At 34.6% G+C, this 72,089-nt stretch overlaps 3 protein-coding genes across 6 annotated transcripts; 2 read left to right on the top strand and 1 right to left on the bottom strand.

The window, feature by feature from the left end:
• Positions 1 to 507: 507 nt before the first annotated feature.
• LOC136224282 (phytochrome-associated serine/threonine-protein phosphatase) lies at positions 508 to 9,840 on the top strand. Its single transcript, XM_066012567.1, has 10 exons — positions 508 to 759; positions 1,572 to 1,718; positions 1,816 to 1,883; positions 3,481 to 3,538; positions 4,087 to 4,197; positions 4,303 to 4,353; positions 6,663 to 6,806; positions 6,883 to 6,978; positions 7,065 to 7,136; positions 9,519 to 9,840. Exons 1-10 carry the CDS (start codon positions 679 to 681, stop codon positions 9,600 to 9,602), a joined length of 912 nt encoding a protein of 303 aa, XP_065868639.1. The 5' UTR covers positions 508 to 678; the 3' UTR covers positions 9,603 to 9,840.
• Positions 9,841 to 21,098: 11,258 nt separating this feature from the next.
• LOC136224280 (uncharacterized) lies at positions 21,099 to 43,698 on the top strand. Of its 2 annotated transcripts, XM_066012562.1 has the most exons (12): positions 21,100 to 21,550; positions 22,390 to 22,673; positions 23,410 to 23,604; positions 24,542 to 24,888; positions 25,986 to 26,277; positions 28,773 to 28,931; positions 31,987 to 32,352; positions 39,848 to 39,913; positions 40,289 to 40,337; positions 42,189 to 42,312; positions 43,049 to 43,142; positions 43,263 to 43,698. In XM_066012562.1, exons 1-11 carry the CDS (start codon positions 21,223 to 21,225, stop codon positions 43,131 to 43,133), a joined length of 2,295 nt encoding a protein of 764 aa, XP_065868634.1. In that variant the 5' UTR covers positions 21,100 to 21,222; the 3' UTR covers positions 43,134 to 43,142; positions 43,263 to 43,698. The 2 variants fall into 2 exon arrangements, with proteins under 2 accessions (XP_065868635.1, XP_065868634.1); XM_066012563.1 differs by lacking the exon at positions 43,263 to 43,698 and having other exon boundaries at positions 21,099 to 21,550; positions 43,049 to 43,261.
• A 7,886-nt stretch (positions 43,699 to 51,584) lies between these two features.
• LOC136224281 (uncharacterized) lies at positions 51,585 to 67,440 on the bottom strand. Of its 3 annotated transcripts, XM_066012564.1 has the most exons (13): positions 67,308 to 67,440; positions 67,093 to 67,174; positions 61,533 to 61,825; positions 61,382 to 61,456; positions 60,320 to 60,378; positions 59,589 to 59,724; positions 58,883 to 58,997; positions 58,444 to 58,510; positions 57,507 to 57,605; positions 56,448 to 56,537; positions 55,517 to 55,671; positions 53,280 to 53,381; positions 51,585 to 51,800 (listed from the first exon to the last, which is right to left on the bottom strand). In XM_066012564.1, the coding sequence occupies exons 3-13, from the start codon at positions 61,780 to 61,782 to the stop codon at positions 51,671 to 51,673; spliced, it is 1,278 nt and encodes a 425-aa protein (XP_065868636.1). In that variant the 5' UTR covers positions 61,783 to 61,825; positions 67,093 to 67,174; positions 67,308 to 67,440; the 3' UTR covers positions 51,585 to 51,670. The 3 variants fall into 3 exon arrangements, with proteins under 3 accessions (XP_065868636.1, XP_065868637.1, XP_065868638.1); XM_066012565.1 differs by having other exon boundaries at positions 58,883 to 58,979; positions 67,093 to 67,422; XM_066012566.1 differs by lacking the exon at positions 56,448 to 56,537 and having other exon boundaries at positions 67,093 to 67,428.
• Between the last annotated feature and the right edge of the window lie 4,649 nt (positions 67,441 to 72,089).

Here is a 72,089-nt window from a genome sequence, read left to right as displayed (position 1 = left end):
AGAATCAAAAGATGGAGAGAGGAAGAAGAGAAAGATATGTTGATGAAGTGAAATAGTACAGATTTCGCGAAATATAAAGGAAGAAAGGAAGATCAAAGGTCTGGGAAGAGACACCGTTCGCATAAGGAAGAGAAAAGGGAAGAGGGAAGATGAAAGGTTAATAGTATTATAGGAAAATCATACAAAAACAGTATAGTCTATAGATATGTAGTAGGTTGAGTAAGTGGGTTAAAATGTAAATATGTCTCTCATTTGACCCAATTTTGTAATTTTCCCAAAAAATAAAGACTAGTAATAAATTACCCCATTATTTAATACTTTTCTCGAAAAAAAACATTATTTTTTTTTGAAAAAAAAACATTATTTAATGCTAGTATAGTTTTTATTTAATAACTTTATTAATTAATTTTGTTTATATAGATATAAATCAAAATTTCACCTGGAGAGTGGATATTATTTATTGATTATTATTATTAATTTTTTGTTTTGGAAAGAAAGAAAGAAAGAGCAGATAGTAATAGGTGAAAAATTAAAAAAAGGAAAAGGGAAAAAATTGGTCTCCCTCTCTTCTTTGTTGAAGGTTTCGGTTGTGTCTCGTTATTGTTGGTGCTGATAACATCGGAGGAGAAAAGAGGGACAGATTCCAAATCCGTCACATAAAAGCACTGAAGAGACAAAATGGATTTGGATCAGTGGATAGCTAAGGTCAAGGAAGGGCAACATCTGTTGGAGGACGAGCTTCAACTTCTCTGCGAATACGTATATTTTTGTTTCTTTTACTCTCTTCTCTGTTTTTAGGGTTTCATTTCCTTGTGCATCTTCCTTTTATTGATGGTATTAGGGTTTTTCTCTGCTCTTCCTGCCTCAGAAATGACAAATTTGGTCTGTTTTAATTTCACTTTTACTGTTAATAATTTGTATGTGTAGTTGTTTTCGTAAATGTGTTCTCGTGACTTCTCTTTGTTTAATTGGGTAATTTGTATTTTCTTGGCAAGCCGAACGGAAGTTAGGGCTTTTCAAATAACTAATGAGAGTTGAATTGGAGCTTTGTGCTTGCTCTTGTTGTGGTTCCTAATCAGTGGAAATTAAATGCATTTCACATCTTCTGAAACAAGCTAAGTGATGGAAAGTGTAATGTCTACCAGTTTTATTTTCATATTGTATTCCTCATTTAATGAATTGGATCAACAGTGATTGCATTTTGTTCTATAAAAAATTGATCTAATAGGATAGCAGATTTTTTTCCCTTACTGTGCTTCAGTGGAGGAAAATTTTGAATTACTATGGCAGTTCTTGAAATTGTCCTAATGGAAAAGCTTCCCTTGTTATACATTGTTACTTACTGCAGTTTCTCTTTTATGGTGCTAAAAAGTGCTTATTATTTGTGCCCCAGTGAATAATGGTTTTCAGCATTATGTAGATTATGAGCTGAGATAATTGGCACAACAATCACATTTTCCTCAACCCTACCACACTGCTCCTTATCTCCAAAAAATTAAAGATTTATGCATAGTTTGATCTACGGAGTTGAAGATTCAATCTCAGTTTCTGTTGCTTTGTAAACAACACAGGTTAAAGAGATCCTCATTGAGGAGTCCAATGTGCAGCCTGTGAACAGTCCAGTGACCGTATGTGGTGATATTCATGGTCAGTTTCATGATCTAATGAAACTTTTCCACACTGGAGGTCATGTACCTGAGACAAATTACATCTTTATGGTATTCTTTTTCCCCTTCAAGGGCTATTGTTAACTCTTGTTGGCAGTCTGATGTTTCCCAATTCTTGAAAGCTTAAGTATTCTTAGTGCTTTGTCAGGGAGATTTTGTTGATCGAGGTTATAATAGTCTTGAAGTGTTCACAATTCTTTTGCTTCTTAAAGCGAGGTACGGATTTCTATCTTGTGCTGATGTAATTGTCACTTATTATGCTGGTCATTGTTTTTTTTGGTAGACAATTTCTTTGGTTTTTCACTTCTGTATTTATGTTTTTTTTTGGTACTTCATATCATAGTTGTCAAAGGCGTGCCTGAGGCAAGGCTCAGCGGTTAGCACCTCTTTGTGTGTGAGGCGGGTGATGTCAGCCAGACGCCACGAGCCTAGGCGCAATTGTAGGGTTTTTTAGTGTCTTTTCGGCTTCTAATCACTGCCATAGGAGATCTTTATGATGCAGGGCTCAGATTAAATTAGAAAAAAAAGGAAAGGAAAGAGGTGAGCATCGATACTAAGGACGACATTCTCGCTTCCGCTTCGTCCACCGCTGCTCGCGCAGGTGCTTCCCTCTAAGGCGGAACACTCCCTGACTTTGCACACTCCAGCTTCGGCCCTTTGCCTATCAGCTCATGAACCTTAAATAATTGTGTTAACTTTTTTATAGATCTTTTCTTTGTTAATCCAACCTCGGACTGTCTTTCATTTCGGAAGCAGCTTTGGCAGGATTAATCTAATCTTTTAAATTAGTTAAAATCGAATAGTTTCATTCATTAATCCAACTGTACTATCTGGCTTCATCGGCCCCTTCAGCCATTAGGAGATATCTTAATCGAGGTGGAGTAGCTTTCGGGGGCATTTCTATAATCGTCTGAGCCATTTAGCTGTTGCAGACAAGTGAAAAGTATCTCGAGGTTTCGCCGTTTTGAAACAAGAAGTTTCAAAATATCGCAAAAATTCCGCTTAGCTTTGTTCTAAATCTTAAAAGCCTCGAATTAGTTAAAATCGAATAGTTCCATGACTGATTAATTCCTCCTAAACATAGTAAATGACTGCTGTAAAACATTTAGTCTGTTCCCTAAATATCTTGGGAAGCGAAGTGGGCAGGTTAGATACTGAAGGACAGAACGCAGAACACATAGCAGCTTCTCCTCCATTCTGTGAGCTGCGATTCTTTGAAGAAGGCACTATAAATAAAGACTAAAGAGTTTAGTCTTGCTTGATGAAAACTAACTATTATTAGACTATTAGTTATTAACTTAGTGTTTAGTTGAAGTTGAACTTTGGTCTTTAGATTTAAATTTTATTATAAATTATAATTATGTCTTATTAGTTAATTAGAATTTATCTCCTGCATTTTATGATTAAGATTGTTGTTAATTGACTATTTGTGTCATTTTAGAAATATTGATTGTTGTTATTTATAATTTTACATGCTATTTTGTTTTGGTGCGCCTTGCGCCTAGGCCCCAGGACCCCCTTGCACCTTTCACAACTATGCTTCATATTCTTCTGCCTTGTGGAGCTCAGCTTTATGCAGTTTGCTGATTATGCCTGATTATTCTTTAACCATTGAATTATGACAACACATTTACACATATTAAAGCAAAACCACGAATAATGTTTTATTTTCCAATTAGAAATTATTTGTTAATGTAATCTGCTTTCTGTGAAACAAGTGGAACCTATATGTCAATGTTTCTTGAATCAATTTGATTCCTATGAACTACCCTCTTTTCCATTTAATTGACACTGTTTCCCTTTTTTTTTGTAGATACCCAGCTAATATCACACTTTTGCGAGGAAATCATGAAAGCAGGCAACTAACTCAGGTATACATTTATTCATATCATGTCTTTTCTGAATTGATTCTGTTGCTGAAAATAAAACACTGTAAGGTTATCAATAAATGAAACCTTTGCAAACTGATTTTGACTTATAATTTTGTCGACTTCCATTGTAAATTATGTGTCAAAGTGCACATGGGATGTTTGAGTTTTTGGTTTTAAATGCTCTTTTACTTGATAGCTAGAGTTGATTTCTAGAGTATGAATCTAATCGATTTTTTCATAAATTTGGAAGTTATCTTCAATTTTGCTCTGAATTTCCTCTAGTGTAAAGCATATGTTGGACTAAAGTCAGAAGTGGAACCATACCTAGGAAAATCTAAGTTCTTTTTGTCATTTTAACTGATTACATATGTCGACATCCTCATTTGCTGATAATTATCATATTAACTTGGTTGTCGTAGTGAAATGAAACCTGCATATCCTTCAGCTTGGAATTCCACAGTCCTGTACCTTTCAATAATAGATCCTTCAAGATTTGTAGGAGCTCTGTGGAATTTGATGTTTCCATCTGTCAATTTTATTTGTGCTAGGTATATGGTTTCTATGATGAATGCCAGAGGAAGTATGGAAATGCCAATGCATGGCGGTATTGTACTGATGTTTTTGATTATCTAACACTCTCAGCAATCATAGATGGCACTGTAAGCCCCTTTCTTCTGCTTGCATATGCAACTTTATCTACTTCAATTTTTTACATATGAATCTGCATGACACTAAGAATGGATGTCTTGTGGTTTAATATGTAGGTGCTTTGTGTCCACGGTGGCCTTTCTCCGGACATCCGAACAATTGATCAGGTGTGTCTCTGGCTTTATGCTCAGTTTTTGTACTGGAAGTAGCAATCAACATTGTACAACTTTATTTCATCCTTCTTTAAGGTCCTTCATTTTATTACCTCATCAATTTGTTCTCCTATCCTTGGATTGTTTGCATCAAATATAGAATGCTTCTCTCGGGGGGTTTTTGATACTAAAAGGAAGTTATCTCAAGTCGGAAAATGCATTTTTCAAGATTCTTTTTCCTTAACTGTAACTCAAAGCATTGGAATGCTAATAAACTCAGGACACTTGCATGCTTCCACACACTGATTTAAGTACATTCATGTGAGTGTCCATACTGAGACTTTTTGAAGTATGGTGTATGTGAATTTCAGTGTCTTTCTTTACATTACATTTCTTTTCTCATAATTGCTCGTTTAGTTTAGTTTTTGTCAGATAGATATATTAATTGTTGATGATGGCACATCTTAGTGTTTGTTTGTTTTGAATGTTTAAAGTGTTTTCTCCCTTCAAATGAAGTTGTGGTAGGAGTTATGTGCGTATCAAATACAGTTCCTGCTTTTTAAGTGTACACATGGTCTATCCAGGGGAATTATAATTTTATAAATATTGTATGTGCAATTTAATATTTCTTTCAGGAGTAACGCTCACATATGTTACTCCTTTCTTCTTTTCTCATGGATGGTAGTCATAGTCATTAAAGGTGTAAGGCGCACTATGGCGCAAGGGGGTCCTGGAGCCTTGGCGCACAGCGTGTGCCTGAACGACACAAGGCGCATTAGAAGAATAAAATTATATAGAACCACCATAAATGATAATATTTAAAATATAAGAAATTGTAATTAATATCAAAATGCAGAAAATAAGACATCATGTCAATATTCTTAATAATAAATTGTAGGGTAAAGTACAAAAAAAAAACCCTGTGGTTTTTGCCATTTGCAAACAACAAACAATGACCTGTGTTTTAAAATGGTATAAACGAGGTTCTGTGTTTTACGCCCTTAACAAATAAGGTCCAAAAAAGTTAAACAGGGTTAAAAAAAAAGTTGATGTGACACTTTTTAGTCAACAGGTCAAAAGGCATTTTTGTCTTTGTAATTTTCTTTTATATTTTGAGATGCCATGCCAAGCAATACCAATATTCAGACCCTCTAGAAACTTGAACCAAAATAAATATAAATGCAGTTTGCTGAGCTTCCCTCGCTCCATCAGTAACAATTACAACATTCAATAAATGGTCCAAAAGCTTCTGAAAAAGGGAAAAGATCTGATCCAAGAGAAATCCTGCTTATTGAGCGCAGCTGATATGCAGCTTTTTAAGTTCATCATTCCATGACGCAGGGGCATCTGATACTCCAAGAAGCACCAGACTCAAAATACAAAATTTGTACATACTTTAATTTGACCTAATAAGTATACCAAATTTAAGTATCTCGGGGTAATTTTTGCCTCATGTCTGAGTTCCGACTGAATAAGAAATCGAATCAGAAATTGCATTGAACAAAATCAACCATACAGTTATTGATTGGATGAGTGTAAAATAATATATAAAGTTGTAAAATATAAAAGAAAATTACAAAGACAAAAATGCCCTTTGACTTGTTGACTAAAAAGTGCCACATTAGCTTTTTTAACATGGTTCTGGACTTTATTTGTTAATGGCGTAAAGCACAGACCCTCGTTTGTACTGTTTTAAAACACAGGTCCTTGTTTGCAAATGGCGAAAATCACATGGATTTTTTGTACTTACCCTAAATTCTAACATGCAATAAACCCTATATTCTAAAATTAAAGTATTAAACTAAATAGTAAATCCTAAGTTACTAATAGCTACTTCTTATCAAAAGTCTCCAACTTCAAGTTATGCCCTTGTTTGCTTCTTTTTCTCTGGTATTTTACTGTTGTTGTGCGCTTCTTCTTTTCCTTTGTTTCGCATTATGCATCTTTCTTTTTCTATGATTGTTTAATTTGAAAGTCTGTCTCCTTTCCTTTTGTTTCTGTTTATTTTTGGACACTAGATGTGTCTAATACAACTGTGGAGATTGAACATGTGGATCAATAATAAAAAACCCTAAAAAAATAACCTGTGACACAAAAGGCGCGCCTCTGATAAGCATGTCCAGGCACACAAAGGCGCGTCTTAGCGTCGCCAGACCAACATCGTTCGCCTTAGCGGGTGTTAAGGCGCATGGCCTTGAGCCTTGTGCCATGGCTTCACAATTAACAACTATGATGGTAATGTGAAACCTTGCTTTATGTTACTCATTTCTTCATTTCTCATGGATGGTAATGTAAAACTTGATTATTTTACCCATCCTTGCTAGATAAGAGTTATCGAACGCAATTGCGAGATTCCACATGAAGGGCCTTTCTGTGATCTAATGTGGAGTGATCCTGAAGATATTGAAACATGGGCAGTTAGTCCTCGAGGAGCTGGTTGGCTATTTGGATCCAGGGTTACTTCTGAGGTGATGTCTTTGATCTCAGCTATAATAGTATGATCATCATATCGTCCGTCTGACATTCTTTCCCTTTTTCTCGCAGTTCAATCACATTAACAATCTTGATCTGGTTTGTCGGGCACACCAACTTGTACAAGAAGGTCTCAAGTACATGTTTCAAGATAAAGGCTTAGTAACTGTAAAGATTCTGACCCTTCTATAGTCTTATGGTTGTCAGATACAATTAAGATGTCTTGTAAAATGGTTTGGTCCATAACTTTGCAGGTCTGGTCTGCACCAAATTACTGTTACCGATGTGGGAATGTAGCTTCCATATTGAGCTTCAACGAGAACATGGTAAGTATTGTGAGCGTAAATGCTCTCTTTTTGGGTGGGCCTCATGAAGCAGTTAGATTCTTGATGACTTTTATAATAGTATTTCATCCTTGGACATTCATCTTCCTACTTCATGGGCATTAAATTTAAGCTTTTTATTGATATTTGGACCTAAGTTTTGAGTATGCAACTGTGCAAAATGCGACAAAGTTATTGCCATCTATAAATTGGAACACTAAACAGTCGAATATGAAAAAAAAGGAAAAAAGATTGCTCGGGAAACAATATTCAACTCACACACAGTTTCGAGTTACAGTCTTCAATGTAGCTTCGAATACATGTTCAAATGTATTCTATAGTTCATTGTTGATGGATGAAGATTGATACCCTCTTGCTATATTGTTTAGCCTGATAATGATACTATAGTTGTCAGTTGCTGGCTTCACCTTTTCCTTCTATTTTCTAATAATGATACTATAGTTGTCAGTTAGCCGATCCCGAATCATTTCAGGACTAAGGCTTTGATGTTGTTGTTGTTGATGTTGTTGTAAATGAATACCAAAAATATTCTGGCTGGCACTTGCATTTCATTTAGGGGTTCTAATATGTGATATTATCTTTGGAGACAGTGATTGTTAAAACATGCCATTCTTGTTGTCTCAGATTGTAGGGGTTCAGTTTCTTTGTTAAATTTTGGAAGAATTTATTTTGTTCGTCGACAAGCAAACTCGGTTGCTCATTTATTGCCCGGGCAAGCCGAGGTGATAAGGAAATAAAATAAATTAGAAAAACATAAAAAATAAAACCATAACTCAAATTGACTAGTTTAACTTCTAAAGTTGTAAAATAAAATAAAACTTTAGTCTAATGCTAAGATCCTAATTCCTAAGAGCATTTTCAACAGTCTCTTAGTTTAGCTCTTAAGTTAAAATTTGAGGAGGGAGAGTTAAAAATCAGCTCCAACAGTTTATTAATAATTTATTATTGAGGAGTCTCTCTACTCTGACTATTGGTAAATATAACAATAATTAATAATTTTAATGATAAAATAATAAATAAAGATTGAATATGAGGAGTATTGTTGGGGATGATATGTCTTAGTCACTCTTAAATTACTAAAGTCAATTATTTATATTATTTTTAGAGAGAGCGCTAAGAGTCTCTTGGAGATGCTCTTATAACATATCAAACATGATCATCAAGCCAAATCCAAATCCTCATCATCAAGTCCAAAAGCCTGCAAAATTTGGAAAATTAGACACTTGCAAGCTAATGTTTCATACACTTTCATATATTTTCACAAACTTTCATACAGTTTCAGACACGTTCACACATTTCACTTCACACACTTTCATAACATTAGCATAAACTTGCATAAACTTTCACACACTTTCATAACAGTAGCATAAACTTTCACACACTTTCATAACAGTAGCATAAACTTTCATAAACTTTCATAATAGTAGCATTAGCATAAAGTTTCACACACTTTCATAGACTTGCATAAACTTTCATAACTTAGTAATGATTACAGAAATGACAAAATTTGGGCAGCATAACATTTGCATAAGTCATAATAAATAGTAGAAATTTGGGCAGCATAACAGTAGGATGAAGATGAAGAAAAATAGAAGAAAGGAGAAGAGTATAGAAAGAAAAATAAAAGGAGAACAGTACCTGTAATCGGTGGTGGGTGGTTGCCAACTTCTTTTGCTTTTTTCTTTCTTTCAATCGATAAGTTTCTGTTGTCTTAACCTAAAAAACCCTTTTATATTTCTTTCTAATTTTTCTTTTTTAATAACTGTAACATACCGCCTGAACTGCAGTAGGTGACCACCTCTCGCCTCCACCCGCCTCTCGCCTACAGCGGCCAGGCGGTCGCCTTCTTCATAACGCCCGCCTTCTAGTTCAGAAGGCGAGGGAAGGAACGCCTGGTTTGCCTCTCGCCTCAGACGATCCAGGCAATCGACTTTCACAACTATGCCGGGCATCCAAGTTCTATGGTTTGGCAGGAGATGCCTGCTTTTATTAGCGATCTTCTGTTCTTCGATATTAACCATTTTGTTCCTAATCAATATATTCTTAGCTCTTTTTCCATTTCCAGGTTGGCTTGGAAAAGGTTTTTTAAATGAGACTAACTTTCAAAAAAGAAAAAGACAGTCACTTTAATGACATTTTGACCATGAAAATCATCTGTGCAGAGAGATTGTTCTGAAGAATTAAATTTGCGACCTTTAAGTTGAATCTTAGAGCATTGGTTTTCCACATTTTCATGAAGCTAATGCGAATATTTACCTGCTCTGTTTTTCCATTCTTCAGTTTTTTGGTTAATGAATGACTTCTGCTCTTATATTGTTTGTGAAAACAAGTAATAAATACGATTCTGTTGTGTTATCTCCTCAGGAAAGAGAAGTGAAGTTCTTCACAGAAACAGAAGAGAACAACCAGATGAGAGGGCCTAGGACAGGAGTGCCTTATTTCTTATGATGAAGGAAATCGGCTGCTGCAACTAGTTGTATAATCGCTGAAGATCTGTGACTCGATATTGCTTATTGAAAAAAGAGCTGTAATGAGAAAAAAAACAGAGAATACGTCCATGATTACATGTTTTCGCATTCCTTTAGGTGGACATTTCCATCTGCTTTCGAAATATGTCGCTTGTGTATTAGTTTTCCTAATTGTTTCTTTCTTCTTTTTTATTAGATGGAATCTTATTTTTCTTTTTCTTGTGAGTTTAATTTAAGTTCGATATGATTCTAAAATAGTTATCACGACATTGATTTGATTGTAGCTTCTGTGGGTTACTTTTGTTGGAGTATAATTTTGTCTTGTTTTTGAAGGTCCAAATGATTGAGGATTGTATCCTCAACCCGCAATTAAACACCCTAATTTGTTTAATTGCGGGTTACGCGAATTGTTTATTCGTTTATTTGTGCGTCATGCGAATTGTTTGTTGGGTTATGATGCATTTTGACAGCTTTTGACAGTTATGGACAGTTATGGTGAAATCTCAGGTGCTGATCCTACTCCTTTGGCTGGTGCCATATCAGGTGTTGTATCTTTATATTTTTATAAACGTTTTATTTATCTCTTCAACTTGCTGAAAGTGATGTATTGACTCTTGAAATCCGTGTGGTAGAGTAGATTTTGTACAAGTTGATGTTCTACGCTTGCAATTTTAGTGGGCCATAGGAGTAGGGAGGCAGGGACAATCACTCTAGATGGGAGAGTTGTTCAGGCTCCAGATTGCTTCTGGTATTTAGGATCTATTATCCAAACGGATGGAGAAGTAGATGGAGATGTTGCTCATAGGATTAAAGCTGGTTGGTCGAAGTGGAAGAGTGCTACAGGTTTCCTTTGTGACCTCGGCATGCCTAATAGATTGAAGGGGAAATTCTACCGGACGGCAATTAGACCAGCATTGTTATATGGTACAGAGTGTTGGGCAGTGAAACACTGCCACATCCATAAGATGTCGGTGGCAGAGATGCGTATGTTGAGATGGATGTGTGGTCATACGAGAAAGGATCGGGTGAGTAATGAAATAATTAGGACAAAAGTAGGGGTCACATCTATTGAGAATAAAATGAGAGAAAACCGACTAAGGTGGTTTGGCCATGTGAGACGTAGAGCGCTTGATGCGCCGGTTAGGAGAACCGAAGAGTGGCAAAGGGATGTAGTGGTGAGGGGTAGGGGAAGACCTAAGCAAACTTGGAGGAGGGTGATTGAGAGTGATATGAGTTTACTGGGAATTGAGGAAAATATGGTAGTGGATAGGACGGAGTGGAGGGAACGAATTTGTATCGCTGACACGACTTGATTTCACGGTTTTATATGATGATTCATGTTAGCCGACCCCGAATCATTTCGGGACTAAGGCTTTGTTGTTGTTGTTGTTGTATTTGATTATTCTAAGCAAGTTTAGGAGATAAATAAGCCATTTGAGAAAGTTAAGAGATTTATTAGGTCAATTTAAATAAGTTTAGGATAAATATGATGTTTTTAAAGTATAGGGGCAATTGACTCTACCCATTGGACGAGTACAATAGGTTAATGATGTATGAATATAGGATTAAAGCACTATTTGACTTTTGATCTAGGGTTTTCCTTTGATCTGTTATTTGGTAAATCCCTAACCTATTCAAAATGTTTATCTTTGCATCGTAACTTATTATTTGGTTATATTTGCCTTCCGACCCATCTAAAATTTGTAAAATCTTAATCAAATGCTGATTGAGATTTCATCAATTTTGGATAGGTCAAGAGGCAAATGTAATAAAATAATAGGTAAAGGGGTCAAAATAAACATTTTGAATAGGTTAGAGGTCAAATGTTAACAGGTCAAAAATCAAAATTTTGAATAGGTGAGGGCAAATAGTGTTTTAAGCTATTAACATATGAATTAAGGGTCGATTTGGCTTTTAAAATTGGCAGTCAAGTCTAGTTTAGTCCAAGTCGAAGTTAGTTTAGGTATCAATAAGTCTTTAATTTGATATTATTTGATAAATTAGTCCAAATTTGAAATTTTTAAATATTAAAATTGATTGTATTTAAGTTAATTTGTCCGTTCGTACTACTGTGCATTTCCTTTTGAAGAGGGCCAAAGAAAGGTCTGCTATAAACTATAGTTTCAAAGTCAATTAAAACCTTAAACTATTAAAATCATTAATTAGATCTTTAAACTTAGCAAAAGAAATCATCAATTGAGTATCAATTGTATTCTAAAATCAGAAACTGCGACTATTTGACATAGAATGTAATAATTACTGTGTTGGCTAAAATAAGTTTGGAGAAGAGGGTCTAAAATTGTTTGACTTGATGATTTTTGATAAGGACTCTATTAATATTTTTACTTAGGATGAGGATTCAATTGATGATTTTTGCTTAATTTAGGGATTTGATTGATGATTTTGGTAGTTGACTTTGAAGTTTTAGTTTGGACAGCTAAACATGTGTTACGCCATAATTTTGTCTTGTTCTTGAAGTTCTAAATGTATTGATATGGTATGTCATTGCTCTTAGTGACCTGATTTTTCACTAGGCTTATGGAGTTTTTAGTTACTATCTATATAGCTGAATTAAATAGGTGCTTGACATATTTTCACACCATTGTTGATTGCCAGAGCTGGATCAATTAAATCCTCCATCGGCAATTAAGCACTCTAATTCGTTTAATTGCAGGTTATGTGAATTGTTTATTTGTTTCATTGCGGGTTATGTGAATTGGGTCATGATACATTTTGATAGTCGATTTCTCAACTGTTGATCATACTCCTTTGACTGGTTGACAAATCACGTGACTTTGAAGTTAAATGTAACCATGCTAATGTATTTTTGCAAGCTCCTTACTTATTTTAGTTTGGCTTATAATACATTACTAGCTCTATGTACTTATTCAGAAAATTCAACTGCCTTTTTATATTTTAAAAATGTTCTATTTATCCTTTGAAAAACGTTATATTTACCCTTTGAACTTGATGAAATTATTGACTTTGAAAGCCGTGTGGCAAGAGTAAAAGGGGATTTTAGATAAGTTAATATGTGTACACTTTAAATTATTTCAAAAAGTCAATAGATTACTGTAAGTAAGTTTAAGGGACAAGTAGATTTAAGAAAGCTGAGAGATTTAATAGGTTAATTTAAGCGAGTTTGGGGAGTAAATAGGACGTTTTTAAATTATAATGGGGTGGTTGATTTTTTTTAGAAGACAATTACAAGAGGTTAAAGATAGTATTAATGTATTAAGCCTTTAGTTTTGTTCAAGTATTAGGAATAGAATTTCTGATATCATAAAATTTAATTAATAATGTAAAAATCATACAACTTTGCATTTAATTTCTCCTCTAGTTATTTTCTGGCAATAACAATTACCTAAAATGACAAATGAATGACATGTAAGTTAGACTTTTGGATGTGGATTAAAAAAATAATAACAAAAATATCTAGCTCGATCTTGTTAGATTATATTGATGTGAGAAATTAACAGGGAGGTGATAGATGAAATTGATTGAAATGAGTTTGGTGACATTGATTTTAATCAATATATGAAAATTTGGCTTTCCTATCGCTTTTTTTTTTTTTTTTTGTCTATTTTAGTGATTGTTATTGTTGGAATCTGTATAAGAGCAACTCTAGTAATCAATAAAAAAGATTATTTTACACTTTTACCAAGTGTAAAAACACTCTTCAATCATTGAAATGAATAATTCGAAGAGTGTTTTCGGGAAAAAAAACTGCACGTATCATATAGAAGAGTTGGATATGCTGGGTTACGCAAACGACATGGCAGGCTTGGAGAGGGTCGCGAACGGCGTGCAGAACAAATGACATGTGGATAGGCGATGGAGTAGCTCTTTTTTTTGGAAAATCCAGCTTTGTCTGTGGAGGCCAACCAGTTCCTACTTTTTTTTATATGTCGTTTAAGATTTTTCATCAAAGCTAATATACAATATTAATGAGACGAGTAAATTACATCAATAGTACCTAAATTTTACTCTAATTCACAGTTTGGTACCTAGATTACATTTTGTCCCAAAAATATATCTAAACTAATGATAACCGGATAATTTAGTACATTTTACCGGTCAATACGGGTTTGATGAGTAAATTACACTAATGGTACTTAAACTTTACGCTAATTTACACTTTGGTACCTAAATTTCATTTTGTCCAAAAAATACACTTCAAGTAAAGATGAATCGATAATTTAGTATATTTGACCAGTCAACGTGAGTTTAACCATTTTAAATTAGAAATTTAGACTCATAATACACTTAATTAACATATACAATACTACCATTTAGCTCAACATATATATCAAAGGGTAGTATTATAATTTTATGTCAATTGAGTGTATTGTAGGTCCTAATTTTTAATTCAAAATGGTCAAACTCTCGTTAATTGGTCCCTAACCGATCAGATGTACTAAATTATCCGGTCATCTTCACTTGAATTATATTTTTAGGACAAAAAAATCCAGGTACCAAAATGTGAATTAGGAAAAGTTCAGGTACCATTGATCTAATTTACTCAGACAAACTTGCATTGACCGGTTATTTACCGGTAAAATTTACTAAATTGTCATGTCATCATTACTTCGGGTATATTTTTGGGATAAAATATAATTTAGATACAAAGTGTAAAATAGGTAAAGTCCAGATACTATTGGTGTAATTTATCCTTAATGAGACTATTTGCCTAATTTACCATTAATCATTTTCTCTTAAATCTCCACCAGCTATGCAAAACATCTCTTTTCTTAATTTTTATGGTTTAATTAAAGATTATTTGCATTAATAGATATACGTCTCTTCTTTACCATAAACATGGGTAAATTAGAAAAAATATTATCAAAAGTGCATTGATAATACAAAACCACATAAAAAAATGAACAAATTAAAAAAGCTAAAACATCATATACTAATAAATAGAGGGCATATTTTTTTTTAAATAATAAAATCCAATATAAAAAAGGGTAAATTGAAAAAAAAACCATGATTATACTTTTGTGAATAAATTACACCAATAGTACCTGAACTTTATCTTAATTCACACTTTGGTACCTAGATTACATTTTGTCCTAAAAATATACCTGAATTAACGATGACAGGACAATTTAGTACATTTTACCGGTCAATAACTGGTCAATGCGGGTTTGATGAGTAAATTACACTAATGGTACCTAAACTTTACCTTAATTCACACTTTGGTACCTAAATTTCATTTTGTCCAAAAAATACACTTCAAGTAAAGATGAATTGATAATTCAGTTGACCAGTCAACGTGAGTTTGACCATTTTAAATTAGAAATTTAGACCCATCATATACTTAATTAACATATACAATACTACCCTTTAGCTCTACATATATATTAAAGGGTAGTATTATAATTTTATGTTAATTGGGTGTATTGTAGGTCCTAATTTTTAATTCAAAATGGTCAAACTCTTGTTGATTGGTCACTAACCGATCAGATGTACTAAATTATCCGGTCACCTTCACTTGAGTTATATTTTTAGGACAAAAAAAATCCAGGTATTAAAGTGTGAATTAGGAAAAGTTTAGGTACCATTGATGTAATTTACTCAGACAAACTTGCATTGACCGGTCATTTACCGGTAAAATTTACTAAATTGTCCGGTCATTGTTACTTCGAGTATATTTTTGGGACGAAATATAATCTAGGTACCAAAATGTGAAATAGGTAAAGTTCAGGTACTATTGGTGTAATTTACCCTACTTTTTGTCAATTATATGCTTATGATCTTTTTTTTTTCTCAAAAAGATTGAGTTTTTTTTTCGATTAGGAGATGATTGAAGTTTTTCGCTTTGCTAAAAACAAGAATTTATTTTGTTGACATTATTAAAATGATCATTGCAATCTCAAAATTAATTTTTTTAAAAAAATTGATGATATTTTAAGCAACATTAATTCTTCAACTTTTTAATTTTGATGTCATTTAAATGTTGTTTGGTGGAGGTAGAAAGTAAACATTTAGATAGAAAACTCCGAAAATGATAATGTCGAAAAATAAAAAATTCGGTTCCATAGTGAATGTAGTACTTAACTGGAATTTTTTCACATGCGGAACAATTCCAATTTGAAAATGATTTTATCTACAAATTTTTTTATGCGTATGTAAATTCTAAACAACTTTAATTCTTGGAATTTTACATTTTGAGATCGTTAATGGTCATTTTTATAGTGTCAAATTAAAAAATCCTCATTTTTAGCAATCCAATTTTTTTTTGTAGATGAAAATTGATGGAAAAGCTCAAGAAATGAAGAAGTTTGCATCTATTCAAGGTGTAAACAAGCCTGATAGGTAAGAGTTTCATTATCTTCTACCTCAAGAATTTATTACAATAGTAAAAGAGCCAATTATTAAGGATTTTGTGTTAAATCCATTGATTGTTCATTCATGACAATGAGTGAGTAGTTCTCCTTAGCAAGTTCAACCAGCTTGGGCTGGTGTCTGTAAGTACTACTGAAGAATGTTATTTTCTCATGGTTATTTGAAGGAGTAATTATTGTTTAGATCTGACCAATCTATGTATTAGTGACTTAAGATGACACGAGAGTGCTCTTAAATCATGGATCTTCCTTCTTACTTGTATGGTTATGGATGGAGAAAGAAGTAATTATAAATCAGGGTTTTTACTTGTGAAATGCTTTCTAAACCTTAATGCTTGAATGTTCGTAACACAAGGAGATTTAGTTATATGACATATTTAGAATCTTCGGAAAAAGGAAGATCAAACCTTAGTGACATAAGAATGAAGAGACATGAATAGTGGCGGAGCCAGTAGTTGTGTAGTTTCCGGTAATTTTTTAAAGTGCAGCCCGTCAGGGCTGGGCAATTTTTTTTTAAACTGCTTCATTTTGGTCAAAGTGAAAAGCGTAAAACTTATTTAATTTTCTATATGTCCAATGTTGATTTCCTAAACTAAAACACCTAAATTTTTGTCGTTTTGGTGTATTGAATGCTAACAAATTAAAAGTGTTAGGCCTAAAAGAAGTAGAGATATTTAATATTTTATAAATCCAACATTAATTGCTTAAAAATTATATTTGAAAAAAAAGTTTAAAAGAGTTGTAGGGAAAAAATCAATTAGATAAATAATAGCAAAAAAAATGAGGTTTAAGGGGTTTGAACCCATGACCTTTTACATAAAAACAAGCCCCTTAACCAATCCAACCACCTCAACATGGTGGAGCCAGCGGCCTGGGGGGCCGGAGCCCTCCTGAGCCTTGGACTGGCTCCGCCCCTGGACATGAACCGTTGTACTTCACAACATTTTTGTATGATTAGAACTGTAATATGACATGAACACATGTTCTATGCATGTGCCACGCTTGTGCCTTAATCAACATATTATCAACCACCCATCCTGTGTTATTTACTTTTCATGTTTAAGAATTCTAAAACAAACACTCTCAAATATAAGTTTAATAGTCGTTAAGGTAATCTTTCACTTAATTTCACTCTTAATCCCTAAGGAATAGGGCATTTTGCTTACCCTTACTTCATCAGACCTACTTATGAAATGTTTTGATGACATCACTATTCACAAATAGTTGAATTATTCACTATACTAATAAATATTTTACGAATATTGAGTAAATAAATTATTATAAGCTATTATAAGCATAATATCTGTAGTATTATTCCAATCCAAATATGAAATTAAATAGAAAAATACAAAACTACATAGAGTAAATATACAGTATTATTACATGAACACTTGTATACAATTAAAGTAAAAAAGAATGAAGACAAAAAGATCTCCTAAATCTACATTGAAGATTTTCTTTTGAATACTCAAAAAAGCTATAAAAAAAGAACACAACCTTAGAGAGTGTTTGGTTAGCTAAACTTAACCTATGGAATGTCAATGAAATTGAATTATTCTTTTTGTTAGTGTTTGGTTAAACAAATATAACTTGGGAATGATAATCTCATTCCCCCAATTATAGGAATATTGATTCCCTCATCTCTCTACCTCAATCGCATTTCATTTCCATTACCACTGATTTATTAAAAAAAACATTACAATGTTGACTTTTTTTTCAAACCGCACTATTCATAATCATGGTTATTTTTTATATTTTTAAATGGTTAATTTTTTTTGATAAGATAGTTACATTATGTTATCTTTTACATACTAATTGTATTTATATTAATATAGCAAATGTTTGGTTGAGAGCTTACTTATGACTGTAGAGGTCATGTGTTCGAATCACATAGGTAGGGTGGGTCGAGGGTTTTTCTTTTTCTTTAATTTAATCTTCATTTTTTTAATATAAGTGCATTGCGCACAACTTTAAAAAAAAATACCAATTTTTTTTATTTATAATAATAATAATTATTATTATTATCAATAAAAAACTATTAATTTTATTTTAATATACTATTTTTTACACTTAATTTTTCTTTCTATTAAAATATCTAATTTTAGGATGATTTAATATTTTTTTATTTATTTTTTCATTGATGTTATAATAATAATTATTTACTAAATTATTTTTTAACAAATGTTATATTTATTTCGATTCCGATCATTAAAGAAACAAACAGCTTCAAAGAGAATCTCATTCCGATTCCAGATTGAACCAAACATAATAAATAAATAGTCATTCCGATTCTGATTTCGCCATATTCCGATTCCGATTCTGAAATTTAAACCAAACACCCCTTAAAGCAACTCTAATGATATACAAAAGGGACCAATTTGCAATTCTAGAAAATTACAGGAGACCCTCTAACCACTAGAGGGACAAATTTAAAAGTCTCTCAACTCTAGCAGGTCGCCTGAATTGGCGACTCGCTGGGCTTAAAGAAACCTGAAAGACATTACACACGCATTATTGAAATTTATTTTCACGCACAGCAGCTGGCAAGATGTGAGAGAAGTTAAGGACGCGTGATGTACACAAACAAAGCCATAACATTTTATTGACAACTTTTTTGGCTAAGCATGTGGGCCAGCCTACAAATATGATAAAATACACTATAGTAAACATAATATATAAAGATAAAAAATTATCTGGAATCAACTTTTTTTTTTCAATGTGATATTTAATTTAATTTAATATAATCTTACCACTTGTCAACCGTTTAATAGCAGTATTGCTTCTTACAATATAAATATTAAAATTATTAACTATGAATCAATTATAATAATCAATCAATTATTTTTTTTAATAAATTATATTATTTTTACATTGTAAATTCTCAAAACATCGAAAATATAAACTCTCAAATCTCGATTCCAAATATTTATAATTTTTAAAGTTCTCCGATTCGATCTATTTCCCGTAATTTTCAATATAATCCTCATATTATATTCTCCAATTATAATTAGGATAAAAAAATTTATATTATACTTTTAATTTTTTAATCCAATTAAATAAATTATTCAAATCATAAATATTTATTTGATTATTAATAAATATTAATAGATATTTTTATTCAATTAATAATAATTATTAATGTTATTTTTTTTGAAGATAATTATTATTAATGTTATTATTATTACAAAATAGGTTAATTGATTAAAAGTAAAGAAAATAAAATATTATATGAGATGTGGGACCCATTAAATAGGGTGATTATGACTAACCATTAGAGTAGATTTTTGAAATAGTTGTTTTGATGAGAGAGTTGTTAGAATTGTGTGAGGTGGAATGGTACCATTAGAGTTGCTCTTAGGGCTTGATTGGATGAAGGGTAGGGAATGGTTAATAAAGGAAGGGTAGAGAAGGGTAGGGAAAGGTAGGGAAAGATAAGGAAGGGGAATGAAGGGTAATTTCTAACCCTTCCAAACCCACCAAATTGGAGGGTTCAAAATTGAATGCAATTTGTTAAAAAGAAACCCTTCAAAAAACATGGGTTTGTAGAAACCCTTACTAACCATTCCTTCTCCCAAACAAGGGTTTCTATCAACCCTTACTAACCCTTCCCTTACTAACCCCTCTAAACCCTCCATCCAATCAAGCCCTTAGAGTTTTAGACAAGTACATGTGAGATATACTATAAGGCCTACAAATAAATATAATTAAACTTTAGAGAAAAGTACAAAAATAAAGCGGATTTGTAAAGACAGTCTATGTGGTTTAAAAGTTTGCAAATAAAGGTTTGTACCTTCTGCAGTTTACAAACTCAGTCATTCTGTAAAAAATAATTATTATGACTATTTACTCCAAAATAAAGCAATTAAAAAGATTGACTTTATGAATTACTAAAAGTATAAGATATCATTTTGCAAATTAACTAACCACAAGTATTATTTGATCGAAAAATTGTTAACTGCAAAATTCACAAAACACAAACATAAAACTTTTAAACCAGAAATACTGTCTTTATAAATTCGCCAAACCAACACTATATTTTGGTACTTTTCTCTGAACTTTATAAGGAAATTCAGAGTAAATTTACATATTATGTTTTTTTAAGAAATGTTTCCTTTTTCCAGAAAATAGAAAAGGAAAGTCTTGAATTTTGAATTATAATATAATAAAAATAATCGATTTGCAAAAACAGTCTATATGGTTTAAAAGTTTATAGACAAAGTCTATGTTTTGTGTAGTTTATAAATTCAGACATTCTCGTTCAAAAAAAAAAAAATTCAGACATTCCGTTAAAAATTATTATCGTGACTATTTACCCCCGAAAAGGAGCAATTTGTAGAAATTAAAAAAACTGATTTTGCAGATTACTAAAAATACAAGGTCTCATTTTACAAATTAACTAAACCATAAATATTATTTGATCAAAAAATTAACTCACATATTCTTTAACCCTATTTGAACACTTTTAAACCAAGAGTATTGTTTTTACAAATCGGCCAAAATACAGGTATACTTTTGGTAGTTTTTTCTAAACTTTATAAGGAAATCCAGAGTGTATTTACATAGGGTAATTAATTGATTAATCATTATATTTTGATAAAACACACTGTTTAGTCCGTGTATTTTAAAAAACACATGATAAAGTCTCTAATTTTTTTCTTGATGAACTGTTTAGTCCCTAACATTTTTCTCGGTGAACTGTTTAGTCCCTGCCGTTAGACTCTCATGAAGATTTTGTTAGTCAATTTGGATTTGCGTTCTTCTTTTTCTTTCCTTTAAACTCTAATGCATTTGAAATCAACTTTGAGTGTTCTTCTTCTTGATTTTCTTCTTTATCGTTCAAATTCGTAAGCATTGAGTCTTTTCTTTTTCTTGTTCTCCATACAAATAGTTTATTCTTTTAAATTAGATTTCCTCTTTTAAAGTTTGAAGGTAAATAGTAAAGGGTAATTTAGTCATTTCCGAAGTCATAAACGGTAAAAAATTTAACAAACAGATAGAAGGACTAAACAGTGTGTTTTATCAAAATATAGGGATTAATAAATTAATTACCCATTTACATTATGTTTCCTTTTTCTTGTTTTCTTTTTGAAAGAAATCTTTCCTTTTTCTCACAAAATAGAAAAGGGAAGTCTTGAATTTTGAATTACAATATACCAAAAATATAAATCATTCAAAAATGGAAGTTCCCAAAACTGCAAATCTCAATCCTCAAATTCATCGAATTCCACTCCAATTTGATATAAATACACGTTAATGGTGCTGAATTTATGTAACCTTCGTCTGTTTTGTCATCAGAACCACTTCAGCCGGCGTACTCTTGCTTGCGTCTCATCTACATTCTTCCTCTTTTCCTGCTCCTCTTCCTTTTCTTCTTCTTCTTCACCTGCTCCTACTTCGTTGCACATGTCCTCCACCACCATGAAGTCGCCGCCGGTGGCGAAGAAGGTTGATCATGTTATGGAGTTGTTCGGCGATGTTAGAATCGATCAACATTACTGGCTCCGCGACGACTCTCGCTCCAATCCTGAGATCCTTTCTCACCTCCATGAAGAGAATGACTACACCGATTTTGTTATGTCTGGTATGACTTCCTTTTCAGCTCAATTACATGATTCTCTTTTATTTATGGGGCATTTCTGTCTCCTTTGTCGATTGTATGAGAGCAGGCAATGTATTCTGTTATAGAATGTGAAAATATAGAGAAATCCATCCAATACCATGTAGGTTAACAAGTAGCTCGTACAATCAAGGATACATACTGATCCTACCAACAGCTCTGGCAGTCTTACAGCAGCTTAGACATGCTATTCATTAATTACATTGACTTATTATGTAACACTTCCCCTCAAAGCATGAATTTTAATCATGCTCATCTTGCTACATACTTCAGAATATAAAATATAATCCAAGAGATGCAGCCTAGAACATCAATCTTTGTAGGAAACTGAGTAGCAAATCTCAGTTGGAAACAGAGAGGCTACAGTGGTGGTGGAAGAAGAACGGAGACTTGGAACCCTAGGTCCAAAAAGTCTATTCACAAGACAGTAATGCTGAAAGAAACAGCCCAAAAATACAAATCCAGAAATTCTGCTCTCAAAGCAGAAAATAAATTCTGGAATCTCAATCCAGAAACCCAAAACAAAAGCCAAAACAAGGCTCTGAAACCATGGTATAGACCATGAAAATATAGAGAAATCCATGAGATACCATGTAGATTAAAAGCCTACATGAATATATTTTGTTTAGGTGCAATACACATATTTATATATAAGTAGCTCCTACAATCAAGGAGATATACCGACCCTACCAGCAGCTCTAGCAGGCGAACAACAGCCTTAGGCATGTTATTCATTAATTAAATTGACTTATTCTCTAACATATTCTTTTGTATAAATATGAATTAACTATTTCAATTTTCAGGAACCAAACAGTTTGAGCAGCAGCTTTTCTCCGAAATAAGAGGTCGAATTAAGGAAGACGATATTTCTGCACCTAGAAGAAAAGGACCTTACTACTACTATAAAAGGAATTTAGAGGGGAAGGAGTATGTTCAACATTGCCGCCGCTATATATCCAATCATGAAGCTCCACCGTCTGTCCATGATGTAATGTCAACAGGACCTAATGATCCTCCTGAACATGTTATATTGGATGAGAATGTTAAGTCTCAAGGCCTTGCATATTACAGCATTGATGCTTTCAAGGTAAGGTCTTCTATTTCCAAGCTAGGCTTGGCAAGTGCCTTAAGTACCTGAAATAAGACAAGAAAACAGTTAGAGAGGGGCTGTAATCCGGCTTCCCTGGTCCGGTGATTAAGTAAGCGAGTATACTGAGATGTAGTAGCCTTTGAGTAATTGAGAGAAGAATTAGTTGTTTAACTTATAGTACTGAGCTTAGTATTTAAGTAATATCGAAGGTATACTATATTTTAGTAGGTTTTCACATGGGGGACCCTTAAGGGTATACTCATTTCGGGTACCCCTTGGGACTGCCTGCTCCTTCTGTAAGTCCCGGCCTAAAACGGGGTAAAGGAGAGAGCTTTTGAGTAATTGAGAGAAGAATTAGTTGTGTACCTTATGGTGCTGAGCTTAGTATTTATAATAATCTCAAAGGGTATCCTATATTTTAGTAGGTCTCCACGTGGCGGACCCTAAATGGTATACTCGTTTCGGGTGCCACTTGGGACTGCCTGTTCCTTCCATAGGTCCCGGCATAAAACGGGAGAAAGGAGAGTGTGCACTTGAACTTCATCTTGTGATTGGGACACGTGTAGAAGTGACCCTTATTGGTCCACAAGTGTCTCTTTCATCATTCTTTTTTTGTGATGGTATGATATCACAAGGTTTAGTTAGCTACTTATTTATGCTCTCAGATTTGATTTTTCACATTTGTTTGATCTTTTCATTCCTACTAAACCTCTGTTTTCAATTTTTTCTTCAGGTTAGTCCAAATCATAAACTGGTTGCTTATGCGGAAGACACCAAAGGAGATGAAATTTACACTGTTTATGTCATGGATGTGGAGACTCATGTCCTTGTTGGGAAGCCACTTACAGGTGTAACATCATCTCTTGAGTGGGCTGGCAATGATTTTTTGGTCTACTCAACAATGGATGAGATACATCGTGCTGATAAGGTATTCCATACTATACCAAGCGCTGTTATTATAACCTTAGGATTCACGATTTGAATTCGTACTATTGATTATTCGATTCAGCTCTATTTTGAGCTGAATCTACATAGAAATTGTAAATTATAAATCATACAATTCGATTCGAATAAGCTCTACTTCGAGCCGGATCCTCATCACCGTTCATCAAAAACTTCAACAACACTAACTACTAAACTCACCCTCCTCTAGTCCAATTGTTATTTATTAAGTTATCAACTCAAACTAGTTCCATTCGATCATTATCAAGTTGACAACAAGGAAAAGAACAGGGTAACTCTCCATCTCCATCTCCACTAAGTTATTAAACAGAGTCCGATTTCTGAATTAGTTTTATTAGGATTGCATTTGCATTAGATTTGAATTTTAAGTATTTGGTTGATATGACTTCTGCTTTGACATTACAATTGCATTTCTAGACTAATATTTGGTAATATTTTGAGTTGAAAATGGTATGTATTTTTACTTTTTATAATATTATGAATTTGAACCGGATCTTACAATTCGACTCGATTCATGAGGTACGATTCACAAAATGTGGATTTCGATTCACGAGTCAAATCTCGATTTGACAACTATGATACCAAGCCTTGACCTTTGTGATTCATTGCCTTGTCATTTGGAAGAGAAGCACTATTTTATCATCTCTGTCTAGTAATTGGACTTCTGTAACACCATCACATCCTCCTAGACTCCCAATTGTTAAGGAAACTACATATTGCTATAGTTCTCATTCTCAAGCATGACTTCTTGAGAGACTATGTTTCTTTAATCTGTTGTTCAATTGTTTTAGACATGCTCTTCTTTCCTGTGTTTTGTGATTTTATCCTTGCACCTTTTGTTGTGTGGATAATGCATACTTTTAAGGTTTCAATTACATGAAAATGTCATTTTTATTTTCTAGGTGTGGTTACACAAGTTGGGATCAGAACAGTCAAGTGATACTTGCCTTTATCACGAGAAAGATGATAAATTTTGTGTTGATCTTCAAGCCTCAGAAAGTGAAAAGTACTTGTTTATTTCATCTAGCAGTAAAAATACAAGATTTGTGTTTTATGTTGATGTTTCCATGCCTGAGGACGGTGCAAAAGTTTTGACACCCCGTATAGATGGCATTGATACATCAGTCAGCCATCGTGGTAATCATTTCTTTATTCAGAGGAGAACTGATGAACTTTTCAATTCTGAGCTACTAGCCTGTCCAGTGGACAACATATCTGCATCTACAGTGCTTATTCCTCACAGGGAAAGGTACATACTTTCTTTTCCTTGTGATCTAAGTGAAACTTCAAGTTGCATTTATTGCATTTTGCAGGTTTTGTTTCGGATAAGGTGAAAAATATTAAAGTTGTTAACCAAGAGCAATATTACTCCTAACGTCAGAAATAGTACAATTAAGTAATGTCAGAAATAGTACAATTAAGGGTCTAACATTGTCAAATTGGTCCAATTTTAGACACCAGTAACAGCTTCACTGACACTGTTAAAAGTTCCTGTTCTCCTAAAGTTCAGTTCATGTATGTCTCTGCAATTTTTAACATGTTTAAGAAACATCAGATTCGGTTTTCGATGCTTTGGGTCGATTCCTCAGTCGGATATTACTTCAGACGATGATGGTGAATTGGAGGAGGAATTAGAAGAGGAAAATAATCAAAACGACTACGGAGCAAAGGGAAGACACGAGAATGAGGATTCAAGAGCTGTATTATCGAAATGGTTTATGGTTTTGCAAAACGACAAAGAGAAAGAGAAGTCGTTTAGGGATGATGTGTCTTCTGTTCCTCCTCCGCTGAATGCTTTGTTGCTGATGTAGTATTGTTCTGCTCCGGCGAAGAGCTGGTTAGAAAAGAAAGAAGAAGCAGCCCAAGAAGAAGAAGAGGATAAACTAAAAGAGAGGAAAGGAGGAAAGAATTTAAGCGCATCAACGGAGGAAGAAATGAGAAATAATAGTAATAAAGTTCTAGAGAGGATCGTGATGATGAAATATGACACTGGTTTCTACAAAATTTCATTGATATAGCAGCCACTTAGATTAGGGGATGAGAACATTAACAATGTTATAAATTTGTTAGGGATGTCCAAAATTAGACCAAGTTACTAACCTTAGGCCTTTAATCCTGACATTTCTAACGATAGGGGTAATATTGCTCTTGATTGACTATGTAGCACCTTATCTTTTTTTTTTTTTATGTTCTGCACTCAATTTTTTTACCTTCCCAATTGTTTTAAGGGTATTTGCATGTTCATTTATGATGGTAATTACAGTAGTACCTATGTTGGTAATCACAGTAGTTTAGTAAGTGTCACCTGCATTTTATTATGCTTATTAATCTTTGGATTTTGTCCAGTACAAAAATTTGGGACACACAAATCTTCGCCAACCATCTAGTTGTTTATGAGCGTGCAAATGGCTTAGCTCAAATAACAGCATATAATCTCCCAGCTGTTGATGAGCCGCTTACAAGCCTTACCGATGGTCGGGCTGTTGAATTCGTTGACCCTGTGTACTCTGTGGATCCAGATGAATCACAATTTTCTTCCACCATTTTGAGGTTTTTATATAGCTCATTGAGGACACCGCGCTCTGTGTATGAATATGATATGGATACAGGTATTTCTGTGCTGAAGAAGATTGACACAGTAAGTTACCAACATTTGTTTTCAGTTTCCCCGTATGAACATTCATTAGTGCCAATTGCGGTTTCATTCTCTTCTTAATTACATGATCTTTTGAATGCTGATGAGGCAGCATTTGCTTCTTAAACTTGTATTTGAATAGATGAAAAAAGAAGCAATAGAGAATCATATGCATGAAAAGAATCTATTGATTCTATCATATCTTATGTGTTTAAGGAAAGAATTACAAGAAGAACCACGAACTATGTGATGTTTCAATCAACATGATGTATTAATTTGGACCATTATTTTTTGTTCTTCTTATAGTTTAAATAGAGTTGCTGCTTTCATGCTGTTAAAGTGTGTAAGGCTGTTATGGACTTATTACAACTGTGTTTCCTTATCTTGTGTAGCTTATATATGCGTGTGTATTGTCCTTGAATTAAATATATCAATATTGTTTCTTAATGTACATGGTATCCCGTGTATTCCTAGTGTATTACATGGTTTGTAAGCCTAGTTTGGCTTCAATTTCTGCCCTTGTGTGCAGAATTTATGGGTTTGTATTTTTGGGCTTTCAGCATTACTGTCTGCCTTGTGAGCAGACTGTTTGGACATAGGGTTCCAAGTCTTAGTTCTTCTTCCGCCATCGTCGCCTCTCTCTGTCCGGTTTGCTTGTCCGTTTCTGTCACGACATTGGAGGATAGTTAATTCTTGTTGTTTTATTGTTATGTTGTCCTTTAGTATATAGGGGAATTAGTTAGTTACTAGCCAGTAATTTTGTACTGGCCTGCCACCTAAGCAGTATCTTCTGCTATAAGAAGTCGGGCCCTTTTACAAGTTGGGTACTAAATGAAAATATTATCAATTTTCTTCCACCTTCTCTAATTTTCTGCACTTCCCCTCTTTTCCCCTCTTCTTTTTCTCTTTATCACCTCATTCCTTAAATTTCTACTTTCTGACGTCAGATTTAGGAATAGAAATTTGAGGAATGAGGTGAGAAAGAGAGAAAGAAGGGAGAAGAAGAGAGGAAGTGCAGAGAATTAGAGAAAGTAGAAGGAAATTGATAATATTCTCATTTGGTACCCAACTTGTAAAAGGGCGTGACCTCTTATAGCAGAAGATATACTGCTGAGGTGGCAGACCTGTACAAATTACAGTTGTGAAGTTTATGGCTATTAACTAACTAATTCCCCCATATACTAAAGGACAAAATAACAATAAAACAACAAGATCACGCACATGATAAAGCATGACAGGAATATGAAATTGATACTTAGAACCTGATATCTTATTTTCTCTTTTCAATCCTCCAATGTCGTGACAGTTTTCGATGAAGCTTGATCTTCCACAGTCGTCTTTCCTGTCCGATTTGTTCTTCTGGGTTGTGTTCCCAGATTACATTTTGTATCCTTGTCACATATGTGCAAAAGAAGAAGGATTAAAATGGCTCTTTACCATCCTTAGCTGTCATTCTATCTATTTAGCGAATTGCTGTAATTCATATTCTTATTTAAGGTAGGTTGTATTTCCTTAAGGTATGTTAGAATTATTAGAGTGATTTAAGGTAGATTGTATTTCCTATTCCTATTTAAGGTAGGTTAGAATTATTAGAGAGATGAATTTGTTAGGCCATCTGTACTTTCCTTTTCTCTTTTCTCTATTTAAGAGAATCAGCATGTACTAATTCATTATGCAATTGATTAAAATTAATCAATTGTATAATGAATTAGTACATGCTGATTCTCTTAAATAGAGAAAAGGGAAAAGAAAAGTAAAGATGGCCTAACAAATTCATCTCTCTAATAATTCTAACCTACCTTAAATAGGAATAGGAAATACAATCTACCTTAAATAAGAAAAGGAAATACAACCTACCTTAAATAAGAATATGAATTACAGCAATTCACTAAATAGATGAATGACAGCTAAGGATGGTAAAGAGCCATTTTAATCCTTCTTCTTTTGCACATATGTGACAATCCTCAAGTTCCTTGTTTTGAGTTGTACTGTTTTAAGACTATGTTACCTCTTTCTGTAACAAGTTGGTTGCTCCAGCTTGAGGGGGAGTGTGTAAGGCTGTTATGGAAGGAGACCCATACTGTTGCAGAATGGTCCTTATCTTGTATAGCTTATATATGTGTAGTCTCCTTTAATTAAATATATCAATGTAGACTTTTAATCTATATGGTATCTAGTGTATTACATGATTTGTAACACATGTCATACTCAACATTGCATGAGAAAGGGTTAGTTATCTAGTCTGTATATATGGGACTCATATAACTATTTACAAACTTATGGGCCATGTGTATGGGCCCAGACTTCCTAGTGTTGCTTGGGTAGTTCAAGAGGGTTCTCAGCTAGCCGGAAGAAATGATGGTACTAGCATTCATTATAATTGTCAATTTATTAGTGCTAGGTTGTTAAGGTGTACTTGGGTTTGGATGCTGTTATTGATGATCTGCCTGTTTAATTGTATGAGACCTGTTATCTAATTATTCTTGCAATATCTTCAGGTCTTGGGAGGTTTTGATTCATCTAATTATGTTACAGAAAGGAAATGGGCCACAGCCTCAGATGGCACTCAGATTCCTATAACAACAGTTTATAATAAGAACCTTGTAAAATTTGATGGGTCTCATCCACTACTGCTTTATGGCTATGGCTCATATGAGGTAATGTGAAAACAAATGAAGATGCTCCCATATAAAACACCACTTCTTTTATTTTTGATTTTTTAAAAGAAACAAATTTAAGCATCTGTTGCTTATTGCTGAGATACTAGGCTTCGTTAGTTTGCCGGAAAATATTGTGTTTTGGAAAATATTTAGTAAGGGGAAATGTTTTGTTGGAAAATAAAATATTTTCCCGGAAAACGAGAAGAAGTGGTAGGTGGCTACTATTTTCAAAAGGGTAAGAAAAAATGAACAGTGTTCCAGAAGGCGTAGGAAAATGTTTTACTCTTTTCAAAAGGGGTAAAACATTTTCCTGAATTTCTTCATGTATTTTTCTATGCAAACAAATACCAGGAAATCAGGAAAATATTTTACTGCACAATATTGTCAGGCAAACAAACGGGGCCTAAATTAGGTATTTCTGTATCATATGTCAATTGGCTGTCAGTTTCTAATCCGAAAATGGAATCACCTGTCTTATTCATAACTCTCAAGTTTTTCTTATCATTCTTATTGTGAAGTAGGAATAGTTAAGCAAGCCACAAGTTTTATATCACTTCTGTCACCCATTATTATTTTATAGTCGAATATGCCTTTGACTCTTGCATTTTCTGATTCCATTTGATCACATTTACATATGAAATGAACGAATTCCATGTTTATCGCCCATAAGTAGCTTGAACTATAAATTTGCATCCATATTAGTGACTAGGCACGGTCATATCCTAGGAAGCACCAGCACTTTTAGGAGGTTGACTTATGAGTGTCAGACGCTCCGATATTCTGGGACACGCACCAGACACTCCAAATTAAGTGCCCCCTAATTTTTGTCTTTTTTAATGGGGACATTTCAGGGGCACTTTTGTGACATGGATTCTAACTTAATCAAGTAGAATATAGGGGTATTTTTTCAATAATTTTACAATAAAGAGGGTTTGATATACACAAAAATAAAATAAAGCCCTAATAAAAGAAAGAAATCAAAATCTAATGAAAAGAATATAGCAGTCATCCCTTTTTTGGTAGTTTAAATAGTTTGAAGTATTAAATGTTTTTTTAATGAATTAATGACTTATTATAGATGCTATTTATGATTTATAATGATTAATGAATGTTATTTATGATATATATATATATAAATTTGGCGTGTCCCGGCCGTACCCTATAACAATAATATATCTGATATATTTACAAACAATATTAACATTAACGAATCCCCTATATATTTACATAGATAAGTGTCTGACTATCTCAAGGAGACAAATCTGTCTAACTCTTGTAACCCAAACTTAGGTTAACTAGGAAACCAAGTTCAATTGAACTGATAGTCCAAGACTCAGTCCTAATCTAATACAAACTGCATAATCGAAACCATAAACAACTGTTATTCTTCCAATACTCCCCCTCAAGCTGAACAGGGAGTGGACGAACTGTCAACTTGTACGAAGAAACAGAAAGGCTATTGGCCTGAAGAAAGAGAAAATGGCCTCTAGCCACTAGGAGTTCAAGACGAGCTTTCCAAAGCTCGAACAAACGGATGGAAGGTCCTCAGACCAACCGTGATACAATCAAGCAAATCTTCTGCTTCTATAGGAATTTGCAAGGCAGTTAACTGGTCAAATAAACCTTTGACTTTCCAGATCATCACTATAAGTTGGATTAACATGCAAATGTTTCTTGAACATCTTCTATGCGCACAAACTTGTGCAAACTGCCTTCAATTTCTTCCATCCAGATTGTGTTTTCCTCTGGATGGAAGAAATTGAAGGCAGTTTGCACAAGTTTGTGCGCATAGAAGATGTTCAAGAAACATTTGCATGTTAGTCCAACGATCATAGTGATGATCTGGAAAGTCAAAGGTTTATTTGACCAGTTAACTGCCTTGCAAAGTCCTCACCGAGGCAAACACAACATAACCTAAAAAATTGGATGGAAGAAAGAGAGCCGTAACTGGAAATTCCAGTTAGGGTTTGAATTGGGAAGAGGATGGAAACATCAACTTCCTTTAAAGAAGAGAAAAAAAGACCCAAAAGAAAATAATAATTTTTTTTATCAATCAACTAAGCTGCAATCTTTGGAATCAACCAAAAATTGAAAAACTTGAAAATGAGGCAGAAAGATAGAATGGGAAGAGAGTTTGGAGAAAGGGAGATGAGAAAAAATGTGAACCAAAACAAATGAACCCTAAAACATATTTTGGAAGAATAAATACATAAAAAGAAGAGAGAAAAGATATGATGATAAACATATAAAAAGAAAGAAAAAGAAAGCACAAGATCATAGAAATCATTGAGATGAACCAGAAACATAAAAAAAAAAAAAATTCTAGTTTTTGCGATGTTGAGCAGGAGAAAAAATAAGACTACTGAACCCAAAATTTTACCTAAGAGAAAGCGGGTACCTGAAAGTAAAGCAAAAGAAATCCAATAATCGAAGAAAGAAATCCAACAAGACAAGCACTACTCGTAGCGGAATCACTCGTTCTCACGACAAGAAATTGTCAAGCAACCCACCCCTATTCTCTGCAATTCTTCTCTCACGACTTTTTTTTTTCTTCTTCTTCTTCTTCCTCGAGGAAGACATCGAATTAGCCAAAGCTAAAAATTAGGATATTTGGTGTTTAAACCTTTGTAGCTCTGATACCATATAACAATAATATATCTGATATATTTACACACACAATATTAACATTAACGAATCCCCTGTATATATATACATACACAAGTGTCTGACTATCTCAAGGAGACAAATCCGTCTAATTCTTGTAACCCAAACTTAGGTTAACTAGGAAACCAAGTTCATTTGGACTGCTAGTCTAAGATTCAGTCCTAATCTAATACAAACTGCATAATTGAAACCCTAAACAACGGTTATTCTTCCAATATACCCGTGTCTCATATTTTTTTGAAAATGATGTTTGATGCAACCGTACCGTACGGGTACCCGTGTCGGTGCTTCCTAGTTCATATCAGTGTCTAAGTTCAGTTTCATCATTTATCACATGCAATAAAATTTTATTTGAACTTTGCCTAACAGCGTTGTTTGTTATGAATAGATATGTATAGATCCCACATTCAAGGCATCAAGGCTATCCTTATTGGATCGTGGTTTTATTTTTGCAATTGCTCACATACGTGGAGGTGGTGAAATGGGGAGGCAATGGTATGAGAATGGGAAATTCTTGAATAAGAAAAATACTTTCACGGATTTTATTACTTGTGCAGAGTATTTGTTAGAACACAAATACAGTTCCAAGGAAAAATTGTGCATTGAAGGAAGGAGTGCAGGGGGATTACTTATTGGTTCTGTTCTTAATTTGAGACCTGATTTATTCAAGGCAGCGGTTGCTGGTGTACCTTTTGTGGATGTTTTGACTACTATGCTTGATCCAACTATTCCACTTACAACTGAAGAGTGGGAGGTAATATATTTTTCTCTTTTGTTATGACAAGTCTAGATTTTATTGGGTTGAATGCAGAAACTCTTCTTCATTAGCGTTTCCACGTTTCGTGCCCATTTCCTTTTCTTTTCCGTTTCCTAGCTAATTTTTCTTAGAAATAATGTTTCCTGGTATCAGTTTCCGTTTCATTTCCTGTTTACGGATACCGGGAAATGTTACTTCTTTGAAAAATTAGCTAGGAAACGGTAATGGAAACAGAAAAGAAACGGAAACAGACACGAAATGCAGAAATGCTATTAAAGGAGAGTTTCCGTGCAACATCGATTGTCTCAAACTGGTCACTTAATTTCAATTTAAAATCATTCAACTTTGAATTTTGTCTCAATAAAGTCACTCCGGCTACTTCAAGAGCAGAGGACATCGGAAAAATGACATGAGTGCCGTATCAACAGTAGGAAAGACCGAAACAACACGTGTCAACGATTTTATTAAAAACAACAACAACAACAACAACAAAGCCTTAGTCCCGAAATGATTCGGGGTCGGCTAACATGAACCATCATATAAAACCGTGAAAATCAAGTCGTGTCAGCGACACAGATTCGCTCCCTCCACTCCGTCCTATCCACTACCATATTTTCCTCAATTCCCAATAAACTCATATCACTCTCGATCACCCTCCTCCAAGTTTGCTTAGGTCTTCCCTACCCCTCACCACTACATCCCTTTGCCACTCTTCGGTTCTCCTAACCGGCGCATCAAGCGCTCTACGTCTCACATGGCCAAACCACCTTAGTCGGTTTTCTCTCATTTTATTCTCAATAGATGTGACCCCTACTTTTGTCCTAATTATTTCATTACGCACCCGGTCCTTTCTCGTGTGACCACACATCCATCTCAACATACGCATCTCCGCCACCGACATCTTATGGATGTGGCAGTGTTTCACTGCCCAACACTCCGTACCATATAACAATGCTGGTCTAATTGCCGTCCGGTAGAATTTTCCCTTCAATCTATTAGGCATGCCGGGATCACAAAGGAAACCCGTAGCACTCTTCCACTTCGACCAACCAGCTTTAATCCTATGAGCAACATCTCCATCTACTTCTCCATCCGTTTGGATAATAGATCCTAAATACCGGAAGCAATCCGAGGCCTGAACAACTCTCCCATCTAGGGTGATTGTCCCTACCTCCCTACTCCTACGGCCGCTAAACTTACACTCCAAATATTCTGTCTTACTTCGACTCAACTTAAAGCCTTTAGATTCTAGAGTTTGCCTCCATAGTTCCAACTTCATCTCCACTCCTTCTTTCGTCTCATCAACCAACACAATATCATCTGCAAACAGCATGCACCATGGTATACCATCTTGAAGTGAACTTGTTAGTTCATCCATAACGATGGCAAAAAGAAATGGGCTTAGTGCGGAACCTTGATGCACTCCAATCGTAATAGGAAACTCTTCAGTCTTCCCAACACTAGTACGTACACTCGTGCATACTCCCTCATACATGTCCTTTATGATGTCAATATATTTCCGCGAAATACCTTTCCTTGTCAAGGCCCACCAAAGTACTTCCCTTGGTACCTTATCATATGCTTTCTCCAAGTCAATGAAAACCATATGCAAGGCTTTCTTCTTATTTCGATAGTGCTCCATTAATTGTCTCATTAGATGGATGGCTTCCATAGTTGATCTTCCCGGCATAAAGCCAAACTGGTTTTCCGAGATCTTCACCGTCCTCCTTAGCCTTTGTTCAATCACTCGCTCCCAAAGTTTCATAGTGTGACTCATTAATTTGATTCCCCGATAGTTGGCACAATCTTGGACATCGCCTTTGTTCTTATACAAAGGGATTAAGGTACTTTTCCTCCATTCTGATGTCATCTTATTGTTTCTCCAAATTTTGTTGAAGAACGTCGTCAACCATTCGATTCCTCTTTCTCCCAAACATCTCCAAATCTCAATAGGGATGCCATCAGGTCCTACTGCTTTCTTCAACTTCATCTTACTTAATGCCATTTTGACTTCACCCTTTTGAATTCTCCGCAGGCATTCATGATTTATCATATCGTGGTGGATACTTATATCTCCAACATCTTGTTGGCGATCTCCATTAAATAAGTCATCAAAATAGGACCTCCATCGTTCCTTGATATCCTTATCTCCAACTAGGACTTTCTGGTCCACATCCTTCACACATTTAACTTTTCCGAGATCTCGCGTCTTCCTATCTCTAATCCGAGCAATTCTATATATGTCTCTTTCCCCTTCTTTTGTATCCAATCTTGTATACAGATCCCGATTCACCTTTGCTCTAGCATCTCATATGACCTTCTTTACTTCCCTTTTAGCCTCTTTGTATTTTTCGTAGTTCTCGTCACTCCTACATTTCCCCAATAGTTTATAGGATTCTCTCTTACTCTTTACTGCTTGTCGTACTTCTTCTGTCCACCAAGATGTGTCCTTACCCGGTGGCATGCTACCTTTAGATTCCCCTAGAACTTCCTTCGCTACTTCCCTTATACTATGCTCCATCTTATTCCATATCGAATCTATATCTGAATCCATATTGCAAGTCCAAATATCTTTTTTGGTCATCTCATCCACAAATTTTTGTTGATTCTCCCCTTGCAATTTCCACCACTTAATCTTAGTCTCTACTTGAGGTGTTTGTTTTCTTATACATTTCCTACTTCGAAAATCTAGCACCACTACTCTATGTTGGGTTGTCGTACTCTCACCAGGGATCACCTTACAATCAATATAACTCTTTCTCCAAGCACTCCTTACTAAGAAGAAGTCAATTTGGCTCGCATTACCGCCACTCCGATAAGTCACTAAGTGGGATGTTCTCTTCATAAACCATGTGTTCATGATACTCAAGTCATAGGCTGATGCGAATTCCAAAATATCATTTCCTGCTTCATTCTTATCTCCAAAGCCATACCCTCCATGAACACTCTCAAACCCATCTCGCCTAGAACCCACGTGTCCATTGAGATCACCCCCTAGTACCATTTTTTCATCCCTAGGAACCTGTTGCACCACTTCCTCTAAGTCATCCCAAAAAGCTTGTCTTATAGACACATCTAATCCTATTTGTGGCGCATATGCACTAATGACATTCACAACCTCATCCCCTATCACTAGCTTAACACTCATAATTCTATCGCTCTTCCTAGACACCGCTACTACCTCATCAATATACTCCCTATCAATAAGAATACCTAATCCATTTCTACCCTTATCCTTTCCTGAGTACCAAAGCTTATAACCCCAAGGAGCTATCTCTCTAGCCTTGGCTCCAACCCACTTGGTTTCTTGTAGGCATAATATATTTATTCTCCTCCTCTTCATAACATCTACAATTTCAGCTAATCTTTCTGTCAAAGAACCTATGTTCCATGTCCCAAAGCGTAACCTACTACCCTTACCCCTACCCCTACCATTACCGTGGACTAGCTTATTTACCCGCAACCCTTGCATATTTGACACCACCCCCGGGTCCTGGGGTGGCGCGCCGCTTCGGGGCGACGACCTAGCAACCCTTGCACATTTATCACTACACCCGGGTCTAGGAAGTGCAGCGCGTCGCTGAGTAGGGAACGCCCCAACGGTATTTATATTATGGTTCATGTCATAAGATGTGGCTAAGTTTTACGCTGGCCGCCACAAACCTACCGCAACCCTCCTCCTTTGTCCGGGCTTGGGACCGGCTGTAAAGGCCACCAAGTGACCCTCACAGGCGGAGTTAACGATTTTATTAAAAAATTTAAATTAAATTATTTTTCAACTTTAACTCAAATAAAACTCAAAATTGAATGATTTTATTGAGACAAATTGAAGTTGAGTGACTATGTTGAGACAACCATGAAAGTTCAACGAACAATAGTTCATTTAACCCAGATTTTATTAGAAAAGGTGAATTCCCAATTTTGACTGTCTTAGGAGGAAAGTCTTGGGTATGAGCTTTTTTGCTTTGAAGTAAGAACTTGCATATGGGTTATTGGGTTTCTAGAACTAGCAATGACCTTTAATCTTGAATTTTTTTTATTTGATCAATCAAATAACCGATGGAATGCCAAATCATGAGTTTTTCATGTTTGGTTTATATTATTTTACTGGAATGTGCTTATGGTTCACACTGTTAACTGTTTGTTTATTGTGCCAAGCTAACTATATGGAAATACAGTAGTATTCACATGGACTCTGAATGATCAAATAAATTTAGTCATTCACCACTAGATTTAGGCTTATTAAAATTTTAGGGTGGAGATTCATAGCATCCTAAGACTTAGATTTAATAAGCCTAGGTAAATGACCAAATTCATTTGGTCATCCATGTGAACACTACTGTATGGAAACATTGTTTATTTTATTTGGCATAGTTCTTATTATTAGGACATGGATAATCCTTTTCACTTTTCGCTCTTATCCAGTGTCAATTGAGATGGAGTCACCTCTTTAGGATAAATAATAAACTGTTACGTATCAGGGAAAGAAGAAAGCTGTTAATTAGAATTCAGTAACTATCCATTTGTAACTGTTCTGGGTAACTGTCTTTTTTTTTTTAATTCAGTAACTGTCCTTCTTTAATTAAGTAACTGTCCTTTTGTAACTTTTCTGGGTAATTGTCATTTTTAATTCAGTGACAGTTACCCAGAAAAGTTATAAAAGTACAGTTACTGAATTAAAGAAGGACAGTTACTCAATTAAAAAAAAGACAGTTACCCAGAAAAGTTATAAAAGTACAGTTACTGAATTAAAGAAGGACAGTTACTGAATTAAAAAAAAGACAGTTACCCAGAACAGTTACAAAAGGATAGTTACTGAATTCTAATTAACAGCTTTCTTCTTTCCCTGATACGTAACAATTCCCTCCCCTTTTGCACATTCTTGTCTCTAAGAATGGTAGAAGTCAGGAAACTGGCGACAGATAGCAGATTCTTCCTCCGAGGTAGCATCAACCGCAGAGAAACCTGACCAGCGAATTAAGAGCTGTTTGGTAGGAATGTCATCAATGTAGGCTGTCCTAGTGTTAAGGACCTTACTAGGAGAGATAATGTAGTCAGGGTGTGTAGTTGGTGGTTGCTCTGGTGAAGTGGGGCTTTCCTCAGTAATGGTCATGAGGAACAAGGCAGAGAAAACACCTTTCCATCCTTTAGAGATTAAAGAGTTCATTGACTTAAGAGTCATCTGTTTAAGGGACATTTCAGCAACATCTGTACCCTTAACTCTACTTCCTTTTTATCCTTGTACACAATCAGTCTATTATGTTCAAAATCAAAAGTAACAGGTGTATGTGCCCTCATCCAATCAGCTCCCAAAATAAAATCATACTCTCCTAATTCAAGAACTCGAAAAGTAAAATTGAACCTTGTATGATGCATAGTCCAAGAGCAGTCATTGCACCTGTATTGCACTATTAGTTGCCTTCCATCTGAAATGGTAAGCAGGCTTGATCTTGAGTAGGGGAAGCTTAACTTCCTTGACAAAGTGCTCATCCACAAAACTGTGGGTGCTGCCACTGTCAATCAGAATGTGGACAACCCTATTTTGCATTGTTCCCTTAAGCTTAAGAGTTCACTGGTTTTTCCTCCATTTAAGGCATGTATTGAGAGGAAATTTGCTCTTGCTTAGGGAAATTTGGATGGGGAACTTCTACGTACCTCCTCTATTTCTTCACAAGTGGGTTCAATTTCCTCCTCTTGAGTCTCCATAGTGTGTAATTTCTTGGTAGTACAAATGTAGCCTGGAAAATACTTATCTCCACAACGCCAACAAACTCCAGGATTTCGTTTCATGGGTGAAGGTTGAGTGGTTGAAATTTGGTTAGGTTCAGGTAATTTGTGGGTAGTGGTAGGAATAGTATTTGGTGTCCAGGTTGTTTGGTAAGGGTGAACAAAAGGTTGGATTGGGTTTCAGGGCTTCCATCATGGCATTAACATGTAATCTCTGCCAAGTTGTACCAGAATGGCTGGGCTTCCAATTCCGATACCATTTCTCTGCTCTTCCTTGCATGCAGAGTCCTACCAGATCTACACGTTTTTCCTCACTTCAAAGATCTGGAAATATTTACTACATTTGCTAGTCCATAATTCAGCCTCAGATCCATCAAACGATGATAATTCACAACGGGGGAGCAGCTTATTAAAAGATACAACTCCTTTATTACCAGAGGTCTCTCCCTGGAAGGTACCAGATGGAGTAGGACCGACTCACCGAGAGTTCCTTCTGATCCGGAGAAGGCGAACTTCTCTTTGAATTCCTGGAATTGGTTAACAGGTGTTTTGAGGTGATGTTAATGGCTCATGTTGAGGTTCAATCAACTTGGTGATGGTTTTGTGAACTAGAGTTTCTAGGTTTTGGTGAGAGGTGAGTCAGGACTGGTGCATGGTTGATTGCTCTTTCGTGAACAAATTCTGTTCCACCAACAGAGCTTCGATCCTCTGGTTTTGATTCTGCTGTTTGTCAGAAATTTGAGATCTCAACTCCGATAGCTTAGCCGTTGATTCGGTTTTCTCGGTCAATTCTGCACTTAGTGCCTTCAACTGCTCTACTAAGGCATCTACAGTAAAACCTCTATAAATTAATAATGTTGGGACCATGGAATTTTATTAATTTATAGAGATATTAATTAATCAATAAATTAATAATTTATAGAGTGATTTTAAAAAAAAATTATTTTTTTAAAAAAATTACTAATTTAAATAATTTTTTTGTCTAAAATCAATGAACAAATAAAGTCTTTGTCTATATAAAGTACTATAGAGTCATATTTTACTAAATTATCGTAAGAATAGTTTTTTTTTTTTTTAGAAATGCAATTCAACTAGATTTAAATTTTAAGAAAAAACAAAGTACTGTAGAGTCATATATATTTTGCTAAATTATTCTAAGTATATATCTATATATACTTAGCATATGTATTTGAGAAATTATTAATTTATAGATATAATAAAACAGTGTATTTATAAAGGGTTGTTCCAAGAAATTATTATCTTATTAATTTATTAAAATTGATCATTTTTTGAACCCGACCAAGTCGGGACCAGAAGAAATTATTATTTTATTAATTTATGAAGGTTATACTGTATTTGTATTTTCTTCGCTGTTCGAGTTTGTTCCATAAACAGCCAAGAGGAAAGTTGACTCTGATACCAATGTCAGAATCATTGATTCTGCACAATTGCCGATCAAGAATAGAAGAGAGAGAGAGTAAAATTAAGAAGAATTTAGGGAAGAACAAGTTGTTAAATCCGTTCATAAATTTGCTTGTATGAGCATGACCTTTTTATATTTGCCAGAACGGTTACAAAAAGGACATAATTAATGAATGACAGTTACCCATAACAGTTACAAAAGGGCAGTTACTGAATTAAAAAAAAGACAGTTACAAAAGGATAGTTAGTTAACAGTTTTCTTCTTTCCCTGATACGTAACATAAACCTGCTGATGTTTCATTTAATTTCTTTGTATATTAGCTTATCTCCTCTGTTACTGCAGGAATGGGGAGACCCTCGGGAAGAAAAGTTCTACTTCTACATGAAGTCATATTCTCCCGTTGATAATGTGAGTTCAATTCTGTACCATAACTAGTACCCTAATAACCTTAAAGTTAGGAGGATATCACAATGTTTAGTCCCTATATTTTTATCTAATACACTATTTAATTCTCATATTTTAATAATACACTTTTAGTCCTTAACTTTTGTTCTATTTAACAACTTAGTCTCTTAAACTATTCAATAATTCAAATATTTGAGAGACTAAACTTTTGAATAAAACAAAACTTAGGACTAAACAATGTATTATTTAAATACGAGGACTAATCAGTATGTTGGGTAAAAATGTAGGGATTAATAAATTATTTACTCTTGAATTTTCTAACATGTTTATTGTTTTCAAATTATGCAATGGCTCATTACTGTTTTTTTTTGGGCGCAGGTGAAGCCTCAAAATTATCCTAACATTCTTGTTACTGCAGGCTTACATGGTGAGTATTTTTATTAGGGATAACGATCAAATTTGACTCTAACTTCTTTGAAGAAGTGAAGATTAAGCCCTAACCTATGAAATGGTGCAAATTTAACCTAACATTTCCAAGTAGGATCAGTTTTAACCCTACATTGCATAAAATTTGAAAAAGTTGGTTTGACCGTTATTTATCTGTCACATCTTCCAAACAAATTTAGAACTGAAACAGATTTGTACATTTGTCATTATTTATTTGCAACTATATTAGTAACACATTAAACATTCTAGGCACTTCAACAATTTTTTGTGTGACTAAACTTATGTGGGAGACTAGTTGTTAGCATTTTAACAAGGTTTTTGTAACGGTACTGTAAAACGTTAAGGGCTTGATTGGATGAAGGGTAGAGAAGGGTAGGGAAAGGGAAGGAAGGTTAATTTCTAACCCTTCCAAACCCACCAAATTGGAGGGTTCAAAATTTGATGAAATTTCTTAAAAAGAAACCCTTCAAAACCCCTCCAAACCCTTACCCTTCTAATTTTTTTGTATTCCAAACATGGGTTTGTAGAAACCCTTACTAACCCTTCCCCCTCCCAAACAAGGGTTTCTATCAACCCTTACTAACTCTTCCCTTACTAACCCCTCTAAACCCTCCATCCAATCAAGCCCTAAATTATCTTAAATATAATTAATGTTTGGAAGGTATGATGTGACAGTTAAATAACAGTCAAATTAGTCTTTTCGACTTTTTGGTAACATAGTGCTAAAATTGATCTTGCTTATGTTAGGGTTAAATTTGGTCCATTTTGTACGTTAGGGCTAAATCTGTACTTGGAAAACGTTAGAGTCAAATTTGGCCTTATCTCTTAAAGTCCCAATTCATATTAATATCTGACACACCTTGACACTCGAATGCCAACTGGGGTTGAAGGGTGAACAACATATGGTAAGATGGGCCTGTGTTGTTCACGCTTCAAACCCAGCTGGCATTTGCGGGCGGGAATGTGTCATGTATTAATATGAATTGGACCTTAACTATTAACTTAAGCTTTTAATTCAAATGGTTACATGAAAATTAGAAATTAAAATGTCTCATTTAATTAGTGTACTTAGGCTCTTGGTATGTGCACTTGAGAGAATTTTAAAGCTCTGCTTTGTGTATATGTCTTCACCACCTTCTCTTAGCATCGTGTTGGTTAGATGGCTGGTTGGGCTATGTTCCCTCATCGGTGCTATGCCACTTATGGAATGGGAGCCTGGCCTCGAATGAAAACCGTAGTGTCTGACTCACATTCAAACATAGTATATTGTATGGCAACTTGCTTTTTCGTTTAAAATTAACTTTTGTAAACAAACACCTCAAAGAGTACCTTAAAGGTGAGGATTGCCTCATATGTTTAAGGAGTCATATAGCTTCCTAGTTTAGCAATTTGGGATGTTTCATGCCCAATTCGTTTGGTGCATGCCGCTCCCAATATTAAAACATGACTCTGATACCATGTAAACAAAGGCCTAAATCACCCCAAACGGTACCTTAAAGGGTGAGGATTGCCTCATATATTCAAGGAGTTATATAGCTTCCTAATTTAGCAATGTGGGATGTTTAACAACCTTCTAAGATACTTGCATTAATATGCACTTGCTAATTTTTTAAACCATACGCACACATAGGGGTTAATAGGTCACTTTAAATAAGTCCAGGAGTAGATAGGATATTTTAAATGTATAGGGGACAGTTGACTTTGTTGTAGAAATACATGGGGCTAGAGATGTAATAGTCTGTTGTTTTATAGACATCTGTGCCATGGCCTAGTATACACTGTATTATATTGTAAAAACCAAGCTTTTTAATAAGAGGTGAACTTATGACAGATCCTCGAGTTATGTATTCAGAACCTGCAAAGTTTGTGGCAAAGCTAAGGGATGTGAAAACCGATGAAAATGTACTGTTGTTCAAATGTGAACTTGGTGCTGGCCATTTTTCCAAGTCGGGAAGGTAAATTCTCTGCTCCCTCCGATCTCAATAAATGTCATTTTACGATTTTCAGTTTGTTATATGTCGTTTTGTGTTATCAATGTACGTTTAACAATCTTATCTCCAATTTACTCTTATTTATGGTAAAAGAGAAGTTTAGATTAACCATAATAATTAAGAAGAAAGAATTTTTTTTTTTTTTTGCATAGAAAGTAGTGTTTTAGGAAAAAGTATTAAGGGTAAATTAGTAATTTTAATAGCCTATTGAATATTTTATTGGTCTTTGTGAAAAACATGAAACGACACGTATATAAAAAAATCAGAGGGAGGATTATTTATATAATTAAGGCGGTACCTCCTTTCGTGTTCTTGTTCCTGTGTGTATATGCATGCATTCACATAAATATTAAGGGTAAATTAGTCATTTTAATAGTCTATTTGATGAAACAATATATATTAAAAATCAGAGGGAGTATTATTTATATAATTAAGGCGGTCCCTCCTTTCCTGTTCTTATGCCATGGTTATCAAAAGCGGACCGGTCAAAGAACCGGAAAAAATAAAGGGTCAAGGGTTGGAGGTTCAACCAGAGTTTTTTGGACTAGCCTTTTGATGTTTTTGGTCTAAACTCAGTCTAAAAATTTACCGTTAACGACCTCAAAATAAAAATGTTTTTTTACCATATTTTCCTTCGAAGCCCGACATGCTTGCAGATGTTTTTAATTAATCAATTACAATGCTATGATGTTGCTTGCAGATTTGAGAGGCTTCAAGAAGATGCATTCACTTATACTTTTCTGCTGAAGGTTCTAAATATGATTCCTAACCATGTTTCTGCCTAGAACTGATGTGTAAGTTTTTGTTTACAACATTGGTAAGGTTGGGGGGCACTATGAGATGTGATATATTATTTATGAGGGGTAACACTTTCCCTCCCCTTTATTCATTTGTTTCGGTTTTGTTCGGTTCAGGTTTTGAACAGAACCGATCCATGCTCACCCCTGGAACTGATGCTGTAGTTTTTGTTTACAACGTTGGTAATGTTGGGGGCACTGTGAAATGTGATATAATATTTATGAGGGGTAACACTTCCCCTTCCTTTATTTGTTCGGTTCCTTTTTTTAATAGAACCGGTCATGCTCAACCCTTGAACTAATGATGCCTTGAACTGATGCGATAGTTTTTGTTTACAATATTGGTTGTTGGGGGCACAGTGAGATGTGATATACTATTTATGAGGGGTAACACTCTCCCTTTCCTTTATTCGTTCGGTATGGTTTTGTTCGGTTCTGCTTTTGAACAGAACTGATCCATGCTCACCTCTAGAACTGATGCTGTAGTTTTTTTTTGCCACATTGAGATGTGATATATTATTTATGAGGGGTAACACTTTCCCTCTCCTTTATTCATTCGGTTTGGTAACCGATCCATGCTCACCCTAGAACTGATGCGGTAGTTTTTGTTTACAACATTGGTAATGTTGGGAGCACGTGAAATGTGATATAATATTTATAAGGGGTAACACTTTCCCCTCCTTTATTAGTTCGGTTTGGTTTTGTTCGGTTCAGTCTTTTAACAGAATCGGTCCCCGCTCAATCCTAGAATAATGATGCCTTGAACTGATGCGGTTTTGTTTACAATATTGGTTGTTGGGGGCACTGTGAGATGTGATATATTATTTATGAGGGGTAACACTTTCCCTCTCCTTTATTCATTCGGTTTGGTTTTGTACGGTTCAGTTTTTGAACAGAACCGATCCATGCTCACCCTAGAACTGATGCGGTAGTTTTTGTTTACAACATTGGTAATCTTCGGGGCACTGTGAGATGTGATATATTATTTATGAGAAGTAACACTCTCCCTCTCCTTTATTCATTCGTTTCGGTTTTGTTTTGTTTGGTTCGGTTTTTTAACATAACTGGTCCATGCTCAACCCTAGAACCAATGATGCCTTGAACTGATGCAGTAGTTTTTGTTTACAATATTGGTTGTTAGGGGCACTGTGATATGTAATATATTATTTATGAGGGATAACACTCTCCCTCTCCTTTATTCGTTCGGTATGGATTCAGTTTTTGGACAGAACCAATCCATGCTCACCTCTAGAACTGATGCAGTAGTTTTTGTTTACAACATTGGTAATGTTGGGGCGCGGTGAGATGTGATATAATATTTATGAGGGGTAACACTTTCCCCTCCTTTATTAGTTCGGTTTCGTTTTGTTCGGTTCAGTTTTTGAACAGAACCTATCCATGCTCACCCTAGAACTGATGTGGTAGTTTTTGTTTACAACATTGGTAATGTTGGGAGCACAGTGAAATGTGATATAATATTTATGAGGGGTAACACTTTCCCCTCCTTTATTAGTTCGGTTTGGTCTTTTAACAGAACAGCGGTCCCTGCTCAATCCTAGAATAATGATGCCTTCAACTGATGCGGTACCTTTTGTTTACAATATTGGTTGTTGGGGGCACTGTGAGATATGATATATTATTTATGAGGGATAACACTTTCCCTCTCCTTTATTCGTTCGATTTGGTTTTGTTCGGTTCAGTTTTTGAACAAAACTGATTCATTCTCACCTCTAGAATGATGCGGTAGTTTCTGTGTACAACATTGGTAATGTTGGTGGCACTGTGAGATGTGATATATTATTTATGAGGGGTAACACTTTCCCTCTCCTTTATTCGTTCGATTTGGTTTTGTTCGGTTCAGTTTTTGAACAAAACTGATTCATTCTCACCTCTAGAATGATGCGGTAGTTTCTGTGTACAACATTGGTAATGTTGGTGGCACTGTGAGATGTGATATATTATTTATGAGGGGTAACACTTTCCATCTCCTTTATTCATTCGGTTTGGTTTTGTACTGTTCAGTTTTTGAACAGAACCGATCCATGCTCACCCTAGAACTGATTCGGTAGTTTTTGTTTACAACATTGGTAATGTTGGGAGCACTATGAAATGTGATATAATATTTATGAGGGGTAACACTGTCCTCTCCTTTATTCATTCGGTTTAGTTTTGTACGGTTCAGTTTTTTAACAGAACCGATCCATGCTCACCCTAGAACTGATTCGGTAGTTTTTGTTTACAACATTGGTAATGTTGGGAGTACTGTGAAATGTGATATAATATTTATGAGGGGTAACACTTTCCCCTCTTTTATTAGTTCGGTTTGGTTTTCTTCAGTTCGTTTTTTTAACAGAACCGGTCCCTGCTAGAATAATGATGCCTTGAACTGATGCGGTAGTTTTTGTTTACAATATTGGTTGTTGGGGGCATTGTCAGATAAAAGAGAGGGAAAGTGTTACCTCATAAATAATATATCATGTCTCCCAGTGCCCCCAACATTACTAATGTTGTAAACAAAAACTACCGCATCAGTTCTAGAATTGAGAATGAATTAGTTCTGATAAAAAAACTGAACTGAACAAAACTAAATCGAACGAATAAAGGAGAGGAAAGTATTACCCCTCATAAATCTTATATTACATTTCACAGTGCCCCTAACATTACCAATGTTGTAAACAAACTACCGCATCAGTTCTAGGGGTGGGCATGGATCGGTTCTGCTCAAAACATGAACAGAACAAAACCGAGACGAACAAATAAGAGGAGAGATAGTGTTACCCTTATAAATAATATATCACATCTCATAGTGCCCCCAACAACCAATATTGTAAACAAAAACGAACGAATAAAGAGGAGGAAGAATGTTGGACCGTTAATGATAAAGCCATGATTTCGCGTTCCTAGGCCGATTTGGCCATATTACGAGTAGATAAAGCCTTGTTGAAGAAAGAAATAGGGCATCAGTTTTGCATCAAAACAGCTCAAAGTCCACGACCCGAAGCGTCACACTCAACTACAAAAGGAATGGAGAAATCGGGTAAAGCTAACACCGAAGCAGAAACTATTACAACCTTAAGTTGTTCGAAAGCAGCCCGTGAGTCAAGGGACCAGTGGAAAGCGTTCTTCTTGGTGAGCTCTGTTAAAGGGCAGACAATATTGCCATAGTGTCTGATGAACTTGCGATAATAGACTGTCAGTCCTAGAAATCCCCGAACACCCTTAACATGTTTTGGTACAGGCCAATCGATCACTGCCTGAACCTTCTTCGGATCCATAGAGACCCCAAACCCTGTAATGACATGCCCTAAATACTCCATTGAGAACTTACCGAATTCACACTTCTTTTGGTTAACAAAGAATCGGTTATCGGATAATAATTGAAACACTTGGGAGACATGGAGTAAGTGGTTAGTCCAAGAACTATATATAAGAATATCATCGAAAAAAACAAGAACAAACCGACGTAAATGAGGACGAAACAGATCAGTCATCACAGCCTGAAATGTAGAGGGGCATTAGTTAAACTGAAAGGTATTACCAAATATTCGTAATGACCGTTGTGTGTTCGAAAAGTCGTGCGCTCCACACTCTCATCCTTTATATAAATTTGATTAAAACCGGATGTCAAGTCAAGCTTAGTAATGAAATGTGCACCTTTCAATTCATCTATAAGTTCATCCACTACCGGAATAGGGAACTTATCCAGGATGGTGACCTTGTTGAGAGCTTGATAATCCACACACATCCTCCATGAATTATCCTTTTTCTTTACCAAGATTACCGGACTAGAAAAAGCGCTCTTGCTTAGACGAATCACACCCATCTGTAACATATCTGATACCTGCCGCCGAATCTCATATTTTTTATGGTAGGGATATCGATATGGTAGTACACAAACCGGACCCTGACCAGGTACTAAGTTGATGGATTGATCATGTAAGCGAGGGGGTGGAAGACACGTGGGTGCTTGGAAAATAGAGGCAAACTGCTAGAAAAGTTCATTGAGTGCATCTTGCTGAGAAGTGTTCAACTGAGGTTCTCTGGAGTTTTCAAACTGAATTTCACCTCCCAAAACTTGAAGAGCTGAATCTGAATAATGGGAACGCGTTAACCAATTCTCAGGGCTGCTTAAGAATTCTGTGCAAAACAAACTCATGATTGCCGAAAGTGAAACGCATATAATGGAATTCCAAATTATGAGTCACTTCTCTGAGGGTCTTTAACCAAGCAATTCCTAGTACCATGTCCAAATTACCCATGTTGAATACATAGCCTCTACTGAAAATTTGAAATTTCCCATACGAAGTGAAAGATCTTGACACTTTTCGGTGATTAATACTCCATGGCCATCACCCAATTTAATGGAAATGCCCAAGGCTAGAGCGAGTTTCTGAGACACAAAATTGTGAGAAGCTCCACTATAAACGAGGATCTCGATTGGAATGCCTAAAAGCTCATCACTAAGCTTAAGAGTCTGCGATTCCTGCTCGGTGACTAATCCAGAAAACTCCAGAACATTGCACTCATCGCCCACTACAGGGTGTGTTTCTTCTTCCACTTCTTCCAAACGCAGAATTCCGACCACTTCAGAAATATCCTCATCATCAGCCAAAAGAATAACCTTAAGTTTCCCCTTGGGACAATTGTGACCTGGACCAAATGTCTGTCCACAGCGAAAACACAAACCTTTTTTACGACGCTCTCCCCATTCAGTGCGCGACAAGGACTGGAATCTTCTATTACGATTAGGGGGAAAATCAGCACGAAGATCAGAGGTTTTATGGATCGTCTAGGAATTGTGATTGATGGAGGAGAGAGGATCGCGATTTGTTGGAGATGATCAAGAGGAGGAAATGGTGCAGTTTAATGGAGATTTAATCTCCTTGGGGTCGGGTCGGTGGATATGACCCGTTTTGAAATCAGTTCGGCCCATTGAAACTGACCTAGAGCCTTTATGAGAAAACACTTCCTCGTGGCGTTCTCGTTGACATAAACGGTGAGAACAAAATTCCTCAGCCAGAGGAGAAAGCATTGCTTCCACATCCTTAGCGACACACATCACCGTGAATCTGGCCATTGGGGACGTACCTATCGCTTGATGTCACTGTGTCAACCGAAACAGATCAGTCATCACTGGCCAGATTCGTGTTTGGGCAAAATTACCAAAAGTAACAAGTTAAGGGGACTGCATATGGTTTAGTTCTAAATTTTTTGTAATATTTTAAAGACATTGTTCAAATTTTTGTGACCACGGTACTAATTATTTGAAAAAGAGTTTGGAAGAAGTGTTTGGTCGTTGTGTGGTGTTTTTGTTTATGGTGAATAATGACTTTTTATTGGCAAAATGTCCGTGAATAATGACTTTTTATTTGCTTTGTAAACCATGGATAAGTCCTCCATTACTCCACTAATTTTATAGCATGTTCCCCTAATCTTTAAAAACAAGTTTGACATAAGAAAAATTGATGTGATGGGTAGGAGTTGATTAAGGGTCAGTTTGTTTTACTTATGGTTTGCTGTTGGAAAAAAATTTCTTCTGAAAAGCAGAGATTCTCTATTTAAAATGTTACTTTTTGTGTAAAAGGTAAATAGGAGGTCACTAACCAAACATTTAAAACTCTATTTTTAAGTGAAAAGGAGTAACCAAACACCCCTTAAGTGTTAGGAAAAAACTTTCTATTTTGAAATGAAATGACAAACAGTAACATAAAAAGGTGCAACCAAATACCTCTAAGTGCTAGGAAAAAAAATAGTTTAGGTAATAGTACTAAATCCGAAATTGTTTCGCAGTGCAAAGTAAAATTACAGGTAATCTGAAAATATGACACCAAATCGTTAACACGATTATGATATAAAAGTTTTTTTTGTTAGGTTAGAATTCGACTCATTTGACATTAATCCAAAAATTGACACGACATAGACCCGATAAATTGCCACCTCTCCTCTCAATAGAAAAGTGAAAGAAGCTTTATCTAAAGTATAAAACATGAATATTTTTATACAAACAAGAGCAAATAGGTTTGCTAAACCATGGATAAGAAATAACTGTTTGTTTTTGTGAATAAGCTATCATGATCCTATATATTTATATTCTCATCTCCTATATTGTTGGAGCTTACTGTTACTCAGCAGAAACTGCATTTTGACTCTGTAAATAACTCTAAATCCTGAAGTTACTCGTAATCCATATTCACCGCAACAAATTATAAAGTTATGGACCGATCAGTAATTTATGAGTCTTGGCAAGGTGCTTCCGAGGTGCTCAATGTCCCTGTGTTGGGAACTGTCCTTGGGAATACTCTGACGGTTAAGTCAGTGTGGAGATAATCGGGATACAAAGTACAAGTTAGAGAGAGATGAAAGCATACCTTCCTTGTGTGAACATTGGAATTTATATAGGCTTGATTGTAGTTTGGTGGGCCAGTATTTGCTTGAGTTTGATGGGGCAGGCCATTAGCTTTTAAGGGGGCTTGGACTTGGTCCACATACCTTATCATGTGTGATTTAACTAAGAGAAAATTACAAAACTAGATCAAATGGGAGGCTCATTTACATATTTAACTCATTTACTCAACCTACTACATATCTAGACTGATTTTGTGTGACTTTCCCATAATACCCCTAACCTTCCCACTTCCCCAAACGCGAACGGTCTCTCTCCTCTTCTCCTTGGTTGCGCGAAATGGTTGGCAGCTCCTCCATTAATGATTCCAAGACTTTTGATCTTTCTATCTTCCCTTAAATTGCACAAAATCTGCACCATTTCTCCAAATCACAATGTATTTCTCTTCTTCCTCTCTTCATCTCTTGATTCTGCAAATTCCTAATCCTAGAAAACGAAGCCATGGTTCTTCATCTTCCATTTCCTGCTCGTTTCTTGGTTTCTTTCTTCTTGTGACCATCGAAGAAATGGTGATTCTATCGAAAAATGTAAGTATATACTGTTTTTTCTGCGTTTTCCCCATAAATCCACTTAGCATATGCAGTTTTCGCAAAGTCTGTAGGGAGAAATTTATCGATTTCACTTCGCGAAACGATGATTACGCGAAGTTTGCGAGGTAATTCGATAAATTTCTCTCGCAGACTCCGCAAAATCATCGTTTCGCGAAGTCAGAGCGTCACATTTCTCCTCGCAGACTCCGCGAAATCATCATTTCGCGAAGTCAGAGCGTCACATTACTCCTCGCAGACGTCGCGAAATCATTGTTTCGCTAAGTAAAATCACCCTCTTCCTTGCACATTTATGTTCGCATACTTAGCGAATCATCGTTTCTCGAAGCCAAATCTTCATTTTTTCTGACTAACACGATTAAATTTTTCTGAAGGTGGTTGAATACATAATATTCATTCCTAGAAGCCGGCATGTTAGGGTGCCATGAGAGACATCCATTCCAAAAGGCCTGGACTTCCAACCATCAGTCGTGAATAAGAGCTTACATCGTGGGACACATCCATCCCTGTGGATAAGAGCCTATGTATCGTGAGACATCCATCCATCGGTGGTGAATAATAGTCTATGTATAATGAAGTGATTTGTTAGGAGTTTATTGTGGCAATCTTGTTCTGTACCGTGAGACACATCCATCCATCGGTATTGAATAGGAGCCTATGTATAATGAAGTGATTTGTTAGGAGTTTATTATGGAAATCTTGTTCTGTACCGTGAGACACATCCATCCATCGGTATTGAATATGAGCCTATGTATTATGAAGTAATCTGTTAGGAGTTTATTGTGGCAATCTTGTTGTAAATTTTGATAATGTTATGATTTTAATGTTAGAATCCGTTGTTGTTTGGCAGTTTTTGTTATATACCACTTCGCGAATTAGCTTCAAAACACATCCAGGCTTCGCATATGCTAATTAAATTGATCAACTAAACCAAACATTAGCTAGCTTCGCAGGCTTCGCATATGCTAATTAAATTCATCAAGTAAACCCAAACATTAGCTTCGCGGGCTTCGCATAAGATCGAATCTGCGAAGTCAGACGAGAGGGAGACAGACGTGCGTAAATATTGAGGGTATTATGGGAAAGTCACACAAAATCAGTCTAGATATGTAGTAGGTTGAGTAAATGGGTTAAATATGTAAATGAGCCTTCCATTTGATCCATTTTTGTAATTTACCCTTTAACTAATGGGGATAGGTGAAGGCCAAATGTGACCAAATAATAGGTCAGAGACTAAACGCATCAATTTTGGATAGGTCAAGAGCCAAATGGTGCTTTTTGCCTAAAATTACATCTTACTTGAAAACACGACACAAAATCGACATTAACCCAATCAAATTAGCACAATTAGAGCACGAAATTTTTTTGGTTAGGTTAGAATTGACTCATTTGACACTAACCCAAAAAATTGACACGACATGAACCCCTGAAATAAGCTTTATCTAAAGTATAAAACATGAATATTTTTATACAAACAACAACCATGGATAAGAAATAACTGTTTGTTTTTGTGCATAAGATATCATGATCCTATATATTTATATTCTCATCTCCTATATTGTTGGAGCTTACTTTTACAGAGCAGAAACTGCACTTTGACTCTGTAAATGAGTGTTCCAAGAGGCATCCACTGGAGGAAGCTGGTATTCATCAGGTTTCAAGGATAATGCAAAATCTGGCAATTCTGGAGCACTTCTTATAATCCTGTATCCAAACACCAATTAACTAATTCAAACATTTTGCACATAAACTCTTCTTTAGTAGTATTTCCGCGTTTTTTAAAGCAGTATAAATTTTTAATTAATTTTTCCTACTGATAGAATGATGCACATATCATATGGAATGGAAATGACAGAATCATAACTAAGAAAACAGTTTGATGAATTATTTCTTAAATTGACTCAACCTGTTAATATTAGGAGTAAAATTGCTTTTGACTATCAACATTAAAGGTAAAGTTGCTCTTCACTGTCAACGTTAGATGTACTTTCACATCTTATTCCTTTTAGAAATAACATTTTCCAGTTTTCGTTTCCGTTTTAGTTTCCATGCAACATAAGTTACGTGTCTCATTAGTGTTTTTTCCCAATCATAATGCATCCTAGCAATGCTGCATTGGTGCATATATATATATATATATATATAGAGAGGGGAATAAAATAGCTTCAAGCACTTGATTTTTTTCTTTTTCTTTTTTGTTGATTTGATCTTTCAATTTAACATATTGGGACCTCGATCAATTATAATTATACGCATTAAGATCATGCTTATTAAATTAATCAGTTGTGAACATCAAATTTAGTTAAAAGAGCATTACTTATTCATATGAAATTGCATTTTTCAACGTTTAAAAGAATTTTTTTATAGTTTATCTATAGTCACATCAAACATTAAAAAAACTGTTTTTGAACTGTTAAAAATATAAATTTCAAATAAAATGAATAGGGTATTACTGTTTACCACCTCCAAATTACTTATCACCGCCCTCATTTGGACAATTTTGCCATTTTCATAAAAAAATTTCAAAACTGATTTTTTTTAGAGAATCGGCCTAGGCGGATGCCGCATCCGCCTAGGCCAAATTTTGGCTGGTGCAAAATCGTAAAATTTTTAGTGACGAAAAATACTAAATCGTACAATTTTTTGTGATGAAAAATGCAATATTCTCCATTTTTTGTGACAAAAAATGCAAAATCATCATAAAAAATATGTATTATTTTCATGTGTTCTTTGATAAAAAAACGTAAATTTTAATGTTTCTAACTCGTAATCATCCATTTCCTGGGTTCGGGTTGTCACACATCAATTATTTTCATAATTTCAATTATTGTTGTTCGGGTTTATGATTTTGGAGAGAGAATTTTCATTTTTTGATCAAAATTATGAGAAGGGTAAAAAAGTCTAAATGGGGACGATGATAAGTAATTTGGGGGCGGTATTTAGCAGCCCACAACGAATATCATTTTATTAACCGATTTTTATGTCCAAATCTGAATTTCTTGGTCACCAAGAGCTTAATATGTACAATTATAATTGATTGAGGTCTCCATGTGTGAAATTAAAGTATCAGGACTTATTCAACAAAAATCGAAAACATCAGTGCCTCAAAATGCATTTTCCCTATATATGTACATATATATGATATATATGAATGTTAGGGGATAGAAGGTAAAAGTTGCTTACATTTCATGATTGAGCAAGTCTTCATTACTTGGTGTCTTGCTTGATTTATCTCTAGCTATCTTCTCAAAAAGAAACTTGCCAGTTCCCCAAAGAGTTGGATTTCTGCAAGTGTCAAAATGAGTTATCGTGTCATAATCGTAGTACGTGCATTTATAAGTTTCCCGTGATTATATACAATATAAATGACACAAAAAATGACAATCATATCAAATGGGTCGTATTAGAAATTGATAGCCCTAGATTTCTGTATGAGAATGCAGTGAAGTGCAAAAAAAATTAAAATTGTTGAGCAATTTATCGAATAAATAATTAAGCTCTTGAACTTTCACAATTTTAAAATTTGAGCCACTGATCATTTATTTTTCCTAATTAAGTCAATTTTAATAGTTTCAAGGATTAAGCTCGTGATTTTTTATTTTCCCACACATTGATTTGGTGCAAGGCCAGTGCATCTGAAATTAAAGATTGGTGAATTAATCCTTAAAATCTAAAGAGTTCAGAAACTTAATGGGCTTAATCATGTGTTTTGATATTGTTTACTTAATTATCTTATTATTTTTAAACAATAACAAATAATTATTCATTTTCATTTGTTTTAATTTTGAAGGCCTAATGCTTCTCCAGCCCCCTTAACTTGTTCAAATTGGTTATTTTACCCCTCCAATTCATCGAATGTTCTATTTACCCCCTTAACTCCATAGAAATTGTATTTCCCACCCCCCTAACTTGTCCAAATTAGTCATTTTACCCCTCCTCAACTCATCGAATGTCCTATTTACCACCTTAACTCCATAAAAGTGGTATTTCTCACCCCTTATGATCATATTTACCCCCCTTAACTCCATAAAAGTGGTATTTCTTACCCTTTTATAGTGCAAAATTAATAGCACGTATTCAAATGAGTTTGAAAATATATATTTTTAATATCAACTTTTTATTTTGTTTTAATTTGATAATTATATCGATCATTCATGTGTTTATTATAATAATATTGTATTAAAATAATTAGATAATCAAAATTTAACTAGCAAAAAAAGTTGAAAAGAGAAAAAAAGAATGAATAAAAGATACAAATAACAAGAACATTTTTTTTTTTGATAAAAAACAAGAACATTAATATAAACAAGTTAAAGACATTATATGTAGAGAAAATGTACCAAAATAGGCCTATGATTTTGGGGAAGTATCAATTTAGGTTCCACGTACAAAATAACACCAATATAGGTTTAACGTTTAAAAAATATGTATCAATTTAGGCCTCGATGACGGATTGTAAGGGGGTGAGAAATACCACTTTTATGGAGTTAAGGGGGTAAATAGGACATTCTATGAGTTGGGGAGGGGGTAAATGGACAAGTTGAAGGGGTGAGAAATACCACTTTTATGAAGTTAAGGGGGTAAATAGGATATTCTATGAGTTGGGAGATAAATGGACAAGTTGAGGGAGTGAGAAATACCACTTTTATGGAGTTAAGGGGTAAATAAGAAATTCGATAAGTTGAGGGGGTAAAATGACCAATTTGAACAAGTTAAGGGGCCAATTTTGAATGCATATATGTTCAACAATTATAAAAAATAAATGAAGACAATTTTGTGTATCCGACTTTAAACAATATTATTTGAATTAATTCAACGTGGAACTCCACTTCCAAATTAATACATATGAGTAACAAAAAATATAAGTAGACTTCATATAAAATCATTTTAAATTAGTTAACTTATAATAAATTGATTCTCTTCGATTCATGCTCATTTTTGTTATTTAGGAAAAAGTTATATTTAAGCCCTTGAACTTTTAAAATTTTAAAAACTAAACCCCTACCTAATTTTTAATTTTTTTTTACAAATATTGAGTCTTTCACTAACGGTTTAGTTAACGGAACCGGGCTTAAGCCTTACAACTATTAAGGTTCAGGGACTTAGTTTGGAAAATTAAATGATTAGAGGCTCCATCATTAAAACTGTGAAAGTTAAAGGGTTTAATTATAGGTTTAGTTCCATGTCACTTGAAATCTCAGTTAAGGTAAGTGGGATATCTCGGGTGAAAGTTAATTACTACTGATGTGGCATCTAAGTTATTTTCCCGGTGTCTTTTTGCTCTTGAAATCGACGAAATGACTTTATTAAGATAAAATTCAAGGTTGAATGATTTTATCAAGACAACCATGAAAGTTCAGTGATCAACAGCGCATCTAACCCAGATGAAGGGAGAGACAAGTCAGTCTTAAGAAAATTACCTTGACAAAGGAGGAGTCGTATGGAAATACTCGCACGCCTTCTTACTTTCTTTATGGAAAACCTCTGCAGCTTGCTGAGCAGCTACACCCATTTCTTCAGATCTCTCTGTGTTCCCTTCATCAAGGATTGATCCATGATAATAGTATGCAGCTGCCTAATTCATAACATTGTTCCATTGTTATGTTTTTGCGGATAAGGACTTGAACGTTAATATCAGCGAAATAAAAAAACAATACACGCATGCAAGAAAACGAGGAACGCAACAAAAAAAACGACAAGTTTTGTGTGAAATTTTAGTTTTGTACGTTTCAAAACTACTAGCTTATGAACATAATTAATGAGTTGTTCGCAAGCACAGTTTATTGACATAATTAACGAGCTCTTCACAAGCAAAGCTCGTGAAATAATAAACGAGCAGTTCACTATCAGATAATTTTCTATATGAACTGTGCTCGAACAGGATGTCGAGCTCGTCCATTTTCTGCCGAGCCGCCCATGAATAGACCAAAGCTCGGCTCGGCTCGATTATAGCCCTAAGTAGAAGCTGCATATTGAAATATTGAGGTAGAAATTTTCCGATATTAATATGATGAATAAGCTTAAGCTTTTAGTGCAATTAGTTTCTTGACATGGTATCAGAAACTCTTAGACTAAGTAATCAAGGATTCGATTCCTGAGTACACGCTTCAAGCCAGGGGCATTCCAGTGTGGGGATGGGTTAGATATTAATATATTCTTCCATGACATGCTACCGTAAACTCTTTGACTTAGTGATTACGGATTCGATTCTTAGCAACTCCATTTGTTATTTAATTTCAACACATGGTATGATAGGTCTGTGTTGTTCACATTTCAAGCCAGTTGGCATTCACGTGCGGGTTGTGTCAAATATTAATAGGTCTAGAATCATACAAAGTGAAGAGAGTGTACCTTGGCTTCAGTATATTTCCACTGAATAAAAAGTTTATGCTTCTCTACCCATCCATTTGCTAGTGGAAGATTTAGAGTGTTCTCTTGAGCCTGTGCATACCATAGAGAATCAAAGGGTGGTGTTTTGTGACATAGAAAGAAGGGTAAATAATTTATTAGTCCCTACATTTTTATCTAACACAATGTTTAATCAGCGTATTTAATAATACACTTTAATCTTTAACTTTTATTCTATTCAAAAGTTTAGGGCCTGTTGTGGTGAACCTCTTAGCTCAGTGGTTGAGAGAATACCTATGATTAGGGAGGTCATGGGTTCGAATCACATCCGGGTGCGGTGAGGATTTTTCTTTCTTCTTTAATGTAAGCGTATCGTGCGCAAATTAAAAAAAAAAAAAAGTTGAGGGCATGTTTGTTTCACCAGTTCTTGTTTTACTATTTGATGTTAGCCATTATTGATAGGTAACGAATATTAGTTGATTTTTCTATTAAAAGCAGATGTTTGCCCCTCAACTTATCTTTTTTTTTCACTTTGCCCCCTCAACTTAGGGGACAACCTATTAGCTCCCTCAACTCAACAAATGTAACACTTCATGCCCTTTTATGTGCCAGCATGACCTTGATTAGCCCCCTCAACGCACCTTGTGCATCCCATTAACCCCCTCAATTCACCAAATGTAAAATTTCGTGCCCCTTAGATTTATATGACTGTTTCAAAGCAATAAAGGAAAGATTCACATCAGGAAGCAAAAGGTGTATTGGAATAGATGCAGGAGGTGTCTTGGAAAGTGTACTCGGTGACATGTAGGCACATAAGGGGCATGAAGTGTTACATTTGTTGAGTTAAGGAAACTAATAGGTTGTTCCGTAAGTTGAGGGGGCAAAGTGAAAATATAAAAAGACGCGTTAAGGGGGCTGCAACGGTATTAAGTCAATTATTAAACAATTTAATCCTTTTATAAGGACTAAACTGTTGAATAAAACAAAAGCTAAGGATTAAACAGTGTATTATTAAAATACGAATTATTTATTCTAAAAAGAACGTGGTTAAAGTCGTCGTACCTGATGCCAGTATTTTACCATCTCACATGCAAGCCTTCTTTTGACAGCCAATGTAGCCTTGACACTTTCAATTGCCATACCGAGCTGAACATCGACAACCTGCATCACCGTATAGCGAAAAGTTAGAAAATGAACTTGAAAACAGAAAAACAAATATACAAATACGAAAAAAGATTTCCAGAAATGATATGCAACGAAGGCAGATTAGTAAGATGCAAATATGACACCGACATGGATTCAACAAATATATAACAAAAAGGCAAGGTCCAAAAAAAAACCTTGTCATTTCATGTTTTGTCAAACAAGTAGCTGTGGATTTTTTTTTTTTTTTTTGTCCAAACTGGATTGAGGTTTCGATTTTCCACGAGGAGAAGAAGACCGACATCTTTTGCTTTTCTAATAACAAGGACTTCAAAATTAGAATGAGAGTCGATGACCTCAAAATTAAAATTTTCAAAAACTTGACGATAATTTAAGAAGTTTAATTCTTCAACTTTTTAATTTTGAGGTCATTTAGGTGTTGTTTAATTCTTGAAATTTGGAAAATAAAAAATTTGGTTCCATAAGTACTAAATAAGTTTAATTCTTGAAATTTTCCATTTTGAGATCGTCAATAGTGTCAAACTAAAAGATCCTCGTTTTTAACAAAACTAAAACCTCATTCCCCGTTTGGTAAAAGACAAATCCACAAGTACCTTTTTGACAAAACATGAAAGAACATGGATTTTTTTTTTTTTGGACTTGACCCTAAAATTAATAAATAAATAAGAACCTCATTCCCCGTTTGGTAAAAGACAAATCCACAAGTACCTCTTTGACAAAACATGAAAGAACATGGATTTTTTTTTTTGGACTTGACCCTAAAATTAATAAATAAATAAGAATTCAATGGACATGGCATACAGATATGGAAAATTTCCTATAACTGAGCTGTTACCTGGCCTAATGCTTGCAGGCAAAGGGCTTGAAGCACTCTCTCTGTCAAGTCCAGCGGTAAATCTTTCCTACAGTAGTGAAGAAAATTTTGAAGCAAGAAAGTCTAAAGAGAGAAAAGAAAAGCCTAATAGATCCCCAGCTCTTGCAACTAATCCCTGAACATCAAAACATTACAACTAACCCTCAACTTGCTTATTTGGAATAAATAACCCCTCAAATACCAAGTGGGAGCACGCGATAGTAGGAGGTTAGTTGTCACGTTTTGAAGTTCCAATCACGTGCTGCCATGTGGCATTTGAGGGATTATTTGTTTCAAATAATCAAGTTGAGGTGGTTAGTTGTAACATTTGCGAGCTGGGAGATGTATTATGCCAGAAAAGAAAAAAATTTGAATCTCCAGATCAGGAAGCAACGTTGGAGCAAGAATTTGTGAAGTGAACCTTAGTTCAGGAGGAAACTTTGGGAGAACATGCTGGATACAGAAGTCCAAATATCCTGCTGCCTTCAAGAGAATGTCAATGCAAGTTCGTCTCCTTTCTGATATGCCATACAAATCTATATCTCAAGATCCATAAATGTAAAGTACTAGTGAAATGCGAGCACAATGAAATCAATACAGCAAACAAATTCTTATGATTTTCGATTTGATTCGATTGAGCTATTTCGAGCAGAATTTATAAGACGAATCAAAATCATAACAGAATCTTACGCTTCAAAGTAAATCGTACTATTCGATTCAGCTCTATTTCAAGTAGAATCTATATGATGAATCTGAATTATAACAAAATTGGATGTGAATCATTGTAATCGGTGATGAATCAGCCGAATTGGTCAAGTGGGCCGATTTCACGATTCAAGAAATATGCTAAAAAAAGTCGTGATAATAATTAACGCAGCAGATTCCAAATTCTAGTTTAGGAAAACTAGAAGTCTCTAGTGAAGGAAGGAAATAAATTAGTGAAAAAGAACCAATGAGAAATTAAAGCAATAAGAAATTAAAAAATAAAAAGATAAGGGAGGGAGGAAATAATTTATTTTTTGTAATATTATGAATTTGAACTGAAGCTTACTATTCGATTCAGGATTCACAAAATGAAGATTTCAATAATAACTGGAACATACAAAAGCACCTATTGTAAATTTTACCTTCTGATAATTTTGACAGATGACTGTCATTGGCTGTTATAGGAAGAAGCAATAAATTTGCCTGTGATAACGATAATACAGCCATCAAGTGCAGAACTGATAGTACCTCATACCAAGAGCTTGACATTGTTGTCTCCTGTAAATGCAATAATTTAGATCACTATAGGATATCTATGAAGCACGAACTCTTCCCCGGGGTAGCGGTGGCCGTGTCGGACTCGCCGGACTTGGGGACTCGCCGGGGACTCGGCGGTGACACAGCGGGAACATGGGACACGGATGGGACTCGGCAGTGACACGGTAGGGACTCGGCGGGACACGGCGGGGACTCGGCGGGGACTCGGCTAATGGTGAAAATATGTAAAAGTTTAGGGTTTTTTTTTAAATCTTTTAAAACCTATGGTTCAATTACAAAATTTGACAAAAAAAAAACCTAAACTACATCTAATTCTCACCTATGTATCGCGATTATAAACGCTTAGAGCTTCTTTCTCTTCCTTCTTCGATTTGTTTTGTGATTTAGCAAGTTTTTTTATATATTTTATATCTAATATATATATAATTAATTATATAGAATTTGCCGTGTCCCGCCTCACCTGTGTCTCATATTTTCTAAAAATGCCGTTTGCCGTGTCCGTATCCGTGTCCGCACCCGAGTCGGTGCTTCATAGTAGGATATCGATACAGGCTACAATGCGCCAATGCAAGACTAATGAAGTTCGCAATCTCACCTCTGCAGTGTCCTCCTGATTCAGCCAAGAAAAATGCAGTTCATATTGCATCTGATTTCCTGGAAGATACACTGTTGTTAGAATCTTACTATTCACTATTCTCACTATTCGAATCGTACGATTCGATTTGATTCGGCTCTATTTCGAGCCAAATCTGTAGGGTGAATCTAAATTGTAACAGAATCTTACAACTCACAATTCGAATCCTACGATTCGATTCGATTTAGCTCTATTTCGAGTCAGATCTTCATCATTGTTCATCAAAAACTTCAATAACCCTAACTACTAAATCCACTATCCTCTAGTCCGATTGTTATTTTTCAAGTTATCAACTCAAACTAGTTTCATTCCATTATTATCAAATTGACAACAAGACAAAAAAAAAAGGTCAGAAGCTCAACTCTCCATCTCCACTAAGTTATTAAATAGAGTCCGATTTGTTAATTAGTTTTATTAGGATTTGCATTTGCATTAGATTTGAATTGAATTGCGAGTACTTGATTGACATGATTTCTTTTTGACATTAAAATTGCATTTCTAAACTAATATTTGATAATATTTTGTGTTCATGACATTATAATTGAGCTTGTTCATGAACCTAATACTAAACCTGCTCGTGAGCTTTCAATCCGAGTTTCGCCGTGCTCGTTTATAAATCGAGCTGAACACGACTGAGCTTTTATTGAGCCGAACCGCTCATGAGCGAGTCAGCTCATTTACAACCCTAGGATCCAGAACCCTTAGCGCGTTGGGAGTTGAGCCTAGGCTCCACGACCCCTTAGCGCCTTAGTGCGCCTTACGCCTTTAACAACTATGCTTGTACGGTTAAAGAAACCACGATAAAAAAAAAGGGCGGCCCGGTCGCATTACGCGTCCCCGCTGAGCGAGGGTCCGGGGAGGGGTCCCACCACAAGGGTGTATTGGGGGCAAGCCTTCCCTTGCCAATTTAATTGGCAAGAGGCCGCTCCTAAGACTCGAACCCGTGACCTCTGGTCACACGGCAACAACGTTTTACCGTTGCGCCAAGGCTCGCCCTCTGGTTAAAGAAACCACGATAGTTACCATTTTCAGCTAGCCCCAACAAGACGGGAAGGTAATCTTCAAGAGCCTGCTGAAGATCAGCCAATGTTGATCCCCCTGCATGAGCGAAAAACCCCGCATCAAGACCAATATATTATCACCTAATAGAGCCATTCCTAATAACTCAACAAACCATGTTGTGTTGCTGTTCTTCTTGGCTTTGTAGCCATAGGTGCTTCTTGTCCTGCCATTACTACAATACGTGTTCGAAGGGCAGAGAGTCGTTCGACCAAATTCCTCGACAAAACATCGCTAAATGGCTGATCGAAATCCACTGGTTTCGGAATCCTTATGCCAGGAACAAACACAGCAACCTCCCCAATATTTCTTGGCCATCTTCTGTTTTCACCAGAACCTCTCTGTGTGGATGCTATGCACCCCATATGCTTAAAAAAGTACTTTTGTCTGCTCAAATAACTTGTGTATCTACAAGGTCAAAAATCAGAAAATCAACAATTGAATTCTATGTTGCACGGAAACGGAAATGGGAAACGAAACGGAAACGAATACAGATACCGGGAAACGTTATTTCTAAGAAAAATTAGCTAGGAAATGGTAATGGAAACGGAAATAGACACGAAACACGGAAACGCTAACAAAGAAGAGTTTCGTGCAACATTGGAATTGATGTGCTCTCATAGCACAATTGCAACTTTATGGCAGAGACTAAAGACATAAGCATGAACTGTGACAAGTGAAACATAATACCATTTTATATAGGCAAAAACATTACGAGACTCCTGATTTTTCACTTTTTTAGATCATTAAGCTCTCCTGATTTTTCGTTTTTTTAGATCATTAAACCCTTGATCTTTTACAGATCTTTTTTTTTTTTGTCACATGAAGCCTCTAATGACAGAAAAAAAAAATCAGTTTTGGACATAAAACTCGTTTGTTATTCATTTCACCTGGGTTCGAAATTTATATTTTTCACAGTTTAAAAACAGTTTTTGATGTGTAATGTGGATAAGAAAACTATAAGGCATAATACCCATTTGGCTCCCTAAACTAAGGTTTCAAAGTCAATTAGAACTTTAAACTATCAAAATTATCAATCAGGTCCCTGAAACTAACCAAAAATCATCAATCGAATCTCCATTCTAAACAAAAATCATTAATTGGGGCCTCATCAGAAAATCATTCCGTTGAACAGTTTTAGACTCTCTTCCCTAAAGTCATTTTGAACCAACACAGAGATTATTATAGTCTATATTAAATATACACAGTTTCTGATTTTAGGATAAGATAAAGACTCAATTGATGATTTTTGCTTAGTTCAAGGACCTAATTGATGATTTTGATAGTTTAAGATCCTAAATGACATTGAAGTTTTAGTTTGGGGACCAAAATGGGTGTAATGCCAAACTATAAACACTTTAATTCAAACTGTAAAAAAATATTATTTCAAACATAGATGAAATGAATAAAGGATTTTTAACCGAATTAGATGTTCACAACGAACTAATTTGGCAATCAAGAACTTAATGGAACCAAAAATAAATGATTAACTGCTTAATGTGTTCAAATAAAAGATCAAGAGCTTAATGAACAAAAAGATGAAAATCAAGGGCGTCAAAATATTTTTTACCTTTTATATACAATGTACAATAAAAAAGAAGTTAAACTGTTCATGCCTATGTTGCACGGAAACATAATTTGAACCGCATACCGATACCGACCCAAGGAAATAGTAATGGAAACAGAAAAGAAACTGAAACGGATACGCGGAAACACAAATGAATAAGAGTTTCTCTGTAATATATGTTCATGCACATGGATTCAATAAAGATAAGTTCAAATTAAATATATAAAAAGGAAAGAAAAGCTAACATGGATGGATTCACAATAAAAAATTGCTGTAAACAACGAATAATTTGCAATCAAGTAGACAACTTCAGCTCTGACAGTTAAGCATTAACTGCATAATGATCAAATTATGTTAATTCAGAATAATTTAGATTATCATCTTGAAATTTGAAAAAGGATAATGGTCTGAAAACTCCTTAAATGGCTTAATATATACGTTGACCCAGACACAAAATTTCAATTGCCTCTTGAATTTTTAATATTTTCAAATGATCTCTTATTCTTGTCTAATTGAAATCAGTAACCTTTATTCTTTGTCCATTTGCATTTATCACATATTAATATAAAGTGGATCTTTAACTATCAGCTCGAGTTTTTAGTTCAAATAGTTTCATGACATGGTACCAGAGATAGTTTTATATGAAATGGACCTTTAACTATCAGCTTATTGAATGCAAGAGAACAAGAATATTAGATTATTTGGAACTTTTAAAAGTTCAAGAGGACAGTTGAAGTTTTGGGCCAAGTGAACAAATTAGGTCTCCTTAAAGGTCTCCTTAAATCTAGGCTTAATACATCAATTGCCTCTTGAACTTGTGGCACCCTGAACTTACATTGTATCTCATTATCCCCTAAACTTGCTTAAACTATCGTGATTAAGTCCCTAAATCTATAAAAACGACATAAATATATAAAATATAGAAAGTTAATTTGTTTTAAGGATTTAGAATCACAAATTACGCCTTTATTTTTTAAGTTTTCAATTTTTTTTACAAGTTTAGACAAATTGAAATGTATATCATTTTAAATAAGTTCAAGGACAAATGGATCACAGTGACCAAGTTCAGGGACCAATAGGTCATTTTAAAGAAATTCAGGTGGCAAATAGATTATTTTAAGCAAGTTGAGGGGCTAAAGAGTTGTAAGTTTAATCAAGCTTTTGGGAAAAATTCATGAGGCTCTTGATGTATTACGCCTTAAATCTATTTAAAATTTAAAGGATAAGGGTGCCCTAACATTTCAGTGAACTGTAGATTTGACCCTTATGTATAAAATGGTATAAATTTACTCCTAATATTTTCAAACAAATCAATTTTAACACAACGTTACTAAAAATTTGAAAAAAGCTGGTTTGATGGATATTTAACTGGCACATCGGACTTTTCGAACATCAATTACGTCTAAAATATTTAATGTATCACTAGATTACAAATAAAACTTGTTAAAATACTAATAATCAAGTATACCACACACAAGTTAATCACAGAATAGGATAAAATTTAATATAAGTTAACCCCAAAACAATTTGGGGTAAATTACCCTAAAAGTTCATATTGACAATTAATCAAACACTTGGAGAGCACAAGTAAAATCCAAAAAAAGAAAGATATACAGCTTATCCTTATGCTGTTATCAGAGATTTGCAAGACACATCAAATGAAGATTTTGAGTTTCTCTCTTAAACTTCAATTAATGCAATTAATGAATTAAAATGAGTTGACGATTACAAAATGCAAACTTTCAATAATTAATAGAATCACATTTTTTATTTTCAAAAATTATCATTTCCGGAAATTTCACTCTCTAAATATTAACTTTTTCTCCTCTAATCAGACAACGGTTAAATATCCTCAAAACGAAATTGAAGAAAAAAGTTGCTTAATGGTCAGTTTAAGAGGTTAATTGATATTTAGTAACCATAATATTAAAAACCACAACAACTATATACAATCATTTTAAGACGTTAATCGAAGTTCGTGACCATAATGTTAAAACTTTGACCTATAATCATTTCTGGAGTGTTGAACATACACATGTAACACTAATCAAGAGATGTTTAAAACGACAACAGCATAAGCAGTGGCGAGTACTAAGGGCCAAAATTTTATATCTGTATGCGAACAAAATTGCTAAATCGAACTTGTTATAATACATGCTACCATTTTACCGGTTCAGAACTAATTTTTCGTGTACCACTTCGAAACTTTCTAAAATTAAGCTAGATTTGAATTACAAAATTAAAATTGGCCAAAACAAGTTGTATATTAATTAAGTTGAAACTCATTCAGCTAATTAATCACCCTAACCTAATTTGTCGGAAATAGAGAACCAAAATAGTGGTTCCAGCAGTTGAAGCCGAAACTATTCATAATAGGGGTGGTTCCGGCGGCCAGGAGCCTAAGCCCACCCCTGTCTCCGACAGTTTGTGGGTAAATTACCCAAAACGTTCATATTGACAATTAATCAAACACCTGGTGACCACAAGTAAAATCCGAAAAAGGAAGAAATACAGCTTATCTTGTGCTGTTATCAAAGATTTGCAAGACCCGTCAAATGAAGATTTTGAGTCACTCCTAAACTTCAAGTAATGCCTCAAAATGGCAGTGACGACCACAAAATGAAAATGTCATCAATTTTCTGATATTTCTCTCTCAACAATAATTTTCTCTTTCCTAACTAAAGGACTGCTAAATAACCTCAAATACGAAGTTCAACAATTTTCTTTTTCCTAACTAAAGGACCGCTAAATAACCTCAAATACGAAGTTCAACAAATAAAGTTGCTTAACCTCAAATACCAAGTTCAACAAATAAAGTTGCTTAGAGTATTGTAAATTGTTGAAATTTTCAATTTTAAAGTCATGGACTATCATTTTTAGGCATTGATTGAAGTTCAGTAACCATAATAATAGAATAACAAGTATATGATCATTTTAAAACGTTGAATGAAATTCAGTAACTATAATGTTTGAATCGAAGTTCAGTGACATAATGTTAGAATTTGACTTATAATAATTTCTGGAGCGTTGAACATACACATGTGAGTAACACTAATTAAGAGAAGTTTAAAACGACAACAGCTGCATACTCAGTGGGCCAGTAGGGAATACTAAGCGCTAATTTTACACCCGAGTGCGTAAAAAAATTATAAAATCGATGGTCAATTTTTCATTTATATATATATACATGCTACCATCTTACTGGTTAAGAACTAATTTTCCCGTACCACTTCAAAACTTCTCAAAATTAACCTAAATTCAAACTATAAAAACAAGTCGTATATTAATCAAGTTGTGTTTCGTAATTAAATATAAACTAATTCAGCTAATTAATCACCTCCAACCTTATTTGACGGAAACAGAGACAAAAATCATTTATAGTAGAAGTGGTTCTGATAGCCAGAGCCAAAACCATTCATGATCAAGATTGTAAAAAACGTTAGGCGCTAATAGCGCGGACAGGGGGACAGTGTCCTGTAGGATTAATCGGAGTATAATCAGATTTGTATTTTTTATACTTTTTTATTTGTTAATTAGCAAATTGTTATATAAATTTAATTAAAATATTTTATTTTTTTATTAAAGATTGGTTAGCGAGGAAGGATAAGCGGTAAAAATGGCATTCATGCTGGCACCCCCACCACAGAATTAAAACATATTTTATACTATAAAAAAATAATATAAAATTATTTAATATAGAAAAATATATATCGTATAAACAACTTAAAAACAAATTATAAGTAAAAAATATTTTTGTTCATTGTCGATTAGGTAAAGCAGCCTCAAGACGGTTTAGACAGAGCCCAGGCGGCTAAAAATTGCCTAGGAACCAAAAAATAGACTGTAGGACTAATCAGAAAAAATCATTCTCCATTTCGAACGCCCAGTCGGTCTTGGTTTTTTACATTGTTCATGATAGAGGTGGGTGACAGCTGGGGCCAAAACCATTCATGATAGAGGTGGTTCCAGCGGCCGGAGAGCCGAAACCCACCCCTGTCTCCGACAATTAGTGCGTAAATTACCAAAAACTTCATACAGACAATTAATCAAACACCTGGTGAGCACAAACAAAATCCAAAAAAAAGAGGAAGAAACACAGCTTACTTACCTGTTATCAGAGATTTGCAGGACACATCAAATGAAGATTTTGCGTGTATCTCCTAAATAACAAATCAAGAGAAACGACAGAACTGAAAAAGAGGGAAAGGAGAGGAAAATCAGGCGAGCTTTTGTATTTTTTTAACTCAAAAAATTGAGCTGTAGTGTGAGTGAAAAGCATGGGTTGCTTTGCTTTGTGGGAATGATAATCGTGAAAAAACAAACCCATTGAAATTGAAAGACTTTTTGCTGTTCATAGAATGAGTCTGCAAGGCACAAACATCTCATACGTCAGGTTTCATGAAGCTGCAATGTTAAAGTTGTATTAATTAATGTACAGTAAACGTAATTAAGGAATTAAAAATGAGATTAAGGAAAAATAAAGGAAGAAAGACTGTATAGTGAAAGGGATGGAAAATAAAAATAGGAACATTGTTATTTAATTATGTTACGAGCTATAATCGAGCCGAGTTTTGGTCTGCTCAGACTAAGATTGTTAGAAAATTAACACGTTTAAGTTCGAGCTCAACATTCTGTTCATGAATTGCTCAGCGGGCTTGTTCATGAGCAGTGGCGAATACTAATTGGTCGGTTTTGGGGTTGATTTTGCATGTGCATGAAAAAAAAATATTTGCTAAATGGAACTTGCTCAAACTTTTTTTCGTATATATACGTGTTATAATCTGAGTGATCAAGAACCAATTTTTAAGTATCAATGTAAAACTTTTTAAAATTAAACTAGATTATGTCTAAGATTCTTAAAATGTAAAAAAAAAAAAAGGATTTATGGATGCCTAAGAGGCAAAAAAAAAAAAAAAAAAATTAGAAATTTGGATTTGAAAAGACTAACAGACTAAAAAAAATTAGAATTTAGAATTTAGGGGTCTAATACACAAAAAAAAAAATTAGAAATTTAGATTTAAAAATATCCGGAGCAATTTTACTCCCAACGTCTAAAATGGTGCGATTTTACCCCTAACGTTGGAAGCCAAGAGCAATTTTACTCCTAACATTGATAAATTGGGTCAATTTCAGACACTATTATAAAACACGGATATTTTTCTTTCTTATTCTGCACCAATTGCATAACACTTCGTTCTAAAAAAAGGATTTCATATTTTTTATAATCTAATAATAGAATTTGAAATTAATATTTATAAATTCGGTGAATTTTTAAATTTTTTTGTATAATTCGTACAAAAAAGCCAGTATATTTTTTTTATTTTTTTTCACATCTCAATATATGTTCTTAATTTGTTACTGATAAAATGACAAGATTTATGACCGAATTATTTCTCAAATTGACAATTTGATGAATTATTTCTCAAATTGATCCAATTTATCAACGTTAGTGGTAAAATTACTTTTGGCTTCCAACATTATGAGTAAAATTGTACCATTTTGAACGTGGAGTAAAATTTCTCCTGACCCAAAATATTAGGTATATTTTTGCACCTTAATCCAAAAATAAATAGTTTTTTTTTTTTGGTAATTAGTAATTACACTCGTTTTATTGTTATTGAATTTTACTCATTTTGACGGTATTATAATATAACCACCATACTTCGAAACATATTCAACGTGTTACCTTATAACTATTATGGCATTGTTTGGGAATTAGCTGTTAACTGTTAGCTATTAGTTGATTACATTAGCTGTTAGCTGTTAGCTGATTACATTAGCTGATTTGACAAACGGTTTGTGTAGACCTGTTTGGTAAAAATTAGCTGATTGATAATAGTGGTTTGTGCAAAAAGACGAATAAGGGCATTTCTTTTTTTAATACATAAAAATATATTTAAAATAATTAAAAGTATTTTCATGTCTTTATTAATGCACATATTTTTCTATTACCGTTCTATTAACAAAATATGCCCTACATCGTACAAAAATATGTGTTTTACTTTGATTAGTAGATACAAGTGTTTTACATGATAATTTTAGATTTCTACTAAACAAAAATTATGACCTATAGTGTTTTATGTATTGAAATTTGAAATTTCTATCATTACACCATATGATCAATAAGAAGAGAATCTTATGCAAGCAAACAAAAATTAATCAACTAATCTCCTTGATGAAGAGCTTCTTCAAAAAAAGAAAAAATTCTTCTGCAACAAACAGATTCCCAGATTTCTTCCTAAGGTCGCAAGAAGCAAAAAATTGAAGAAAAGCGCAGGAGAAGATGAGAGGATCGAATGAAACGTTTATTTGGCTGGAGGAGGTAAAGAAGTCCATTAATTTTAATATTGCAAAACGCTAAATGAAAAAGCTCCTAGGAGTTTTTCTAAATTAGCGTTTTCATCCCAAGACTCTCTCCCAAACCTCTCTCCACCAAACACTCCAATCAGCGGTTTCAGTGGTCAAACCGCTAAAGTTGGTCAAAACCGCTCTTTTTATCCCAAAACGCTCTTCAAAACATAATATAAAAATTACTCAAATTTACCCATTCTAACATTATCACAACTAACCATCCGCCAACGATTTCAAAATACATGTCATCTCTAATAATACTTAGACTAAACTTTTTTGCTGTTCATAGAATGAGTCTGCAAGGCACAAACATCTCATACGTCAGAAATCACAAAGCTGTATTAATTAATGTACAGTAAACGCAATTAAGGAATTAAAAATGAGATTAAGCAAGAAAGATTTGGCTGATAGCTAGAAACTTCTTTAATTAATGCTATTTCATCCAAACATCTCAAAATTCAAATGCTTGATTACTGTACAGTGAAAACGATGGATAAAATAAAAATTGAAACTTTGTTATTTCATAATTCATTCGCAAAATAACAAACCTTGATTAAGTACAAATATTGGATATTTTGAAAAACTGGTACCGAAAAGAAAAGATTTTGCTAAAAGTTAAGTTAAAAAGAAGGCTTAATACATCATTTGTACCCTGAACTTGTCCAAAAAGATTGATTGGCCCCCGGAATTTTCAAAGTATTCCGATAGCCCCCTAAATTTGCATAAAATGTTCAGTTAACCTCTGAACTTGCGTAAAATATAATCAATTGATCACTCGGTCGTAACAAAATAAGTTAAATGCGGAAAATGTATTTCACGCATCTTAGAATGTTATTACATAATTAAAAAATAGATTAAAAAGTAAGTTATTGTTTGCTCAACTATACAACTTGTCTTTTCTAATATTAGAATTGTATACTCCGATTTTGGTCGTTTTATTTTTTTTTAAGACTCGTGGAATACATCTTCTACATTTAACTTACTTTTTTACGGCCGAGTGATCAATTGATTACATTTTACGCAAGTTCAGGGGGCTAACTGAACATTTTATGCAGGTTCAAGGAGCTATCAGAACACTTTGAAAGTTCAGGAGACCACTCAAGCTTTTTGGACAAGTTCAGGGGGCAAATGATTATTAAGCCTAAAAAGAATAATTAAGATCTCGAATTTACATGTTTTAAGAATTAACCCTTTAATCAATTATTTTCCATATTAAGTTTTTAATCATTGATTTCGTTCTGGATCCGGTTCTTATTTAACTTTTCTATCGACTCAATAACATGCGTGCTTACATTGTCCCGAATGCTTCAATTCAAAATTGGAAATACAAGACGAATGATATATCGTATTTATACTAAGTTAGTTTGATATTTTGCGTATAAATTTGCCATGCGAAGTTAGTCTTTTCGGCTTAACTAGTTTAAAAGGTAAAACAAAGATATATGTTTTATTTTCATAAAGAGATTAGTTAGAAAATTAGTTCAGTGAAATTTTGCTCGGGACTAGCAAAAAATTAAGTGTGGAGATTTGTTAAGCCCAAAATATACCTAAAATATCATCAATAATTACATCAATATTGCTACGAATTTATGCTATTTATACCTATTTAGAAAGCTTTTACTTTCGAATATGTTTCTTTCATGCAAAGTACATAAATATTTGGTAAAATCCAAATAGGAGTAAAAAGAGCTCAAAAATAGAAGAAAATCCCTACAAAAGGAGTCGAAGACGACGAAAATTAATAACGCCAAGTCGAGGACACGAACGAGAGCGAAAAAACGAAAAAAGCTCCGTGCCGCGACCGCGGCTTCCCCTTTTCACGGTCGCGACACGCGTCACCAGTCACTTTTCCCCTTCGTCCGAAGTACATTTGATGCTCCCCCATTCTCGGTAGTGAATTTGATAAATCTCGGTACGAGCAGGAGATTTGGAAACCATTTTGCACACTTTCGTTTTCAACGGAACGCGATCGTTCGAATGGATAAGAACATCCCTTCACAAGGTATACATCCCTTCACAACGGATACGTCTTTTCACAACGGACACGACATTTCGATCAAGACTCTTCAACATCTATAAATAAAGAGTTGATGGAGAGTTGAAGAAGATATATAATGACATATAGTGATATATGTAGAAAAAAGAGATTAGTATAGAATTTATGCAGAAATTCCGAATCAAGTGATTCAGAAGTTAGATTTAGATTCTGTAAAAAGCAATATGATGTACACACATTGTTTACAAATTAATAACAAAATCAGTAGCGTTTAGACATTTTTCCAGTTTAGTTTTCATTTTGGTAGTAGACCGACCCAGTCTCTATTACGAAGATTCAGCGAGAAGATTGAGTAGAGGATTCGCCCCTGAGCCTGACAAACTCGAACGAAACCCAAGGAAAGGATTGACAACCCGTTCACTTGCACGCCGTCGAAGAATTCAATGCTCCATGTTCTCTGTAAACTTGTATCAATTTATATTTCATCTAATAAAGTCCGTTCTATTCGATAGATTTTTATGCAGCACTTTGGTAAATGAGCCGAAGTGGATTGATGCTGGTGTTTTCATTAAAACGTATTTAATTCAAATCTTTACAAGGAAACTTTGTTGAACACTTAGGCAAATTATTATCTCGGTAGAGTTTTAATTTGGTTAAGGGTAATTATCCCGAATAAGGGTTTTGTCACGTTCAAAGCCAATTAATTAGAGGTTCCGTCATTTATTTCATCGTTATAATTCATACAAAGTTTAAAGTTG

This window comes from Euphorbia lathyris, chromosome 3, assembly GCF_963576675.1.
Source record: "Euphorbia lathyris chromosome 3, ddEupLath1.1, whole genome shotgun sequence".
Lineage (NCBI taxonomy): Eukaryota > Viridiplantae > Streptophyta > Magnoliopsida > Malpighiales > Euphorbiaceae > Euphorbia > Euphorbia lathyris.
This window is presented reverse-complemented; position numbering and strand designations above follow the sequence as displayed.

Bases quoted from the DNA above. Each gene is read 5' to 3' on its own strand.
- LOC136224280 (XM_066012562.1), top strand. From the start codon at position 21,223: ATGGTGCTGAATTTATGTAACCTTCGTCTGTTTTGTCATCAGAACCAC. The intron at 23,605-24,541 runs GTATTCCATACT...TTTATTTTCTAG, and splicing joins AGATACATCGTGCTGATAAG to GTGTGGTTACACAAGTTGGG. The intron at 26,278-28,772 runs GTAAGTTACCAA...CAATATCTTCAG, and splicing joins TGCTGAAGAAGATTGACACA to GTCTTGGGAGGTTTTGATTC.
- LOC136224282 (XM_066012567.1), top strand. From the start codon at position 679: ATGGATTTGGATCAGTGGATAGCTAAGGTCAAGGAAGGGCAACATCTG. The intron at 760-1,571 runs GTATATTTTTGT...TAAACAACACAG, and splicing joins TTCAACTTCTCTGCGAATAC to GTTAAAGAGATCCTCATTGA. The intron at 6,807-6,882 runs GTGATGTCTTTG...TTTTTCTCGCAG, and splicing joins GATCCAGGGTTACTTCTGAG to TTCAATCACATTAACAATCT.
- LOC136224281 (XM_066012564.1), bottom strand. From the start codon at position 61,782: ATGGGGTGCATAGCATCCACACAGAGAGGTTCTGGTGAAAACAGAAGA. The intron at 56,538-57,506 runs GTACGACGACTT...TGGTATGCACAG, and splicing joins TGGTAAAATACTGGCATCAG to GCTCAAGAGAACACTCTAAA. The intron at 55,672-56,447 runs GTACACTCTCTT...GTTATGAATTAG, and splicing joins GGAAATATACTGAAGCCAAG to GCAGCTGCATACTATTATCA.